Source organism: Aristolochia californica, unplaced genomic scaffold (assembly GCF_029961685.1).
Source record: "Aristolochia californica isolate CCGP_79_NKW_82.1479 unplaced genomic scaffold, dmAriCali1.0.hap1 SCAF_12, whole genome shotgun sequence".
NCBI lineage: Eukaryota > Viridiplantae > Streptophyta > Magnoliopsida > Piperales > Aristolochiaceae > Aristolochia > Aristolochia californica.
In genome coordinates, this window is record NW_027181793.1 from 31,563,562 (window position 1) to 31,634,845 (window position 71,284).

Below are 71,284 nucleotides of genomic sequence, written 5' to 3' on the forward strand. Positions count from 1 at the left end.
AATTCAACCATGCAAGAACTTACAAAATCTCCTAAAGAAAACAATCTTCCAGCATCTTACCCTCTGTGCCCCTGAAAAATTCCTCTTCACTGATATCCTATTTAAAATTCAATGTAAAACATATTTTTCTTTGAAAATGTTTACATATAAAACACAGTACAACTAAGGAGTCCTTCTTGCCCAATAAAACTGCACAATAAACAACTCAAGTCAGTCACTCTTGTAAGATGTCTCCTCCTCTTCCCTGGTTTTCATTTGGTACATGGTTGCTACCTTATAAACTCATATAACCTACTCGTCTTCCCAACATTTAGTTTTCGCTGTAACCGTTTCTGTGATTCATCTGCAATGACACATTTTTACTGATCGATGTATAGCTGAGCTTGCTTAGCCAAACCTCGACAGAAAAAATATGCAGATATTTCTGCAGTTAAATAAAAGTTATGGTTGATTAATTCAAGAATTCATCATCATAAATAGTAACAATGTTTGTAATATCAAACTGATCTGAACAGAAATGTAATTTAATATAGTACCATACGGATCCTGCATTGAAACAAAAACAAACGCAAATAAACGCATCGAAGAGAGAGGACACAGGATATACCAAAATACAAGCCTTGTCTTGCTTGATTCTCATTTTGCGGTTCGTTCCCTGTACGCTTCCTTCATTAGGTCGACTACTTGGGATCGGCTCCTCAGGCACGTACAGAACCCAACCATAAGGACCTGAGTTGGATTCAATCGTTTCAGAACAACGAACGTGTGACCACGCACATTATTATAAATGCAGCAGAGAGACGAGAACAAGCAATTACACCGATATCCGCAAAGAGCACTACTTAAATAACAGGTGGTTTAGGGCTGGCCCTCTTTCTTCGAGACTTGGTGAGGGCCTGCGTTTCGGGAACCGTTGTCAGTGAGGCTGTGGAGTTGTTGCAGGTTAGAAGGTGGGAACCACCGCGGAATCAGTTAAGTCTGTAATGGAGCCGCCACCAACCGGGACCTTAAAATTGACCGAGAGGAAACAGGAGAAAGGGGGAAATGAGTGAGCGACCGCTGGGCTAATGATAACGACCGTAATTTTTGTAAGGGCTCCGCCGGGAAACATCCCTCGCTTCTCTCATCCTGATCACAGCTTTGATTCCAGTCTCTTTCTCTGTTCGTTCCCACGAATTACATGGAACAGAGTAAGTGAAACGACATCGGGCCGGGATTCCAATTTATTTGAGCGGTAAAAGATGGCCAATATATTTGTCAAGTTTACTCGATGATGAGACCTGGCTTTACCAAATATTTGTTAATATTTTTATAAATAAAATTTATAATTATTATTGATTTTAAAATATTATGGATTACATTTAACTTATTATTTTAATTATTTATATTCTGATTAATTACTTAAATAAAAAATCTTTTTAAAATTAGTAACTTTAATAATATTTAAATTAATTTATGATTACATATTAATTTATTTTTAGTAAATAGACTTATTATATATAATTTGATATTTTAAAATAAAATAAAAATATTAAATTTATAGTTATGTAATTAAATTACTCATAAAGTTCATAATTATTTACCATTACTAATTTAATTCATAATCATATAAATATTATATTATACAATTTAAAAATACTAATGTTAGATTATAGGGTTTAATTCATTGTAAAGCTTAGTGATAAAAAAAAAAAGAAGAAGTAAGAGATGAAAGAGAGCGTGTCCTCTTACGTTATTTTAGGGTTAACTGATCTCTCTCAAATTTATATTATAAAATATTAAAAAATAAAAAAGTGCGCTTTGGCCACTTTAAGAGAAAATAAGCAAGTATAAAACTTAAACACATCATAATCTCTCAGCAACTAATAGATTTTATAGTTCCAAAGCATTTTCCATGGCATGGGTAGAGAACTGAATGGTCAATGTCCATGTCTTCTCCAATGGTGGTATGGAAGTTTAAGGCCAATATAAAAGTTTACCTGATCTCATGAAGCTAATAGTTGGTCAACCGTAGTAGGAAGCATTATTTATTTTTTGTTCTATATATTAACATTATCATGAAGATGTCACCATTACAATACCTTTAAACTAAATATGGGCATAGTTGACATTTTGGACTTCCTCGTGCATCCCAACAAGTCTGAACTCGACATGAGATGGTCGATTAAATGATATTTTAAAGGTAATCAATCCATTTACTAAAATATTATTCTTATATTAGGAGTAATCCACCTTTTCGTATAAATGAAAGGTTCACCCAGATGAGTTTACATGTCAATAGTCGAGTGATTGAGATTTTAGAAAGATTGTGAAGAAAGGTTCAATTAGGCCATTAGCATTAACAAGTGATAGATAGATAGAGCAGATTAGAGAAAGAGGATTGGTGATCAACCATGAGCTTGCCCGAAACAAAACAAGTTGGGGTAAAAATAAAGGCTTTGAAGGACTTCTCAACTTTAACCTGAAGAATATAAACAACAGAGATTTCCAGTTCCAACGAATTAATTATCATAATTAAGGTTCCATTTTTATACACTTGACAGATTCTGCTTCAGAGCCTTAAGATCCATTTTTCCTCTTCTTTGTCTTCTTTCCTCCGATCTTCTCGCCTGTATTTACTGTCCTGTGACGCATGCAGTTACGCAGAATTTACACGCATGACGTTCTGTTTAAGAACTCTTTTTTTGGAAATAAGCAAACCCACCGTCGCGTTAATTTCGACGATTGATAGTAAACTACCACGATCAGGCTGTTGCAGGAGAGAAGACTTTTTTGAATCTTTGATCTTTACTCCATCAATAATTCAAATTGAATACTGAATACCCATTAAATTAAAACGAAATTGTCATCATGATTCACTGGTCATGGCATTATTATATGCGTTAATTATTGACAAAAAAAAAAAAATCGGAGTCAATTAAGAAAGAGCCTTCTGCGTCCAGAACTCTTTCCTCCCAAATAATGTATATATAGTAAAGAGAACGGCTAACGTCTTCTCCTCCTCAAATCGAGGCGTCTTCGGTTGGATTTTCCAGCATTAGCGCAGCAGTCCTAAGTTTGGAAAATGGCGACGAGGTTAGCGCATAGGGTGAAAGTGTTACCTGCGTCGAGTGAAGGCGCGAGAACCAGAGCGGGGACCCCGACGATGTTAGCCCGGCGGTCGTCCAGCGGTGATGTTCGGAATTTGGCTTCTGTGTCCAGCAGTCTCTTGCCGGCCTTTGGAACCCCCGTCGGTGATGGATACCCAAAGCTCAAAAAGTACATAATTGCACCTTACGATCAACGTTACAGGTGACCACGAGCCTCCTCCTCCCTTTCTTGATCTTTTCATTGCACCGAGACTTGTTTTCTTGCAAAGTATAGAACAAACGAATTCGTTTAGAATTTATTGGGAGTTGGAACTTTTTGAAACTAATGAAAGAAAATGATAAGAGCGGATCAATTAAGCTGAATATTATTCTTGAAATGAATCCGAACTGCCAAAGGATAGAACTGTCAGGGTCTTGTTAGATACTGTACTCGTTCAGGTTCTAATTCTGGCCCTTTCAAGAGTTTCATCTCAAGAAGAAACGGAATCCCAAGATGTTTCCTTCAAAATCTCGACTTCCGTCTTGTTTCGTAGCTATCTAACTTCTTTTGACGATTGTCTTGCAAACGATTCGAATCTGTCTTCTTTCCTTTCTTCAGTCGTCAATGTAATTATTCTGGCTTGCAAAAACCAAAATCACGAAATGCTTATGAACCTAACCCAATATCTAATTCTTTATCATATGGGTACATTGTAGAATGATTAAGTCCTTTCCTTATTAATATTTTATGGTCTGAAACTCGCCGGTCTTCATTCTTCTGCAGCAGGCCTAGTTAAACTCGCCCACGGAATTTAACGAACTAGCTTGTCAATGTGTTCATGATCTAAAGACTACCGGATAGAACCTGGCCGCGGTGAATCTTCCTCTGTCAACTTTTAACTGTTACAGATACGATCGAAAACAGGACTAAAGAGATAGATCAAGTTTTATTTGTCCAATCAAGTGATATCAGTTAATGGCTTGACCGGCTGATTTTCTAGTGGATCTGTTCCTGGGTTATTTTCAAAATACAGATCAACAGAACTTCCATTCCCCAACAATGACAAACACAGAATCTTGTAATAAGTTGATTAAGTTCACTGACTCAATCGCTGTTAGAAAATCCAAGGCAAATACAATGTGGGAAAATATTCAATCTGGACCATGGAAGCCATGAACGGTAGTACTGAATTCCTTCTCTCCACAGGTTCTGGCAGACGTTTCTGGTGATACTAGTAGTCTATTCAGCGTGGGCATCTCCCTTCGAGCTTGCATTCCAAAATGCAGCAACTGGGTCACTGGTGATAGTCGATTTGGTGGTGGATGTCTTCTTCGCCGTTGATATCTTCTTAACTTTTTTCGTCGCTTACTTGGACAAATCCACTTATCTTCTCATGGATGATCCGAAGAAAATCGCTGCAAGGTATAACCCAGTACCAATCGACCGATCTCTTTCCTTTTTGGTGCTTCTGTTTTTGGCTCAAGCTAGAATTTGATTACAGATACGTGACAAAGATGTTGTTCCCCATGGACGTGGCTTCGACACTGCCATTCCAGTTGATTTATCGTATCTTCACCGGAGGGAAAGGAGGAGATGTTTTCGGTTTTCTCAACTTGCTCCGGTTATGGCGACTCAGGCGCGTCAGCGAGCTATTCGCCAGGTAAGCACGAACTAATTATGAACTGACCAATCTTGTCAAATCGGAAGAAATCAATGCTAGTAACAAATTTTCTCGAACTGGTTCAACGCAGAGGAAGGTAACGGGTTGCCTCTCGAAAGAGCACAAAAAACGAAGACTTATTTTATTTTATTTTATTTTTTCTGAAGATGGTTTGGAAGAATTTAAATGAAGACATAATTATGGGTTAAAAGGACTGGCAGCAAACTGGGAAAGGTCCTGACCGTAGGATCCTTGTAATTGGGTTGAGTGGTAAGAGTTACGCTAGAGTTCACCCAAACTGTGTAGGTTTTAGCTTGGCTTCGCCTTAAAACTTTCCCCAATTTTGACTTTAACATATATTGAAAATTAGAAAAAAATAAAAAATATATATATTGATGAGTTTATTATTATTGAACTTCATAAAGGAGTCCAAATTTTTGTAACGAAATATATTAACGTACAATAGCTAACCTAACAGAGGAAACTAACATTAAATGTTGAGGGACTCGAAAGGGTTGAACAATTGATAGTCTTTAAGGTTTGAGATAAATAAAAGCAATCATCAACCAACTAAATAATAAACTAACGAGAGTAATTAAAGTAAAATGTATTTTTATTAAAAAATGTATACTAACGAGATGACTCGCTAGCTTAGAAAATCTTGAGTTTGACTTATTATATTTAATGAGCCTTATTTTAATTATGAGTTAGAGGGAAACTCAAGTAAAACTGAAAAGAACTGAATTTTTTTCTGAGTTGAGATCGAACATTTTAAGAATTGGTGAAGAAATGTGGTTATTGGATAACAATAAATCAAACTCTAATGTAAGAAAATTTCCTTCCTAATCTCACTACTAGCACTCTTTAATGGGAATGTCACAGTAAATTTGCATCTGCTCGATTGAATCTAGAAGTTGGACTCAAGAAAAGTCTAATCCCTTCACCCTGACCCACCCCTTTTAAAAACCAGATTAACCCAATGTGTAGTTTTTCATTTTCAAGACAAGCAAATAACATGGGTGACTGTGACATTATAATCTTGTATTTAGTATTAAAAGAGAGACGCGTTAGGAAGGACGGGCTTTGTATATGAAACGCTTCGAGAATAAATCTCAAGATATCATCATAATGGTTCCTTGGTTCATTAATAAATTATTTTGAATGCACGCAATTAATAAAATAATAAAGCATTTAATATGAAACTCACCGTATGTTCTAACTCTTTGTTATGGGTAAGGCCACCTAAAGTTCGATTCTATGTCGAACCTCCTCAACAGTCTTGAACACGGAAAAATCCAACTCGTCTGCCCCACTTCTTTAATCTGGTCAGTACTTTTTCTTTAATCTGGTAAAATTTTCTTTTTGTTTCTTCATTTTCAGGTTAGAGAAAGACACTCGATTTAGCTATTTCTGGGCAAGATACTGCAAGCTGCTATCCGTAAGTATTAGATTTCTCCGGACTCTGCTTGCTGCTGAACTAAGCTATCAATCAAATTTCTAATAGTTAACCCAGATCAGCAAAGTAACAAACGTGAAAGCTGCATGCCGAATATAACTTGGAAAAAAAAAACAGACAATTCTGGAGCTCGATGACAAAACCTATTTTTAAGAATGAAAATTGAATGCCTGAAATTTTTTCAAAACCAGCTGTTTGATTCTTTTATGTTTGTGGAGATGGGTAGAAAGACAGTTTTAATGTTAGAACGACTTGTACCAAATATGTGCATAAACAGAATCGGCAGTTCTGACACTCCTCTACAACAGGTGACCCTATTCACAGTGCACTCAGCAGGTTGCTTCTACTTTTGGTTGGCCACTCAATATCACATAAAAGAGAACACATGGATTGGGAAACAGGTCCCCGATTTCCAACACAGAAGCATCTGGCTGGGCTACACATACTCCATATACTGGTCAATCACCACACTTGCGACTGTTGGATATGGAGACTTACATGCAGAGAACACTGGTGAAAAAACGTTTAATATATGCTACATGCTCTTCAACATAGGCCTCACTGCTTACCTGATTGGAAATATGACCAATCTCATAGTCCATGCTGCTACAAGGACCTTTGCAATGGTAAAAGCTTGTTCATTGCTCTAATTGAGGCATATGCCATAGCTTAATAGTAAAGCGGATAGCTGAGGAATGAGGGCACATGAACGAAAGAACACCATGCCCACTCTGCCTTGGCTATCCTAGATGCATTAGCTAGCAACATGGAAATATGGAAGTATTCTTTATTCATTTCAGCAACCTGTGAACTTTGCAGAGGGATAGCATCAATGAGATTTCAAAATATGCAAGTAAGAACAGACTTCCAGAGAGCTTGAAAGAGCAGATCATGGCAAATTTGCAGCTCAAGTACAAAACAGCAGAACTGCAACATCATGAAGTGCTTGCAGATTTGCCTAAGGCAATAAGGTCAAGTATTTCACAGCACCTCTTCAAAGGTACAGTCGAAGCGACCTACCTGTTCAGAGGAGTCAGTCAAGACCTAATAACCCAGCTGGTAATCTTTCTCCTCCTTAAGAGTTTTCATTCATACCTAGTCCATTACAAATAACAATCACAAACGACAATGACAACATCTGAAAACAGCAGCAACCTCTATTTCTAATACAGTACGGTGCAATAGGCTTAAGTTTTGCACACGGTTAGCCTAATTGAAGACTTTCATTCAGTAATTTGTAATGTTTATAAGTTAGCTCCCCATTACTAATTACTGCTTTTCTTACAGGTTTCTGAGATGAGAGCCGAATACTTTCCACCTAAAGTTGATATCATTATACAAAAAGACATCCCGACAGACTTCTACATTCTCGTTTCTGGAGCAGTGGTACATCTCTCTCCCTATTTTTGGCATAGAAGAGATGCCTCCTGAAAACTCTTTTTTACTAACAAGTTGAGTCTAACTAGACAAATCCTGCAGGAGTTGCTGACATACAAGAATGGAACGGAGCAGGTAAATTTTTTATTTAGATGATTGACTCTGTGAAGAAAATAAATACTTGATCTTTTCCTTCCTTCTGGAGTAGAAAAAGGAAAACACTTAAGTGGTGGTCGTGCCATTCTTACATAGAAAGAAACATGTTGCATATGATTCTGACCTCTGACCTCTGACCTCTGGAGTCTGAAATTATATTGTAATAATTATAAGTTAAATAAAAAATATATTTCTATGGAAAGAACCAATTATCAAATCCATCCATCACACCAGCTTCTGTAGAAAAGAATTAAATTGTTGTAGAGATCATTAAAGAAGACAAAATTTACCAGGGCAGGCAGACATGGTCATCAAGGAAAAGGACTCTAAAAAACCTAAATGTGGTATCTGATAAGGCGTAGACTTAATAAAAAAATTGATATAGAGATTAGGTTCAATTCTTATCATTATCCTGCTGTTCCTGTAGTGACATACACAAGCGTGCTTGTAGAAATTAAGTGCTGAAAGCAAAAGGAAAAGTTTCATTGTGATCATTTTTAAAATTTTAATTATACACGCATACAACAACCCCTCCCCCCTGTGAGACTTGAACCCAATACCTCATATTAGAAACACCACCCTACACCCCCCACCCCCACAAATGCTCTATAGGAATAGGTTACATTGATTCACATTCACAAAACGTTTCACTCCATAATACAGGGTTTTTTAAAACTTTGATAGATCTCACAATTGAAATTTGTGATATATAAGCAGTTCTTATGATTTCCTTTTTTCATTTAACTAGTGTCAGCTCACGAACTTAATTTGCTTATTCAGGTTCTGTCAAAACTAGAAGCTGCAGACATGGCTGGAGAAATTGGGGTGGTCTTTAATATCCCACAACCTTTTACAGTCAGAACTAAAAGGCTCTCCCAGGTTATTAGAATTAGTCATTTTCATTTTAAGCAAATAGTCCAGCCCGACAGTGTGGATGGAGGAGTAATGATCACCAACTTTCTTCAGGTAAATATAAACTGTCTTTTTATATTACCAGTAGTCATAGGGAGAAACAACTAAAAAACTGAAGAAAAGCAACCATGCTAATCCAAATGAATAGCTTGTGTCTGGGCTGCATGCCCTAAATGAATTTGCTGACAAAGTGGTCCATTGATCAGAGAAAATGAGGAAACAAGTTCATGCTGCATTTTCTCATTGCTGGAACAAAAATACCAATATGTTGATCTCAGCAGTCTCAGCATCATTATAAGAGATTTCTCCCTGCTATAATGGGCTCAATGTCATTTATAACTAGTGAGAAAGGTTCCACACCTGCTGTTGACCTGATGCAACATCCTCTACCAAGCCTTATAACCATAGACTTTGTGTCCTAGATAACCTTCATTTAACTCAAATTTCAAGTGCAAATTTTTACTGCTTCATCATTTAGTTGTATAAATAAAAGTGATACACTGATCTTCCTTGTGGATCTTGCTTGTGCAGTACTTGAAAGGCCTGAAAAAAGAAATTTTGGAGGAAATACCATTTATGACAGATTTGCTGCATGATATGGATGGCGAGGTATGTATTCATTGTCAAAATAGATGAGTTTTAGAGGGAGGAAAAAGATTTCTCACTTGACTCTTAAGTTTTATTCTTTTAGTTCAAGATAAAAGGGTAATCGACAATAAAATCAAGAGGAGGTCATTTAAAGTGGGTGATCCCGTACTTGCTCTATGAAGGCTCATGATAATTACCCAAAGGACAAAAGGCAAGTTTGAATCTGAATGGGAAGGGCCATTTATTCTTTTGGCTAATTCAGGGTCCTATTAAATGATGGGGTCAAATGAGTCACCCTGTTTTTTGGCTGTATACATACTCCATGTCTTAGAATGTTTGTGAGTAATAAAAGGTGTGAAAAATAGTCTCAAATTAGTTTAGGTTTAGAAAGAACCTGTGCATATTATTTGGGAAGAGTCATCATAAACTTTAGCTAGTCATTTTAGGAAGAGTTAGTCCAACTTCAACATCTCTGTACTACGAGAGCAATTATAACTTCAGTTTCATGCAACTATCAATCAAACCATATCTGGTCACAGAGGCAAGAGGTTTGGGTGTTGGGTGAGATAGTTAGTTCATGGTGTGGCAAATACCTATTATCAGTGCATGTGAAAATGTGCAAAATTTCTCTTAATTACAATTTTCCTTCCATGCGTAAGAATAGAAGAAGAGAATAAGAACAGAACAAGTCACATAAACAGAGAAAAGTAGCAATATTCACTTTTTCTTTAATAGTATTGTATTTCTTGGCTAAGATACCTAAGCCAAAAAAACTGTGAATACTGTCATGAAAAATACTACTCCCTAATTGTCTTCCTGACGTAGTATGTAACTTTAATGTTGAAAAAATTATTAAAAAGTATTTGGACAAACTAAGTCATCCTAAACCATTGAATGTTTATGAAAGGAGGAAGCAAAAAACGAAAGTGAAACATTGAGAAGACAACAACTTATTATTTTTGGAAAGTCACTGTTTTGGATAGTGCCATGGTTTAATATTTTCAATCAAAGGAAAGTCACCAAGTTTCTATTTTTATTAGTTTTCTAGGTTTTTAGTAAGTCCCAATTGAGAGATTTTATAAGGAAGTGGTTGGTTAGTTGTTTTCTCGTTTATTAGTCAATTTAGGAAAGTCATAAAGAGGTCATTGTTGATAGTTTCTACTTAAAGTTAATTACTGAAATTTCCAGCAAGTGGTTTTTAATTTAGTAATTCCCAATTCGATTTTATTTAGGAAGTCTAGGGTTTAGGGTCTAGTCCTAGGAAAATTCTACTAAAAGATGTAGCCTATTTTGGTAAGGATATGGTAGTTTTAGTCTCTATAAGTAGAGAGATATACTATAACTTTCATAAGTTGTTCAAAAAATACCCCAGATTTTCTCTTTGGCTGCTGGGCACCATTTTGTTTTTTCTTTTGCTGAAAATAATTCCTTAAAGTGTATTTTTCTCTTGTGCTAGCTACTACTTATTAAAAAACAGCACCTGAATATTCAAGTACTTCCCTTGAGAAGAGAAAGGTCGGGTTACCCATATTCCAGCTTTCTCTATCAATTTTGGTCCTGTAATATGGCCGTGTTATTCCTTACTGTAAATATTTCCTATGTTATCAGTTAGTTTCTTGTTTCCATTCAGTTGAGATAATCTCACTCTTAACTCTTTTGGTAGCAGGCTAGATCACTTGAGGATGTTCAAAATCAAGAAGTGTTGCTATCCAGTGGTGGAGATGCTGATGGAATAGGTTTTTATGATTTAGAATTCTAATTTGCTTGATTATATGCACGAAAAGTTCCTTCAAGCATTAAATAGTTGACCTTAAAAAAATAACGAACAAAATACCTGCCACTTAGGGAATATGGAAATGTTTTATAACATGGCTAGCAGTTTACACAAAAGATCGATGACGCTGAGTCAACTGGTTCGACCAGTGTTTTGCATCAAGAATCTGTCAATAAAACAGAAAATGTAACCAGTTTGCATTAACCAGTTATCATGTTCTGCTTACCCCAGTCAACTGGCCAATGGTCCAGGTTTTAAAATTTTCCAGAAATATATTCAACAAAATAATAATGAAAACGTCTTGCCAGAAATATATTGAATAGATCACAAAAAATATGTTGCTAGTTTTCAAGAATCTAATTTTCCTTCACCCAGCCAAGAATTTTAATATAACTACTTAGTATGATGTAATTTTTTTCTTTTTAAAAAATTTGTAATTAAATGAATTATTTATGCATCATTCTTGCAGGATCTAAAATGCCACCCTCAACTCCTCCAGCACACATGTTATCAAAGAGGGTGGTAATTCACGGACATCATCCTGATGAAGGAGATAAAATGGAAGGGGGAAAACTTGTTCATCTTCCTAACACAATGGAAGACCTTCAACGGATAGCAGGTATGTTAACAATCACACCATGACGATAGAAAATCAAACTGCCAATAACATGTTGAACTTAATCCCACTTCCTTACAGAGATGCATAAGAATTATTAACTTTGGTATGAACCAAAACATTGCATCATAGCATGACTATGGACAAAACTGACTGTTGCTGTTTCATGAAAGCTCCTACAGTATACTGGAGAACATGTCATCTTGGTCAAGAAAATGATATTTCACAAAATGTGCTTAAGTTAAACAAAAGCCTAAATTAGTAGAAAAAGCAGATAGACAAAGCATTTGACATCAATTGAATCTTTTGGGTGCAGAGGAAAAGCTAGGGGTACCCGGGAGCAAAATCATCCTTGCAGATGGCTCCGAAGTGGAGGAAATCAGTGCTCTAAGAGAGAACGACCACTTGTTTTTCTGTTGAAAGAATCTATAAAATCAAGCAATCAGAGTCTCCCTTTAATATCATCTGTTCTATGGGTTGACCTATCAGGAAGCATGATGTAAATATACTTTTTGAAGAATAGAGAAAAAAAGGAAACCAAGAATATAATTTGCAAAATCTAACTCTTTTGGTTACTTTCAAGGACCCTTTCATATTCTGTATCATCTTAAGACATTATGAAACTGAAGATTCATCTAATACTAGAACATGAAAGGCTTTTTACATCAGTGGAGATAAAAGAGAACACAAGTTTGTTGTCAAGGCTATATCAGAATGTCACTTGAATTGTGTACACCAATATTATGGTAAGACCCGAACACTTTGGCTCTCAAATTTCTATCAACTTTCCCACCTCCATTCTCTCTCATATTTTCATCCATAGACCATGCAAAATTCATGAAACTTTGCCAACGACTGGCTAGGATTAAAATTTCTACTGATCTCTTCATTGTTCAGCATCTCTAACACTGAGAAAGAAGCTTTCTGGAAACATTGTTTTTCATCCTCTAATAATAGTGGACTCATTGCACTTTGTTCAAATATTCCACTATTTCGAAGAAGCACTGATCTATTTCACTGATGTTTACCATTTTGGAGATGTTAGATGCCTACAAGAAGCAAGATCACGGAGGCAAAAACAAGTAAACCAAAATTCCGGATGATAGATCATCATCGTTATTACCCCCATCTTCAATATCTTAGAGGTAATCAAACATAACGCCATGACGTAATTTGAGAGCCACTTTTAGCATCTGATAGACTTTTAATGTGAGCTCAAGGCGGTTTAAAGCCGAGTTTGTTTCCCATGAACTGTGAGCTTGAAGCCTTAAAATTGAGTACAGATAAGTTCAACTCACTTTATCATCTTCAGCATCTTTCCATTCTAACATGAACCTGCTGCGTGACATCTGCCCTCGAAAACATGAAAAGGTAGCATTGAGAGGATTTGATAAGCCAAAAAAAGGTTAACTCCTTTTTTTTTTTTTTTTTTTTTTTTGCCGTTAGATGCAAGGGAGAAGACAAGGCACAGTAGTTTTAATTATTATATTAATAAATTATTTTAAAATAAATAAAAATTTAATGTAATTTTATTTGTTGATTCAAATCTAGTAACAATGTTAACTTAATTGTATGTTAGATTTGAATTACAAGGCTACATCTGGAATTATTCGTTTGCTTCCATTATATGTTTCAATGGAGAATGAAGGAACAAAGAGATCTCTTCCTCTTTGTTTGCACGTAGATAGATCTCTCGTATTGTTGTCAAACCAGAACAAGATTTGGACAATAGAGCTGAACTAAAAAAAACCGACAGGTTTCTCGTATGGTTAATAGAGATCAAGCAATAGTTTATTGTTGTCTCCCTCTTACGTATTGTAAACTGAGTAAGTGTCCAAAATTATAATATCACGTCTCCCTCGAGAAATGCAGGAAACTGAGTATTTAACGAGGGATACCACGTGGGCATGATTTAAACATAACTATACATGAATTCAACTGAATTATTAGCATTCAAGCAAAGACAGGCTCCCTAAATAATGGGGAATTCAGAAACAGCAGAACGGAAGGAGTTCCAAGTACCACGAGCTCCCACCACTCCATTTCACTCTCCGGTCTTCTGTCCCCTTTCTGTCATGGCGAAAAGCAGTCATGTCATGGAATCTGTTCGACTGATGAATGCTGCACAGAATTGCAGGGAATCATCAGAATCTACCGGCCCATCCGAGCCATTTCCAATCCATCTCCATCTTCTTCTTCTCTCCTCTAGCAGTCTCTCTCTTTATCTCCAACTTCATCATTCACCAGTCATCAAGAACAGCAGATTCTACTCATCAGTTTCGGTGCCTAATTATTGGGAGAAAATGGTGCAATGCCACTGACAGTGATTTCAAACTGTCCTCTCTTTCATTATCTGCTCACCTGCTCCTCGGAAAGGCAGCAACAATTCAAGCAGTCGCAGACAGTTGCTATGATGTAAAACCTCGCCACAAGTAATCTGCTGACAAGAGGTGGTGGTAGCATTTGGGTGAAGCTCCTCCATACATATTTCTTGAAACATCTGATCATTCATGGCCTTTTCTGGTGTTTTATTACAGGCCTGGCCTTGTTTCATAGAATACTAATTACCTATTACATTTGTTCAAGTTTGTTTGCCTTTTGGGATTTTTTGGGGCTTGCCTTTTGCATCTATTTTGCTTCATGTTATGGCTGATGGAGATTTGGCATAGGACATAAAACCGTCTAAGAAGGCAACTGTCGTGGGTTAGATTATTTGTTCAAAGCTAAAAACTTTTGAAGGAGGCACACAGCTTTACTCATAGGTTGGCAAGCAATGTAGGTACAAGGTTAGTGGAAGGCCTCTTCGAGATCAGAATGAACAAGGGAACGAGTTTGTGGAAGGGTCCTACCATAGTTTCCATGTACTCCATCGTGCTGGTCTTGGACACTCTTAATAAGTGTTGTCTTCTATTACACAGGGAAACAAAGGATCTTCCTGACTTATAAGACAGACATATGAAACTCTGGAGAGTCTTAACTGAACTCTGTATCTTGAAATGACGACTCCAATAGTTAAAGATTCTTAAGAATGATGAAACTTAGAGGCATCTCTTCCATTTAGCCAGCAAAAAATGGTGAGATAACTGATGGTATAAATGAAAACGCAAAGAATATATAGAAGCTGGTGGAGATTAGTTTACATACGTCTGTCTGTGTCTCTAAATGTACAAATAAATTATTAATTGTAAAATGCAACATCCCATGGCTGCATTAACACCTGAACTGATGAATGGATTAGCAGTTGTGGGGTAGCATTGAAAGAAAACCAGACGAACACCTCACATTTAGTTCGCCTTCTGCACGAATACAGTCACTCTGTTAGTCAACCTGCTCTTTATATTTATAATCGATGCCTTGTCAGATAAAGAATGTAGATGACCAATGATGGGCAGATAAGAACTGAAAGAGTACTTAGAAAAGATTCTTATTAACCCAAAGACGGCATGACTGCATCCTGGAGAGATCTTAAAACTCGTACAATTTTATAAGATCATCAGATGAATAACAGGAATAAGTTAATGAGAACAATTTTGGACTTTTTGGTGAAAGCTCAATACAAAATGATGGAGATGTTTAATACATCTAAATAAAAGAACACTCAAGGATGCTCAAAAGAAGAAGCTTCAGTTTATCATTTTCCATCGTTTTTTTTATTTTTATTTAAAGTAGATGAAGAATGAAGATTGATTTCTCCCTGACTCAACTAAAGCCTGCACATTTCTCAAGTGCCAACTTATTCTCCGCACATTTATCTTATCACAGAACTGAACGATCCATCAGTTCAAGCAAAGGGGGTAAAAAAGTCTTTCTTTACAACAAACAGAAGCCCGTTATACTACTACAAAAAACAAGTTAAAGAAAAGTCCATGAGAGAGAAGTAACAAAGAGGAGAAGCTAGCATGCAACTCTGCAATTAATCAACCTCTTTCTACATCAATATTCCCAAGGAATGGTAGCGCTGGATCTCATTCTGATCATAACACCAACCCATCCATCAACCATTATAAACATCGTAATGTGTGCATGATTTCAGACATTCGGCTCATGCTTCTTAAAAGGAATATTCATTGCAAAACCTGCCTTACCAATTTAAAAAACTAGAGAAAACCAGATAAAGGATGTACGTCATCGAATCCCCTAACATATTCTCTTCTTACTAAAATAATTTTAAAGGATCTTTTCAAAAGGAATGAAAGGAAAGCATCGTGGAAATCAGAATCTGCCACTCCAATGTATTCTTGTCCAGGCATGATTTCTACCAATGGTGATGGGCATCATTTACAGAGAAAGACAAAAGAAAGCTAAGGAAAGGACCAGCAGTTTCCCCATTCATTCATGTCCCCAATACACAGATAGAAGGAAGTTATGGAAGATAGCATGAAAAGGGATTTCGGGCTTTCTTTCATGGTGAAAGAAATCATTTGGCTCATGTTTTTTACAATTTCTTCATTGCAAAACCTGCCTAAATAATGCAGAAAACTAGAGGTAACCAGATAACGGATCTTTTCAACAGGAAAGAAGGGAAAGCATCATGGAAATCAAAATTCGCCACTCCAATGTATTCTCGTCCAGGCATGATTTCCACCAATGGCAATGGGTATCATTTACAGAGAAAGACAAAAGAAAGCTACGAAAAGGACACGCAGTATCCCCATCCATTCATGTGCCCAGTCCCACAGATAGAAGGAAGCTAGAGAAGATAGCAAGAAAAGAGATTTTGGGCTTTCTTTCACAGTGAATTGGTTGGACTTCGTCCAATGACAAGTATAATTTTGAACAAAGGACAACAGTAGTGAAAAAACACTAAACAAATTAGTTGCAAAATTTTGGTTAATAATAAAAAAATCTATAATAAATTCTCTTCCATAGCAAGATAAAGTAAAGAGAAAAAAATGAGCTGAAGAAAAGTGAAAATCGAAACCCATTCTTCAGCAAGTTATGCATTAAACCAACTATTTTTCAATAAATTTGAAAAAAAAGAAAAAAGAAAAAGAAGCGGCTTCACAAGGGGTAAATTAGAGGGGGGACACAGTCCAAAGACATCCAAACACGAGAAAGATAAAAACCAACTGAGATAGATACATATGAAAGCTGTGACAAACAACAAGGGATTCGCAGTTAGCCCCATACCAAGTCAAGGAATGCACACGACCATTGACACAACTAAGAGAATGGCTCCATGAAATCATCAAAGGTATGCCAATAATCTCATCACAAGGAATCCCAAGCTCATTGATTGCATCTAGGTGTATGGCTCCATGAAATTGACAAAGGACCACAAATAGCTACAATCTCCTTGGCACAGGTGAGAATTTTTCCTCTAGGCCCAGCTGATAATGACTGTCAGGTTGCCCTTCACAACAGCAGACAGTTGAAATGATCAACAGAAATCCTGAGACCTTGAAGAATCCCTCTGCCCCCCTCTGCAGACTCACGGTGCCTGAAAGAGGCAGAGTAAATGGAGAAAACTACTTATGGAGATCCCAAAAGATACGTGTGTCACTAGCCCATCCCAGGTTGTTGTCGTAGTTGAATTTGTTCCAAGACTATGAAATCAGATGCAAGATTATGTCATGTGAGGAAGTGACAACCAATCTCAAATTCCTTATATAACCTCGGCGGGGATATGGTTAATATCTGTAATTTTTAATTAGCTGAAACAAGATACAATGGACAACAAAATGAGTAAGGTCATAGCCAGGTGATAATCTACAGGGGGTCAGATTCCAAGCATGAGATCTATAATACATGAAGTAGGAGTGCCCAACTGCGATAAGAGAATCCTTGGCCATTCCATAGATATTTGGGAAAGCCCAAGCAAGACAATCACCTCCCACTCCAAAAGGTAGTAAAGTGCCTACTTCTAACACGGAAGAAAACCCTCAACAAAATTAGCATGAAACCAACAAAAACATTTCCACAGACTAGATGCTTGGCTGAAAATTGTAGGTGGACAAATCCAACATACACATTATACCTATACTTGTTTGAAATGATTTTCCTATGAATGCAGTCCCAGTCATTCTCAAACTTCCAAAACCATTTAGGCAAGAGGGTATTGTTCATGGGTGGAAGATGAGAATGCGGCGGCCCCAACCATCGGCGGCAACGAAGACGACGACTTGGGTGGCGCCGGTGGTATTGAAGAAGCTTTTGCCGACGATCGGAAAAGCCCCCAATCGAGGAGAAGACGATGAAGATGGAGAATGGTGCACGGCAAGAGGTCGGAACTCCGGGAAAAAAGGCAAAAGAATGGAAGCAGAAGCGGTGTGGGTACACGGAAACTCGAAAATCTCTTTGGAGCTCAAAGAAGGGAGATTCGGAAAGATGATTCGAATCACAGTGAAAAACGACAATAGACGCTATTTCGTTTCTTTTCCGGTAGCCGCAGCTGTGGATTTCGCAAAATGTTTCGTTGACGAGGAAGAGTCGAATGCCCCTCGTCTGCAGGAGATTAGAGTCGGAGAACTCTCCTTCTCTGTCTCGGCATTCCGAAAGAAAGGAATGAGAGAGTTGAAGATCGTCCAGTGCAGAGGTTTGTTGATAATGGCTCGAATCTACATTCCGGAAAAATTTGGGGATTCATTCTGTTGGAAAGATTTGAGGGGAAAGCTCCTAAATTTCACCCCACTGATCCCTTCCATAACTCCCCCACCCATTCCTCCCATCCCCCCCAAAAAAGACGACCTCCATGTCCCCCCCCCCCCCCCCCCCCCCCCCTCTTTGCATCTCAAATCCCCAACCCACCCCTGTTGATACCTTTCGTCCAGGAACCTCCCCACCCCAAAGTCCAAAACATTTTCATACATCTCCCCTCGGATCTGTTCTCGAATGGAAGCAAAGCTCTGCAATCGGCTTTGACGGTGATGACCAAATCTGATAACTGGACAAGCGAAAGCCTTGCTCACTGGTTTTGGAAGAAACTCCAAGCCGATCACCCTCCAAAAATCTCCCGGATGAGTCCTTGGAAATGGCTAGTCTATCTCAATTCAAGGGAGGAGGCGAAGGCAGTTCTCACCGACAGCTTATGGGAGTTTGAAAATGAAATTTTAGTGTCGGAATGGGAGGAGACCACCAGAAATCTCCCCCTCGGACAGTGGATTATCGTTAAGGGACTTCCAATCGAATTATGGTCAGAGGAGGTCCTGCAACGTATTTTCTGCTCCTTCGGATGCATTATTCGTTGGGATGAAGACACGTTCGGAAAACTGAAAATGGATGTTGCAAGGTCGTCGCCCCAAGCTCGCGTTGGCCGGCAACATTATTCATGGAGCTAATTTTCGGCGGGGATTTCGTATGGATTGAGGTGGTTTTCGGCGCCATGGAGACTCTGAGGCCACCAGAGCTCCGCCAGAGTCAAAAGGGACGATCGGAATCCATCTCTCCCTCTAACTGAGTCAACTCGGATTACAACCCGTCGGATTCAAGCGAATCAACTTCTTTGCCGAGTTCTGGATCTGACTCGGGTTCAAATTCAAACTCTTGGGGAAGTACTTCGAGACAAGACCCCGTCAGTACCCCGAATAATTTCAGGTCCTGGCGTACCACGCTGCCAAAAGGAATTCAGATTCCCGAGGACTCTAACTTATCTACGCCAAGTTTCAAAGCAGTTGACGAAGCTGGGTCTGGGTGTAAATATGCATCAAATGAGGGTTAGAGTCCCGAAAACTCTTACACGAGTACTCCAATTTTTAAAATTCGTGATACGTTGCCCGAGAGAGGAGGTCTCCCCGAGGATTCTGGCACGAGCACCCAGATGCCGAAGCTAGTTCCCATTTTCGACCCAGCACCGGCTCAGCTTCACTAAGCCTCTTCAAAAGCTAAGGATAATGGGGTTCAATCGGAAAATTTTCGGCAGTTGTCTGGCTCAAAGCTTCGAGGAGAAAATGTTCGGCGTATGTCTGGCTCAAAGCTCCGAGAAGAAAATCCCCGAGCTGCTCCAACGCTACATCCAAGTACGATTCCCGAAAACCTAAGGACTATTTCGATTTCAAATGGGTATTCTACAAGCGATGTTGTCAGACCAAATACAGCCTCGGTTTCAAATGAAACCTCGATCAGCGGCGTAGGCAGAGAGTACACAAAAACAGAGACAGAAGACGGGTGCTCGCCAATATCAAGGTTGTTTTCAAACTTTTCATCAGAAAATTCAGAAAAATCTCCGAAAACCCCCTCTTCTACTTTCCCAAATCCCCAAAACTCTACCTCTTACCAACATACTTCTATCCCGCCAAACCCAGAAATAACGCAACCTCTTCTGTCCTCCTATTCGGCTACCTCCTTAGCTAACATTTCAAACTCCCAGATCAATCACTCTCCAACTGGCGCAACCTCCCCTCCGCATAAACGTCCGCCTGATATCCCTTTCTCCACTTCCAACTGTCTCTGGAGTCCACTTTCTCGGGAACAGCAATAGCATAAGACTGATCTCGAGCTTACAGTCATAAATTTTCAAACTAGCCCATCTTGTCACTTCATTACCCCAGAACCTCAAACAGAACTGTGCCAAACGGTACCTCCCAATCAAGGCCCATCTATGAGTACTGATAAAATTTCTGGCATCCCGGATTCCCACTGTTTGAGAATTTTAGAATCTTCTAATTTGCCCCCTCAACCTCCCATGGTACCACAAAATTCTCACCATGAGCCTATTCCAACTAATGCACCACAATTTAATGCCCAAAATCAGGACGATCCAGAAAACTCCCAAACCCCTCTCTCTCCTGGTAACCTGGCAGGGTGGTCAAGGCTCTCCAAGTAGAAAGGCACAAATATGATGAAGAAACATGGCAACATATGATGGATTTGGCCCATCTTATGGGAGCAATTTTCAGAGGCCCGTTGCCTGGAGACAGGAATGCATCTGGAGTCATCAAGTACGGTACTAAATGATCGTCCTCTCCTGGAACGTTCGAGGAATTGGGGCTTTTCGGAAGAGGGGGATGATTTCAAATTTCTTATCTCAATTCAAGCCATCCATTGTGATTCTTCAAGAAACAAAGTGTCAAGAGATGTCCGAAGCTATTGTCAACGAGCTTTGGTCTAACTCTTCAATTAAGTGGGTGGTTGTTAATGCTGAGGGTCTCTCGGGTGGTATTCTAGTCGCGTGGGGCTCGACTCTTTTGGATTCCATGCAAGTGGTTGAAGGTCACTTCTCTGTGGGTTTGCAGTTTAGAGACCTCTCTTCGGGCAAAATTTGGTGTATTGGGGGAGTATATGGACCGACCAGATATCGTGAGCGTGGACTTTTTTGGGAAGAGCTCAGCAATCTCTTTCAGTCTTGGAGTTTCCCATGGCTTTTCGCTGGTGATTTCAACGCAATTCACTATTGCAGTGAGAAGAAACCGCCGACAAATCGCATCTCGGCTTCTATGCGCGGTTTCTCTGATTTTATTGGCGGATGCGGTCTAGATGAGGTCCCCCTCTCGGGGAAGAATTATACTTGGTCGAATAACCAACATCAGCCAATTTTATCCAAGTTGGATCGATTTTTGGCCCGCACTGAATGGCTGCAACTGTTTGGGAATGTCTCTGGTCGGGTTCTAAACAAGGTGCGATCAGATCACTGGCCAATCATGCTGACCACCTCTTTCGAGAAATGGGGTCCTTCTCCTTTCCGGTTCGAGAATTCATGGTTATCTGTCAAAAATTTTGAAGCTCGTGCAGACGAATGGTGGGCTAAGGGTCCATCTTTGGGCAGGCGAGAGTGGGCCTTTTCCCTAAAGCTTCGGTTCCTAAAACAGAAAATTAAGGAGTGGGCCACAGTGTATCGCACTTCTTTAGCTGCTGAGAAGTCTTCCATTATCTCCCAAATTGCGGACCTTGACTTGGCAGAGGAGCAAAGGTATTTATCTCCAGCGGAGTTCTCTACCCGTATTTCTCTAAACTCAAATCTAAATTTAATCCTTCATCAAGAGAAGGTCCGTTGGAAACAACGTGCCAGATTTAAATGGCTCAAGGAGGGAGACGCCAACACAATTTTTTTTCACACAGTGGCTTCGGCTAAGCGAAGGACCAACCGTATTACCTCATTATGTATCAATAATGAGGTAACATCGTGTAGGACTTCGATCACTAATGTGTTGCTCAAGTTTTTCACAGATTTATATACGGAGGAATGCCATTACAGACCAAAAATTCAAAATATTCATTTCTCTAGCCTCTCTCTAGCAGCTGCTTCATTTCTAGAGTTGCCATTTTCACTGGGAGAAGTCGAACGCGCTGTATTAGGCATGGATAGTGATAGGGCGCCAGGCCCTGATGGCTTCAATGGGGATTTCCTTAAAAGATTTTGGCCGCGTCTCAAGGGGGATATCATAGCCATGGTTAATGGTTTTTTCAACAACGGGATCACGTTCCATAGTATCGGTGCATCCTTTATCACTTTGGTTCCGAAGAAAATCAGTGTGGAGAAACCAGAGGATTTCAGGCCTATCAGCCTCGTTTCTAGTGCATACAAGATTATAGCCAGAATTTTGGCTCATCGTCTCAAAACTCTCCTTCCTACAGTAATTCACAAAGGGCAAGGCGCTTTCTTGAAAGGTAGAGAGATCCTGGATTCTACTATGGCTGCCCATGAACTAATTGATCTTTTTCAGTGCAATAAGGACCCAAGAATTGCCCTAAAGTTGGACCTTGAAAAGGCTTTTGACAGGGTCAATTGGATTCTATTGGATGAGATCATGGAAAAGATGGGTTTTGGCAACAAATGGAGATTTTGGATCAGAAGTTGTGTGGGTTCAGCATCGTACTCCCTCCTCCTCAACGGCTCAGTATGTGGTTATTTTAAAGGAAGCAGAGGAATTAGACAGGGAGACCCTCTCTCCCCGCTTCTATTCAATATGATTGGGGAATTTCTATCTGCAATGTTCTACTCGGCAGGAAATCTTGGTTGGCTCCCCCCTACTAGTTCCAGTCCAACTTTTAATACTCCCCTACTTCAGTATGCAGATGATACCATCATTTTTGGAGTCGGAGACATTGATTGTGCAATAAAGATTAAAGTTGTGTTGGGGCTTTTTGAGTTAGCCTCTGGTTAGAAAGTAAATTGGAGAAAGACCTCCCTAATGGGCTTCAATGTTAATCCTGAGGTTCTCACTGAGATGGCAAGTATATTTGGATGCACCTTAAGTCAATTACCCGTAACATATCTTGGTTTACCTCTCTTCAATGGGCGTATATGCAGGAGGCTATGGAATCCGGTGGTAGAAAAAATGGAATCCCGATTATCATCATGGAAGGGGCGTCTTCTTAGTAAAGCGGGGAGACTCGTTCTCCTAAAGTCATGCATAGCAGGTATCCCAAATTATGCTTTGTCTTTCTTGCCTTGCCCTATTGCTATTTGCAAGATCATGGATAAGTTGAAAAGAAGATTCTAATGGAGGGGATCGAGTGATGCTTTTAAGTACCACCTGGTTAGTTGGGATGATGTTTGCAAGCCAAAGAATATGGGGGGCCTAGGAATCCGGAAATCTAGAGACATGAATCAAGCTTTATTGTTAAAATGGCTATGGAAGTTTAACACTCACTCTTCAAATCTTTGGAAGGAAATGGTTCTCACAAAGCTGGGTAGTGAACCTCATTGGTGGATGTCTGGGGGGAACCGTAGAACCCTATCTCCTATATAGAGAGCGCTTTATCTTCTGCGCCCAAAATTTCAATCTGCAAGTAGATTCTATGCTGGAAATGGTAGATCGCTCAAGTTTTGGGACGACTTATGGATAGGGCCAGAACCTCTGCAGACTGCTTTCAGAAGTCTTTTCCTTCTCACCACTCGCAAAGAAATATCAGTAGCTGAAGCTTTTGAGGGGGGAGGGATGAGCCTCCATCCTAGAAGGGGTCTCTCGGATAGTGAGGCATTGGAAGCTAGCCGATTGTTGGATTTAGTCGCTTCGTTCAAAATTCGTCCTCGGGAGGCTGACAAGCTCATTTGGTGGCCGGACAAAAAGGGGTCTTTCACGGTCTCATCGGCATATGGATTTTTAAACGGAAATAATTCGGCATGGAGGGAGAATGGGATCAATTTCGTATGGCGTTTATGTGCCCCTCCAAAGGTAAAATTCTTCATGTGGAGTGCCTGTCAAGGTAAAATCCTCTCGGCTGATGTATTGCGAAGAAGAGGCCATCCCTCTGTTGATCCCTTATGTCCATTTTGTAACTCTGAGAACGAAACTATCAGGCACATTCTCCTACACTGCAGTTTCTCTTGGAAGGTGTGGATAAGCATCCTTGGTAAGTTTGGGCTTCAATTCTGCATGGCAGAGGACCTCCTCACTTTTAGTAACTCACTCTTGGGTACCTCTATGCCGCGTCTTGGAAAGATGATGCTCTCTGCCTGTTCCAGTTTCATCCCGTGGGGGCTTTGGAACGAGCGGAATAAAAGACGATTTGATGCTAAAAGTGAATCTATAGACCGGGTTGCGGACAGAGTGGTGGGTCACATATCTACTTGGCTTTTAACAAAAAAAAACATTTTCTCCCTATCTGGGTTCCTCCATTCGTGAAATTGGAGAAACTTGGCTTTGATACACATTGGACAAAAGCCTCCGGTCATGCAAGAATGGATTCCTCCAGCTCCTGGCTATCTCAAGCTAAATTTTGATGGTTCATCTCTCGGCAACCCTGGTATTTCCGGTTATGGTGGAGTAATTTCAGATCATTCCGGTAATCAGCTCTTCACGTATGCGGGCCCCCTTGGAATTTCTGATTCTACGAATGCAGAGTTACAGGCTCTCCTATCCGATCTTCGTGTTTTCAAAGAAAGATGTAGTGAGCTCCAAGTTGAAGGGGATTCTAAAGTGGTGATTGGATGGTGTGAGAGAGTGTCTTCTCCTCCGTGGAGACATTGGGATACATTTAACAAAATTTTAGATATTACCTCGATTGTTTCTTGTTGTTGGACCCACATTCCGAGGTCCGCAAATTCAGCTGCAGATGTACTTGCTAGGGAGGGAGCTACCCTACAATCTCTGGTTGTAAGGGAAATGCTCCCTCAAACTTTGTAATTTTCTTCTGTTTTATTAATACATCTTTATCAAAAAAAAAAAAAGAGGGTATTGTTCATGTGTTTAACATTCGTGATACCTAGACCTCTAATGCCATTTAGTTTTGCAAAAGTAATTCCAGATAACAAAATGTACTGACACTTATATGAATAGCCTCTCCAAAGAAATCTTTTTTCAATAGCTTCTGGGTGGTTTGCAATCGGGGTTAGGCAAGGCATGAAAAAAGGATAATTATCAGGAAAGCCTACCAAAGCAAAATAAGAGGGGCTTGTGAAGCTAGTGAAATAAAGTCTCCATGCAAGTTTTCAAGGCACTTCTAATTGGTGTCCAAAGGGCTTCCCTAAAACTCCCAAAAAAGAGGCAGTCAAGTTTGGATTGGGCTTTCGGTTCAATGGCCATATTGGGCCAAGTCCCACTGCAGGTATTGTATGTAGTGTGCATATGTAATCAACATTCAAAAACCAATAGAGAGAGAAAAGCCCAAGGTAGGAGGGGAGGGCACCCACCCTCCAAATCCAAAGTCCCAGTCACACAATTATGGAGATCTAGGTTCAGGTTAATACCGAAAAATAAGGATTTTGACTAATTTACCCCCTGGACATAGAGTAATTCATAAAATGATGGATGGCTTCCTCACATTGGCAATTGATGAAATCATCCAAGGTAACATATGCATAAAATGATATATGCCTGCAGTCTTGAACAGAGTGGTCCACACAAAACATAAGCATGTAGAGAACACAGATGCTCAAAATTAGTAATCCAGCACCCTAAAAGTTGCAGAAAATCATATAGCAAACAAAAGACAGTAAAAATAGAATCAGGCTGCAAAGTTGGCAGCCAAATACCGATCTTTTATAGGATCTCTAGTCTACATTTTCATCATTAACAGGATTATTCCGAAAGTATGACTTTTCATTCTAAGTGGCTAGGAATAGACTGCATATGATTCTTAATGACCAGACAACGTATTGACCAACACCTTGTTGCTTTCTCTCTGGACACACTTAAGAATAGTATACCTAGAGTGCTAAATGACTCCAAGAGCTAAGATTAAGCTGTGCAACAAGCTGGAGCAGTTGTGGCTGACTGAAAATATCATAATGTAGAAAACGTAAGAGATGTTTTGGCCTTCACATGGCATTGCCACACAAACAAAGTCTTTAGGTTCTTAACAAGCTACCATAAACATCATGCTTTGGATAATATAGCAATTTTAAGATTGTAGGAAATTGGTTTTCGTAATAGATTACAGAAAATGCATGTAAAATTCAAAGTCTCTTTCTTTGCTAATAGGTTTACAAATCACAAGCTTAAAAAGATTAGTTTCCTCTTGACCAGCTCCTAATTGTAGCACATTTCTTCATTTTTCTTTAGTTAATTAAACTTCAGAGAGGAAAGAAACTTTCTTCATCTGATATCAACTGCAAAAGAGAATAACAGGAGCATACACGACTCATGTGAGACAGAACTAGGCAGTAAAGTTGTTTCAACTCAGTCATTAAAGTCAATATGGGATCAATTTAATTTTAAAAAAATTTCAGCTGCAGTCAAAGACGATTAAGATGTATCCAAACAGAGAAATTTTCCATAAACCCGAATTCAAATGGTTGCCAGACAACCACATACCTCATCCGCTAAAATTCTCCATAGAAACATCAATCTCCTCATCATCCCCCTGGCGTATCTTTGCAATCTCTGCCTGAGCCCTCTCCAAAATTTGCCTCTTTTGAATCTCCAAATCCCTATGAAACTCCATCCTCATCCTCTCTAATTCCATCATTTGCTGCCTCTTACTGTTCTCAATCTTCTCATAAATCTCACTAAACTTCCGCACTGAATCAGCAAGCATCTTAAAAGATGAATCACTACTCTCCCCAGATTTCATCTTTTCTGTGGGCAAGGGCGGTAATCCCTCTGAGTCATCATCTTCACCACCGTCAGAAAGTTCTGAATTTGTCGGACTATCCCTCATTTCATCCATCCCATTGGAACAGTTCAAGTAGGCCCTTGGATTCATAAACACATATTCTCCAGAGTCCAATCCACAAGAGAGACCCGATTGCCTTGGCGGAGCAGTCATTAGCATATCCATTTTCTTGAAGTAAACCCATTTACTACTAGAACTGCCAGTTTCTGCCATTCTAATTTTCTCCTTTTTATACTTCTTTTTCAAGGTGTCCAATCGATTTCGGCACTGGGTGTCCGTCCTGAGGGTCTTGGAGGCTTGAGATACCTTTTTCGCAACTTCGTGCCATTCATCAGAGCGCAGACTTTTCCTACCAAGCTGAAGGAAACGATCTCCCCAGGCATCAAGGAGGACGAAAGTGGACTGCTCGGACCAATCAGCCGGAGAATTGCGGGCCCCGCCGAAAGTTGATTTCTGGGTGGGCGCCAAAGGAAAAGGTTGAGGAACCTTCACACGCGGAGCAAATTCATACCCTAGCGCCAAATTATCCAACCTCCGCTTCTTTCTGTGATGTTTCTTGAATTTCCTATACCCTCTTTCCTCTTGCTCCTCTTCTTCCTCTTCATCTTCGTCTGCTTCGTCGTCACGGTTGACCCGGTTGATGCGATTTTCTTCTTCCTCATCGTCATCATCATCTTCTTCATCCACATCAAAATTATTACTCACTCGATTCACAAATTCCTTCTCTTCTTCCTCGTCGTCGTCGTCGTCCTCCTCCTGCTCTTCATCTTCGTCGACGTAGTGATTAGACAGCGGAGAAACCCCAGAAGGATTCCTTACCGGAAGCTTCTGCCTAAGCGAAGAACCAAAAGATTGATTATGAAAATAGGAGCTCGTCGGAGGGTACCTCGCATCATCTTCAGTATCATCCATTATTACCCAGAAACTTCTAAAACGGATAAGAAACAAAAAATATCAAATACCCAAACCCTCAATTTCGGAACTAGAGGGAACCCTAGTTTCTGTGGAGCAGAAGGCATAGGGAGACGACAAAGAGAGGGGGGAAAAGGAAGGTTCGGCGGTTACGTGGGTTTGCGGTGTGATTGGTTGTCGACTAATGCAACGGAGAGGAGCTACAAATACAACGTGCCGCATCGATCAGGCGACTCCGATGTTTAAGACGCAGGCAATCAAAGAGCAAGATTGAACTGGACTATCCTTTTAATTGAAGGATGATAACTAAAGGCATGGTCTACCGAGTACGGAACAAATTTAGCAAAATTGGTGGCCGACAGATTCTATGATTCCAATGAATTTCACGATATTCCTCAGAAAGTAACTCGGGAAACAGAGTGACATATGCGTTTTACGATTATCTTAGTTTATTTAACCTATTGCAACGGAACAAATTCATGAGCAGATTCAGTTAGAGAGTAGTTTTGAAAGTACATCGAAAGTACCTAGTAAAAGTGAAAGCAAAAATAGATTATTATATATGTTAGTGTCCCCTAGTATAAAGTATTTTTTGTATTAGTATATATAATAGAAATTATATTAGAAAGTACAGAAATCATTTATTAATAAAAATATTTTGATATATTTAACTTTTATAAGATAGTTTTATTTAACTTTTTATTCATAAAATAAGATAGATTTTATTTTATCTAAATTAATACATAATTTTAAATAAGATTATTTATCTAATTAAATATATAAAAATAAAATACTTAAAATTTTCTTATTTTTCTTATATTCTAGATTATAAAATTAATATATTATATTATAAATTATAAATATATATTAAATTTACGTTTTTAAATATAAAATAAAAATAAGAAATAATTTATTTGTAAAAGCGCACAATCCATAAAAAAAATTGAAAATATATTTACTGTCAATATTAATATATTGATTATTTATCATGTAAACATAATATAATGTTAACTTCACTTATTTGAGTGCTGATAGAACTTGTAAAAAGTATTATCATTATATTGAAATCATTGTTCAATATGTTTTCTAAATGTCATAATAAAAAATAATATAAATACAACATATTTAACTATTTAATATAAAAATCTTAAATTAGTAAATATGAGATTCAATCTTGTTGATTTTCAGGACTCCATAAATTACAATTTTCAGTAAAAGAGAAAGAAGAAGAATGAGAAAAGAGGAGCAGAAGAAAGGAGAGAGGAAGATGAGAGAGCACGTTAAGGAAAACGAGAGGAGGAAGAATAGAATAATGGATTTGCGTCTTAACCCTCAACAAACTTTATTTATAAATGCCAAAAGTATAAATATTATAAGTATACTCTTCACTCTAGTAGAAGTGAATAAGAGACAAATATCATAAGGTAATCACATCAATGACACCCTAACTTATTCATATCTTCTACCCTCCCTCAAGCTATGAAGAAATAACAATGATCCCACCTTGAAACGAATAAAAATATTATAGTAATGATCTCTGCTATCAAGGTGTCCCAGATAAGTACGAAATTGGACAAACTCTCAAAAAGTAAAAAATTGGTGATAAAACATAAGTCAAAACCTACCTCAAAGGATTTCGAATAAAAATAATGATAATAATTACTAAAGTGGCCAATATCTATCACCCACAAGATGACAATAAAAATCCACGGATACCAATCATAAAAAGTTTCATTGGACTTAAAAACCCCATATATATAAAAAAAGACCAACCAAATCAATACCAAAAAGTTGCCCAATGAGGTAAACAAGAGTAAAAAACTGGAAAGTAGGAAAAATGCTGCAAAGTAAAAGGTTAATGAAGAATTATAAGAAAAGGAGGTGAAGAAATCGAGGCCATTATGTGTTTTATTTTATGAAGTAATTCGAATTCTTCATAAGGGTAGAGTAGACGTCTTCATATTTTTATCTTCCAAAGTAATTCAAACTTCTCTACAAAGACGTCTTCTTCCCTTTGGGGGTTTAAGAGCTATAATAAAAACTGAACTCTTTGAACCAACTAAAACCTTTAAGTTAAATCAAGCCAATAACAATCAGCAAATAATGAACCCAAGGTAATCAATCGAAAATTTCTTTCTTCAACAACAATATCTCAATCAGAGAAACACAATAGTAGTTGCTTTAATGAGCCAATGCCCAAATAACACATAGGATATATGATGTTATATAGTAGTAGATAACATGAAAATAATGAAAGTTCTTAAGTGTGATAAGAACACATGAAATAATTTACAACATTCAACCAAGAGTAAGGAAGCTTGAACCGAGTGCTACTAATCTTCTCAGAAATAACAAAACTGAGTGTCGCTTCCGGATTCAACAAAAGACCGCCAAGAATGTTTCAACAAGTTATGCAGCTAAAAGATTAAGCTAGCTTGTTGAACTCATGCGATTCCAGCAATAGAAACAACCACATACTACAGCCAAATACTTCCAAGGAGGAAAAATTCAAAAATCCAAAAGGCAGGGGTTGGAATCATCTATAAACAGGTGCTGCTGGAATCATCAATAAGCAGGAGCTCGAATTATCAGTAAGTGCTTTGTTCTCTGACGTTCCTTCACATAAAATTCTGAGTTTCTGTTTACACCCAACAACACAGTAAACAAAAACAAAAAAGAACATCTTGATGAAGAAGACTCCACAAAACACAAGAGTACCAGAATACTAAGTAGCAAAACAAAGTGTAATGCGCGTAACCTAGAACCATCAATGCGATCCGCCATGGTTGTAACAGTTCTTCTCTCTTCTGTGTGGTTTTTGACTCGTGTCAAAAGTAGATGAGTCCACTACAAGGTACAGTGCAAATGTGCAATCATACACCCACACCTACACTAATATTTTAACTCCTAGATTGAATTTTAATAAATCGACCTTCCTTCAAATTTCAGAAACAACAATCAATTTTATTTATTTATTTATTTATTTATAGAATATAACCATTATTTTAAAAGAGGCTTCTCCGCGCACCTACAATAATTGCTGCCCCAAAAGGCTTACATTTTAAATAAAATTTATAAAATAATTTATAAACTTTTTTTTATCAAGTTTACGAGTACGATTTAGAAACGCTGTTCCTAGCTGGGGAGACAGGAGCGCACACCTCAGCGGAGACACGTGCGGCTGACGGGGGAAACGAGAACCGACGGGGAATCTGGAAAGGATAGCCGTCGGATTGTATGGGGGCGCGGGTGGGGGTAGAAAACGTGGCAATCACTTTCTGCAGCGGGAAATCATGGAAAGATGAATCACGGAAGACGACAAAAAAAAAAAAGGGCGTTTTAACCCAGGGTTAACTGACCCGACAGGGGTTGAGTAAACTCCAGTACAAAGGGCAGGGGGACCGTTTTTGACCGTTTAAACGTGGCAGAATCAAGATAAAGAGGCCGTTTTGATGAAATTTGTAGAGTGTTGTTATCTTTTAAGAATAATAATAAATAAAAAAAAAAGTATAAGGATGGGCTGTCATCTTTTAATAAAAATATGAGTTGATAATTGATGTGATATATATTATTGTCCCTGAGGTTGATGACAAGGCCCTTTTTGGGTATAAGGCTGGATGACGATTATTCTTAAATTGTAACCTACCCACACGACAATCTGGACTAACCAAAACTGAGACCCACCATGTTTAATTATTATTTATTTGGGTGACCCGTGCGGCCTCAATAATTAATTCAACCCAATAATAAATTCAACCAAGTCAATAATTATCTATTTCAAATTCTTCTGTTAATCAAGTAAATGCATGACACTCTTATTATAGGAGATTATTATTATTAAGTATTTTGTCCTTGTAACATGTTTTTGTGTTTCCAATAATAATAACAGGTAGAAAGATCAAATAATAGGAAAAACAGAAATTAATCAACATATCCTGTTTATGTCAAAAAGCCAATCCCAGAAAGATACAATGTCCCATTTAAATAAACTATGGACGATAATAATCAGATACCTTGTTTGACTTAACAACCACATTCCGAGTTACAGTTTTTATTTTTTCTTTAAAACACAACACTATTTTGTACATCCTATCTTCTGGCACTCCCTAAAGGGGTATTGAATTGCTACGAGCCTACGGCGACGGAGGAACCTCGTCGGCGATCAGATTTTTCAACCGAACCGGTCAGCTTTTGTCTTTTTCTGCTGACTCTCGTAACAGAGAGAGAGAGAGAAATCTCTTTCAACCTTCGGAAATAAGCCACCCAAATAATACGTATTTTATACGGTAAAAAGATGTATTAATCCATTTGACGCCCGGTCCCACTTTTGTAATCTCAATCACGACTGTCTCCCGTTGTGGGTCCCACGTTTTGTTGAAAGCAGTGGGCCGGATGTGGTGGTTTGGTACCGTACAGGAGGGGGAGGAATCGCGTACGTGGGCGCGTATACTGGCAACCATGAATGGGAGGAGAGTATTTCAGAAGCCTCACTGTTTCGCTGATTTTGATGCACGAGAGAGAGAGAGAGAGAGAGAGAGAGAGGGGAAACAAGGGCAGAGTACACCGCAAGTTCCATACCCTTCTCTGTCAACGTATTTTTACCCCATTTGGCTCTCCTCCCTTCCGTCGGAGAGATTTTCAGCGGAAAATTCCAGGTGGGTTTTCCGTTTTTCCTCTTCAGGGTTTCTTATTCGGGTCATCTTCGATTACCTTTTGGCGTATTTCTGCGAGTGGGAGATCTTCGCCCCTTTTTCCGGTGCCTGTTTTACTGTGTTTTTTTTTTGGGTGGATTTGAGGTTTTTGTGTGCAGAAAATGAAAGAGGGATGAAATGACGGCAGTTGGTCAGAGGCGATTGTTCCGTGACTGCATCGTTCTGATGGCGGTTGTGGGTTTTGTCTGGTTAATAGTTGCCGGTTTTCTTTTTCTTTTTAAATGCTTTCGATTCGCTGCACCGGAGCGCGTTGTATGATCAGTTGTTTGGGTTTTTCGTTTCTGGGATTTGTGCTTTCTTTTTAGGGATATTCTGGTTTTTTTATGGTCTTCAAAAGGGCGGTGTTGTTCGTACTCATTTCATCTTTAGCTTCCGATTTTACTGGTGTTGGACATTTTGATCGGCATTATGCTTTTTATCCGTGTGCGATTCTCATCCTTTTTATGGTAAATTGGGGATTTCAACTGTTTCCGGAAAATAGAAAACATGGTATTGTGTTCTGATCATCTCAACTGCTACCCACAGTTTTTCGTTTCCCGTTGGCATTTCAGGGTTGTGTTTTTTTCATCTCGATTCTTCTTCTGTTGTTGTAGCTAAGTTCCTTCTTATTTTGGTATTTTCAATTAATTGTTCTATACCTTCTCTTCTTGACTTTCCTTTTTTTTTTTTTTTTTGAATTGTTTTTGTTCTTCTGACGAGCTTCCCTGTTAATTCTTTCCCTCCCGATCGTCAAGACTTCCTTTTGGCAATAAAGCAAGAACGTTTCATGACGTGGGTGCTCTTGTTTTCTGAATATTGCAGGGAGTCTGTTTCCGGTGGGGTAGAGGTTTTCAGATAATGCTGAGGAAGAGGAGCAGGGCTGTCCATAAAGATCAAAGCAGGAGCGATCTGATGCCTGATTCTACTCCGGATTCCTCTTTTTCCTCTAATGCTTCTACACCCAAAAACAAAAACACTGCATTTTTTAGAGTCCCTGGTCTGTTTGTAGCTTTTGGTAGTAAAGTGTTATCAGATTCTGATTCTGCAAGAAGTCCGACCTCCCCTCTAGATTTCAAGGGTTTTTCTAACCCAATCAACCCATTGGGTTCTCTGAGGGTAGCTCCAAATGGACCCCAGAAGAGTTGGGATTGCAACAGAGTAGGGCTCAGCATTCTCGATTCTCTCAGTGATGAGACGAAATCATGCGGCAGAGTTTTTGGGGTTTCTGAGAGTCGCAATATTCTGTTTGGCTCTCAGATGAAGATTAATTTTTCTTCCAATGGAAACAATCTGCAGAATTCCCTCAATATATCAGCGAGCCCCAAATCATCATCGCCTGAACACTACGCGATGTCCCCGCGTTCTGAAATCAAATCTGAACTTCCGTGGTCGGATTCCTCGGAGATGATGGTGGACTCGACTGAAATCCACGTGGAGCCCCAAATCCTCGAAAGATCCCGATCATGTTCCTCTGGGTCTTTTCAGTCTCCGTCGACCTTGACTCGCTTAGTTTACTGTAACCCCAAATCGAATTCTGACAATTTTTGCTCAGAAACGAAAATGACCCAATTGGATTGTCCCCGATTTGCTATAGGAGGTAGCAATTTTGACACTTTTTCTAGAATTCCTAGCTCGCTTCCTGTATCCGTCGGCCGTAGCCGTACTGTGATAATGGGTGCCCTGTCGGCGAGTGAAATTGAGCTTTCTGAGGATTATACTCGTGTAATTTCTCACGGGCCTAACCCCAAAACAACTCACATTTTTGGTGACTGCATTTTAGAGAGTCACGCATCTGAATTGAGTGATCATAATAAAGAAGGATGGGGAATTGGGTCGCCTTGCTCGGCCAACGAACCGTCGTTCCCCGCTGATGACTTCTTGAGCTATTGTTTCTCTTGCAATAAGAAATTGGAAGAGGGCAAAGACATTTTTATGTACAGGTTTGTTCTATGTTCTTATCAGTTTCCCATGAATTACCACTGTTTCAGATGTTTTTGCTTCGATTCTGAGGACTGTAGATGTAGCTGATGCTTAAAGGTGTGTAATTTTGAACTTATTTGGGTTTCGTGCGTTGCAGAGGCGAGAAAGCGTTCTGCAGCTGCAGCTGCCGCATGCAAGAGATTTTGGATGAAGAGGAAAGGGAGAAATCAGATGTTGGTTCTCTTATCCCCCAAGCGATTCAGGCCGAGTAACTCTTCCCCACCCACCATATAAGCTGAGGGAAGGTTGCCCTCTTGATTGAACCCACCGTGACAGCATGATCCATGAAACTGTTAAGGTAGACAAGTTTGATCATCTGTTTACTAAAGAGCTGTTTATGTGAATCCGTGGCAGCCATGGATGATCGTTTTTGTACATTCTTTTGTTTTCCCGACTCTGTTTCAGCTTTCATGAGACTGGTGGGTGGGGTGGCCTATCTTTTTGTTCTTCTTTTATTTCTCTGTTTGCCTTTTCTTATGCAATGGAATATGGGCAAGCGTCGACGAAATGTGTCTCATAATTTTGAGTTAAAACTAAAAATGGGCAGCAGCCGTTGATGTGCCCGCCTTGCTTTCTCCGAGTCTTCCCTTTCTCATCTGGCAAGAGATTATGTATTAGCCACAGAAACCAGCAATCTGGATCAAACACAAAGTCACTCTTTATAATATAATCCATTACCTATAATATGACTGTTTTGGTGGGGTTTCTGACAAATTAGCAAAGAGCAGTGCCGCTGAGGCAGTGGGGTTGGAACTTCGTTGTTCCGTTCCCCCGGCTACTGGTTCTCAATGAATGTTCTTCGTCCTAAACTGGGAAAAAGGTTTTTTGATAACGAGTTGATAGAGTGAAAATCTGTGGAAACAAAAAAGAAAAAGAAACAGAAAAAGGGTATAGAAATGCGACTTTGTGAACAGAGGATTCACCTGATTCTTGTGCAGATTTTATTTCTTTTTGTGTTGGCTCCAGGGTAGCAGACAGGAAGTGGAATAGTTAGTGAGCTGCTCTCAGAGGGGCGCAGAGGTAGGCCTGAGATCATTCATCACGAATTGTGCCACACAGCTTTTCCTTTATCGGACATGACCAGACACCCACGCCTCTTAAATCTCGCTGCTATTACTCCCTCCCTCCAAGGGAAGAATCAGGCTCCCTGTGGGAGCCACCAGTTTCCAACTGATGCGCTATATAGAATGCATGCGGAACGCCATTGCCCACCCAGTCGCAGATACTTTTACGTACTCGGAACATAAATCATCAAAACGAATAATTTGGAAGTAATCAAGGGAAATGAACTAGAAGCATTAGAAGGGATTGCTAGTTCATCAAAAGCGGAATCCGAGTTCCTGGACCTGGGAGCAGCGGGAGATGCCCTTCTGGGAAATGGGATGTCCGGCAGCGACGAAGCATATATTGATATTCGTTTCTTGCGAGATCATACTATATCTTGAAATGGGATTGATCCATGGCGTGAGAGAACGTTTATTTAGCGGCAGATTGGTGAGAATGGATGGCTTCACAGAGGAGCCACCATGAGGATTGAGGGGCAAGGCAGGTGAATAGAATTTGATGAGAGGAATTTTAGTAAACTAGATAACATAAGGCGCATCACGAAAATATATATGGTAGTATATAATTGTCGACCACAGTGGGAGTCGAACCCACGACCTTTTGATCCGAAGTCAAACGCGCTAATCCACTGCGCTATGCGGTCTTTATATTGTAGTCTAGGATATAAATATGAAGTATTTATATTGTTGTTTTAAACAGCCTGTTATGTTTAATTACTTTCTCAACAGGAGCAGAATTAAATGTTTAATTACACATCATTAGAAAATAACCACTTCTTACTTTCCTAAATTAGTTTTTTCTTACCTGTATAAATCTAAATCTTTTATATTGCTTGATACGTAACATACAGAAAATTTCTCCGGCTTGTTTTCTTTCTTCTTTATCTACCATTTCAACAAAAGGCAAAGGCAAAGGCAAAGGCAAATGCAAAAGGCACAACCGTCATCAAAAGGAGCACTACGTATGATATGGCATCCGCTTCATTTAAAGAAGAAGAAGAAATAATACTAAATAAATAAAACACAATGCAAGCCTTCTTTGAACGAGTCATCTAGGACATGAGAACATCAAAGGAAAGAGCAGTTTATCAGCCAAAGATAAATAACTAAATCCTCTCTACTTCCTAAACTCTAGTACAATGAGAACTTTCTTTTAGAAAATAATGAAAGGACATGTAAAAGTCAGACCAGACTAGAAATAACCAAAGACCCCATCTGTATCTTCACTTGTTCTACACAGACACCTTCTTCATTGGGATCTTCCGGTTAGCATGGGCCTTCTCTGGTGAACCCACGGTTCCTAATATTAACTAAAATTAAACAAGTAAATCAGCTCATCTGCATATTGGGATTACTGGTAGATTTCTTATCATACTCCACTATCCTCGGCTTCATGGGAGGCACTGACATTCTCATTAAAGAAATAGATAAAAGGAAAATTTCTCGATTGTATTACTTTCATTGATACAAGTATTTATAGTTACAGAATAATAAAAGGATTTGCATGATTGTAGAGTTACAAGTGTATATGACTGTAGAGTTACAAGTTGAGACAATCTCAACTTCTCTTATCCTTATTTTCTTTATCTCAATCATATCCCGACAAGATGAAGCTCCGAGAGGAAATTCCAATCTTGGTCTTTAAGAAGAGAAAACGTGTTGGGGGAAGCAGTTTAGTAAGAGCATCTACTAATTGATTAGTAGATGATACATTAGTCACCCGAAGAGCACCACTCTAAATGTGTTCTTGAATTATGTGATAATTCAAAGCTACATGTTTCATTAGCGAGTGAAAAAACTGGATTGGAGCATAAATTGATAGCACCTATGTTGTCACAATATAGGACCAGTTATTGTGGAAGAAAAACACCAAGGTCAGTGAGAAGAGAGCAAATCCAACGAAATTCCGCTGTAGTGGTAGCAACAAATCAATATTCCGCCTCGGTAGAGGATCGAGCCACAGTCTGTTGCTTCTTAGAACTCCAAGAGATAGGATTGCGATAGAGGTAAACAATATGGGCACCGGTTGAAGTGAAATCATCTTTGTTACCTGCCCAATTAGCATCAGAGAACGCATGAAGGGACAAAAAAGTTTGTCAATGTAAGACGATACCATGATCCAGAGTCCAACTGAGATATCGTAAGAAACGCTTGACAACATCCCAATGATTAGTAGTGGGGCAATGCATAAACTGAGATAACTTATTTACCACATAAGCAATGTCAGGGCGAGTGAGAGACAAATATTGCAAACTTCCAACAACTGTTTGATATTCAAATGCATCAGAGAGTGTCGTACCAGACTGAAGTGTGAGTATAGATGATGTGGCAAGGGGTGTAGCGACAGTCATTGCATTGGTCATGCGTTTGCGAGCAAGGAGATCATAGATATACCGGCTTTGAGACAAAAGGCCTTGAGAATGAGGAACAACTTCAATACCGAGAAAATAAGCCAAGGGACCAAGATCCTTGAGTGAGAATCTCTGAGTAAGTAGGTGGATGAATGTCGCCATAGCTTGATCATTGTTTCCTATAATAATAATGTCATCAACATAGACCAGAATATACAACACAACTGAACCTGTGTGTGAGATAAATAGAGATGAGTCTGCATGAGAGTTAGTGAAGCCCGAGATAAAGAGAAACTGCCGCAACTCATGATACCAAGCACGAGGTGCTTACTTAAGACCGGAGAGAGTCTTGCAAAGTTTGCAGACATGATTCAGATTATCACGGCCAATGAAACCCGGTGGTTGTGTCATAAATACATCCCCAGATAGAGTGCCATAGAGAAATGCATTATTGACATCAAGTTGGCGAAACGACCAACCACGACTTACTACAAGGCTAAGAACAATGCAAATAGTGGTAGGCATGACAATAGGACTAATTGTTTCATTATAATCAACTCCAGGGCGCTGGTGAAACTCTTTGGCAACTAAACGAGCCTTGTACCTGTCAATGGAGCCATAAAAAAAAATATTTAGTACAAAAAATCTATTTGCAACCAACCAGATTCTGTGAGGGATCTGAGGGAACAATTTCACATGTACCATTTCGAACAAGTGCATTATACTCATTAGACATAGCCTAACGCCATTTGGGATTGGTGAGAGCTCGAGTTACAGTTGTGGGTTCACAGTTGGTAGATGGAAGGAACTTGGGCTCTAAGGTTTCGTTTTTGGATGGGTTTCAAAATGTTGTTCTTGGATCTGGTGATAATAACACGGGGAGGTGAGAAAGTAGATAGGGATGGTGGGTGCGGGTTAGCCGACGTGGGAATGTGGATTGAAGTGGGGAGAGGTGATGGAGAGGGCTGAGGAGGGGTATCATGAATGGGGCTAGCCAGGTGTGCAGGGATCGAAGCTGCAGATGATGTACCAATAGCGGGGAGGAAGGACACAGAGGAACACCAGTGGGAGAGTGTGTTAGATGAGGGGCGGTCAAGATGAGATTGAAGTGAAGTGAAGGGGCAGATAGACTCAACGAATTTAATATGACGTGACATATAATGACGAGATGTAGTGAGATTAAGATATAGATAGGCACATTGAGTAGTAGAATACCCTAAAAAAACACACGGAGAGGAACGAGGAGTGATTTTGTGAGAAGAGTATGGCCAGAGCCACGGATAACAAAGACAACCAAAACTGCATAGTTTATAATAGTTAGGAGGATTGCCAAGAAGTTTGGCATAAGATGAAAGAAGACTTAGTGTGGGTGTTGGAAGCCGGTTGATGAGATAGACAGCAGTGGAGAATGCATATGACTAGTAAGAGAGAGGTATAGAGGCATACGAAAGAAGAGACAAACTTGTTTCTACAATGTGACGATGTCGTCGTTCAGAATACCCATTGTGTTCAGGTGTATGAGGAGGAGACGTAAGATGAAAGATACCATTGGTCCCTAGAAAAGAAAACATTGCTTTGTATTCCCCCCCCCCCCCCCCCCCCCCCCCCAATTATCCGAGTAAAGTGTCTTAATCCTTATACCAAAGAAATTTTCAATTATAGATTTAAATCGGATAAAGGTATCAAGTACGTGTGATTTTTGTTTGAGAGGATAAAACCAAATATATTTTGTAAAATGATCCACAAAAATGACATAATATTTTTAATTATCAATAGAATAAATTAGAAAGGCCCAGACATCCAAAAATATAATATCAAGAGGGGAAGAAGAGACAAGTGTGGAGTGGGAAAAAGGTAATTTGTGACTCTTATTGCACTGACAAAAATTGCAAGTAAAATTAAAATTTAGAGGGTGAGACAAGTCTAACTGAAAAGTAGACACGATATGTCGTAGAATCGGAGACGATGGATGACCTCGATGATGATGTCATGCAGACGAAGTGGTCTTGACACTAAAGAAAATAATTATTGGTGGAGACTAGACTTGGGACAATGGCCATTCGTATACACCATCCTTAGTTCGACCCTGCAAAAGTGTTACCCCAGTATGAAGATCCTTCACACGAAAAGAAATGGGTAAGAATTCACTGGAAGTATAATTAGTTTGGAAAAATTAAGAAATAGAAATAAGATTATTTTACATGAACACAAAAAATATAATTTAATAAAAATATATTAGAGGGAGTAGAGAGAGATTTGTAACTAGTGTGAGTAACAGGAAGACCCGTGCCATCACCAATCATAATGTCGTCATACCGTCATAAGGAGGATGAATAAAGAGATTACTCAAGTCGGTGGTGACATGGTGCGATGCTCCACTATCCAGAAGCCAAGGAGAACCAGTAGAAGTGGTTGTGGTTGCAAGATGAGCACATGGTTTCCATGATGTCGTAGGACGAGGTTGCCAATGAGAGGTGGCAGAGACTGTTGCATTTGGCGAAAGACAGGATACTGTGGAACGCTGTCCTTTTTCCCGGCACAACTGGCAATGGCCGGTTGAGATTGACCATATGAAGTGACGATATTGTGGAGACCGGAAGTAGTACTTGGTTGTGAGCGTGATGAGGGCACCCCTTGTTATCGGTGATTACGATTACCAGTCCTACCAGAATTGAACCGAGCACTGGCAGGATTTGCAGAAGCTGGAAATGGAGAGGAGTGAGCTTGTTGAACACGTAGCGAGACTTCTTTGTTGATGGGTTTTTCATGCAACAAAGCTTTCACAGTTGAGTGCTTGCAGTCACAAATTAAAATCAACGCAAATGCTCGATCCAAATGGGTTTCCGTTTACATCTTAATTAATTGAATAATCCTTGCCACTTTGTTCTGGAGTTCTCATGTGTTATGTTCCATCATGCTCTGAAAAGAGGAAGACATATGTTAAACCGACTAACACACAGAACAAAGAAGGATTTCAAACAATTTTTTTCGATATATATTCTTCACCTCATAGAGGCTTTTTATAATACATTTACAACCTAATTTAGATCTAATTTAGATCTTAGAATCAGGAACAAAACAAGGAAACAAATCATTTCCTATAATTACGGTAACAATTTTCATAATCTACAACTCATTCCAACACTCCCTCTCAAGTTGGTGCATAGATGTTGATCATGCCCAACTTGTCAATTATACCATGAAATACTTTCCCTGATACTCCCTTCATAAGCATATCAGCCAACTGACTCTTGAATGGAATAAAAGGAAATTGTATAATCTTTGCATTAAGGTTTTCCTTGATGAAATGACGATCAACTTCAACAAGTTTAGTGCGATCATGTTGAACAAGATTTTTTGCAATTTCAATGGCTGCCTTATTATCACAGTGGTGCTTCATAGATTCAGCATATTCAATCCCTAAGTCCCTCAGTATATTTCTTATCCATAAAAATTTGCATACACTATGAGCTATGCCTCGAAATTTAGCTTCGACATGTGATCTTGATACTACCTTCTGTTTTTTGCTTCTCCACATGACAAGATTTCCTTCCACAAAAGTAAAGTAACCAAAAGTGGATCTTCTGGTTGTCTGATGTCCTACCCAATCAGAATATGTATATCCTTCAATGTTAGAGATACCTTTTTTAGCGAATAACAATCTGTTGTGGACTCGATAGTGGATCGAGTCATCCACAGGTGATGCAGCTGAGTTGGTAACTCGTTAGGAGTTATGTTTCATTTATTTATTTTAGTAATGGGTATGCTGTAAGCCGTAATGTCAATAATGTAAAAACAATATCTTTGATTTGCCTTGGCGTGATTAGACTTAAGTAGCCTCACGGGGGTAAGAGGGAATTAAGCAAAAAATCTGAGTTCTCCTCTAAAGAACCTAGGATCGGCATTCCCCTTGAGGAACCCAAGGTGCAGACATCCATTTGACGAGCCTGGTTATCCTTCTTCTCTCAATCTTCCGTGTGTTCCTTCCTCTTCTCTTCTCATTCTGTTTTTCAACCACAAATCATCATCATAGGTCAACCAGGAAGATCAAGGCGTCCTAGTTCTGCCCCCTCCAATCCACCAAAACATTGCAAATATGTGTCATGGTCAACGCCCAACCCCTCTTAAGTCTAGTGGACTCGGGTAGTACTCATAATTTTTTGAGTTTCACTACTGCCAATCATTTACAACTGAAGATTCAACCTTGACCACTAGTTTCGGTTTCAGTGGCTAATGGAGGAAAGGTTCCAAGTTATGGAGTAAGCCAGGTAGTTCAATTTTTTATTGAAGGTCACCCATTTTCTGCAGAATTTCTCATCATACCACTCGCTGGATTTTATATGATTTTTTGCATCAAATGGCTCCAAACGTTGGGACCTATCTTATGGGACTTCACTTCATTGACCATGAGTTTTGAGCTAGCAGGGGATACAGTCACCATCCAAGGTAGCAAGGCGGACATTCCAGCACATTTAAATGTACTTCAACAACAACACCATCCGCCTACCACCCTAGAAAATTTGTTGGATGAGTTTACTGACCTTTTTCAAGAACCTACAGCTCTGCCGCCATTGAGACACTGTGACCATCGGATTTGTTTGAAGACTGGTTCCGAAGTGGTAGCTGTGCGCCCTTATCGCTACCCCTACCTTCAAAAAGATGAAATAGAACGACAATGCAAACTGATGCTCGAACAAGGCCTTATTCGAAGAAGTACGTCCCCTTTCTCTTCCCCAGTTTTATTGGTAAAAAACATGACAACAATTAGAAATTTTGTGTGGACTACCGTGAATTAAATGCCAAGACTATCAAGGACAAGTTTCCTATCTGCGTAGAGGATGAGTTATTAGATGAGTTACATGGGGCACAAATTTTCACTAAACTGGACTTGCGTTCGGGGTATCATCAAGTCCGCATATATCCTCCAGATACAGAGAAGACAACATTCCGTACTCATCATGGCCACTTTGAATTCATCGTCATGCCCTTCGTTCTTTCCAATGCTCCATCCACGTTCCAAGTATTAATGAATGAGGTTAGTGACTATCTCAGAAAATTTATTTTAGTCTTCTCTGATGATATCTTAATTTTCAGCAAGTCATAGCATCAACATTTAAAAGATTTGCGCCTGGTCTTCCAACTTATTAGATCTTACAACCTTTACTTGAAGAGGACCAAGTGTACATTTGGTAGTCAACAAGTGACATATTTGGGGCACATCATTACAACATCAGTGGTTAGTGTGGACCCAGAAAAAATTGTAGCTATTACACAACGGCCTCAACAGAGCAATATTTCAGCGTTACGGGGTTTTTTGGGCTTGGCAGGATATTATCGCAATTTCATTCCCAATTATACGCTCCTATCAGCACCATTATCCAACCTGCTCCGACTAGGGGTGGCTTCGAACCGAGCCGGTTCGCGAGCCGGCTCGGTTCGGCTTGGTTCGATTCGTCATTTAACGAGCTCGAGCACCGAAATCGGCTCGTTTACCTTAACGAGCCGAGCTCGACCGAAGCTAGGTTCGGTTCGTCGGCTCGCGAGCCGGCTCGAAATGAGTCGGATCGGTATGACTCGGTAACGGGTCGCGAGCGAACGGGAGCGGGAGCAAAAGCGAGGGGGGGGGGGGGGGATTTTCCTCCCCCCTCGTCACCGCCGATCCCTCCCATCGGTTGTTGTCTCCGCCTCTACCGCCATCGTAGCTATTCGTCGGCGTCTATACCGCCGTCGTAGCTGCTCGCCGGCCGCCTCTGTGGCCGTCCGTTCGATTTTTTACTCTCCTCGCCGTCGCCTCTGTTTCCGTCGTCGCCGCCGCTTCCGTCGTGGCCGTCATCCTCGACGATAGGTCCTCCCCGGTGCCGTAACCCCCTTCCCTCCGCGTCTCAGCGAAAAACCAGAACAGGGGAGAAATAATCTCCCCCTTCCCTCGAGAGAAGATGATCTCGCACGTGCGAGATCATAAAATAAAAAAAAAAAAAATTTCCTCAAGAAAAAATTAAAAATAAATTTTATAGAAATAATTTTCTATAAACTATTAGTGTCTCATGTTTGTTTTTCTAATTGAAATTTTTTATTAAAAATCATATAATTTTCTAAGTAAGATTTTTCGTACCAAGATGGGGTAAAAAACTGTATAGAAAATTTTTGAATAAGTATTTAACCGTTGATGTTGTAATACTTTTAGCATGAAGCAATTTTCATTGCAATTTTGTGTTTGATATTTTATTTAATTAAAAATTTATCGATAAGGATAATAATATATTAGATTGATTATTAATTTTTATTTATTTCCCTAGAAGAGACAATAAAAGGTCCATTTAACTTTCCTAACAAAATTTTAAAATATTTCTTTTAATTTTCTAATAAGTCACTAATAGTAATAAGATTTTATTTAAAGGTTTTTTTGGGAATATGTATCATAGGAAAAATATTTTTAGTTTTTCCTAGAATATAAATTTTTATCTAAGGGCACTAAGGACGCCATAATAAATTATGGCCAGATTCAAAAATTACAAAACAAGCTAGACAACAATTGGAGTAAAAAATATTAAGATTGGTGCATTTTAATCCATTATTGAAATTCAATCCTGAACCGCCCCTATCATTATATTTTTAAAAAATGTATGCATAAATTTATATATAATTTATTCAAAGTCACCCCTACGTGCGAGATCATAAACAAGGAAAAAAAAAACTCTTTGTCCCTTCCTCATGGCTCTTAAATAAATTGAAAAGATATTTTAGTAGAAATACGTTTCTAGAGACTATTAGTGGTTTTTTCAATAAATGTTGAAAAAACATTTTTAATAGAAATATAGGGACCATTAGTGCCTCATATTTTTTCAAAATATTTTTCTAATTATAAATTCCTTTTAAAAATTCATATAATTTTCCAAGTAAGATTTTCTTGCCAAGATGGGTTAGAAAACCATATAGAAAAATTTTGAATAAGTGTTTGACAGTTGATGATATAATACTTTGAGCATGAGGCAATTTTCATAGCAATTTTGTGTTTGACATTTTATGTAATTAAAAATTTATCGATAAGTATAATAATATATTAGATTAATTATTAATTTTTATTTATTTCCTTAGAAAAGGCAATAAGAGGTCCATTTAACTTTCCTATGAAAAATTTAAAATATTTCTTGTAATTTTCTAGTAAGTCTGTAATAGTAATAGGATTTTATTTAAAGGATTTATAGTTTTTATTTGGGTGATTGTAAATTGATAGTGATATTTTATTTAATTTTGTTGTGTTTAATTATTGTATGGAGTTTATTTATAATGTTATGCAGTGTATGGAGTGTTTAGATTATTTTATGGACTGTATAAACAATTTCATGAAGTGTTTATGGAATGTATAGACAATTTTATGGAGTGTTTATGGAGTGTTTATGCAGGTATTATGTATATTGATTATGCCCAATTTTAAGTAGAGGTCATGCCAAATTTTATACAAGTATTATATATATTATGCTCAATTTTAAGTAGAGGTTATGCCCAATTTTATGTAAAGGTCATGCCCAATTTTATGTAAAATGTATGTATAATTTTATATACATTTTATTCGATATATATTTTTTGAAAAGTTTTAAATGTATGTTGAGGCTCGAGCTCGGCTCGAACTCGTTGGGCTCGAGCTCGATAACAATTTTAGGTTCGAGACGAGGCTTGGCTCGAAGCTCGGCTCGAAATATTTAAATCAAGCTTGACTCGAACATAAGCAGGTTCGGGCTCGGCTCGGCTCGGCTCGGCTCGGCTCGATGCCACCCCTAGCTCCGACATAATGCTTTTCATTGGAATGAAGAAACAAGCACAACGTTCACAACACTCAAGCAAGCATTGACCACTGTGCCTGTCTTACAATTAACAAATTTTGAGGATGTGTTTATAATAGAATGTGATGCTTCAGGAAGGGGTATTGGGGTAGTGCTGCAACAATCTCAGCATCCAATCGCCTTTTTCAGTCGGCAACTAGCATTCCACCATCACAAATTACCAGCTTATGAACATGAAGTAATTGGCTTGGCTAAGGCAGTCCGCCACTGGAGACCTTATTTATGGGACAGATACTTTATTATACGCACGTACCACTACAATTTGAAATACTTGTGGGATCAGCGTATCTCCACTTCCCTTCAGCAACATTGGATTAGTAAGTTGCAAGGATTTGATTTTGCAGTGGAACATATGCCGGGTAAACTGAATTCTATAGTAGATGCCCTCTCAGAAGCTTCAATTCATGTGTGCACCATTATTCATCCCACCACTTTATTATTGGACTCCATCAAGGAAGAAAACTGCAACACACCAGACTTGATAGACCTAAGTAAGCAAATTGCCGCAGAAACAAAGCACCCCAATTGGTTCCTTCATGACAACATCATTTTGTATAAAAAGTGGATTTATTTATCAAACTCTTCTCCTATTGTGGCCACGGTGTTGTCATCTTATCATGACAGTTATCGTGAAGGAATTCAGAAAACTTTCATTCAGATTAAAGGGGATTTTTATTGGACAAGTATGAAAGACTCCTTTGCATCATATGTAGTAGCTTGTCAAGTGTGTCACAAAAACAAGGCGGATCATTTAAGCCCAGCCGGGGTGTTGCAACCGCTTGAGCTCCCCACTCAGGTTTGGTTGGACATCTCTATGGATTTTATTGAGGACCTTTCAAAGTCTGTTGGAAAATCTATTCTGTTTGTGCTAGTGGACAGGTTTTCGAAATATGTACACTTTATTCCATTGGAACATCCTTATACAGCGGCATCAGTAGCCCAGGAATTTTTCACAAATATTGTTCGCCTAAACGGTAATCTGGAATCAATTGTAAGTGATCGGGAAGTCATCTTCACCAGTAAATTCTAGCGCGATCTCTTCAAGTTATCTTGCACAAAATTCAGTCATTCTTCAACCTATCATCTCAATCGGATGGCCAGACAGAAGTGGTGAACCGCACCATTGAAATGTATTTGAGGTGTTTGATAGGAGACCGCCCTAAGAGGTGGGTGGAATGCATTCCGTGGGCGGAGTACAACTACAATACTTCCTTCCACACTGCTTTACAGGACACACCATTCCGGATAGTATATGGCAAGGCTCCCCCTCATTTACTTTCTTATGTTGCGGGATCTGCCCAAGTGGACGTAGTTGATCAAGCATTGATTGACCGAGATTAATTATTAGAAGGTACTCTCAACCGCCTTAGACAAGCTCAAGCATGCATGAAAGAATTAGGGTGATCTTGTGTGGCTACGTCTCCAGCCTTACCGTCAAACTTCTCTGGCGGGCAGTCGACACAAGCTTTCTCCAAAATATTTTGGGCCCTTCAAAATTGCTCGAAGGGTGGGTCCAGTCGCATATAAGCTGCAGCTACCCCTCGACTCCAAGCTCCACGATGTTTTTCATGTCTCGCTTCTCAAGCCATTCAAAGGCACCGACCCACCCCCCCACTTCCTCATTACCACCCATTGAGGACGGCCAGGTTGTTTTCATGCCAACCAAGAATTTGAAGGCTTGCCAGAATCAGAATAGAAGAGAGGTGTTAGCTCAATGGTGTCACACCGACGCCACCAATGCCACTTGGGAGGACTTCGATGTCTGTCAGCAGGTTTGTCCTACCTTCAAGCTTGCGGACAAACTCGTTTTCCATGAGGGGAGTGATGTTGTGGACTCGATAGCGGACCAAGTCATCCAGAGGCGACACAGCTGAGTTGGTAACTTGTTAGAAATTATGTTTCATTTATTTATTTCAGTAATGGGTATGCTATAAGCTGTAATGGCAATAATGTAAAAATGATATCTCTGATTTGCCTTGGTGTGATTAGACTTAAGTAACCTCACGGGGGTAAGAGGGAATTAAGCAGAAAATTATCCAAGGATCTAAGTTCTCCTCTAACGAACATAGGGTTGGCGTTCCCCTTGAGGAACCTAAGGTGCAGGCATCCCTTTGACGAGCCTTGTTATCCTTCTTCTCTCAATCTTCTGTGTGTTCCTTCCTCTTCTCTTCTCATTCTGTTTTCAACCACAAATCATCTTCATAAGTCGACCAGGAAGATCAAGGCGTCCTGGTTCTACCCCCGAGTTACAAGAGGATCTCTCCCTTCGTTGAATCACTCGGTCCATGGTTAGAGACCACAACACAACCCTTTTTCCTGGAGCACTCTTTAAGTATCTCAAGATCCGATAGACCGCTGCCATATGTTCTTCACTTGGTGCATGCATGAACTGACTCATAACGCTCACTGCATATGCGACATCTGGTCTTGTGTGTGATAGGTAGATTAATCTTCCAACTAATCTCTGATAACACCCTTTGTCTATTGGGATTTGATTTGGGACAATTCCAAGCTTATGATTCATTTCTATGGGTGTCTCTACTAGTTTACAATCAAGCATTCCGGTTTCGGCTAGAAGATCCAACACATATTTTCGCTGTGAAAAGAAGACTCCATGTTTCGATCTTGCCACCTCAATTCCCAAAAAATATTTAAGTTGTTCGAGATCCTTCATTTCGAATTTAGTGTCCTGTAAAACTTGCATATGGGTCATCTCCTGTCAAGACCATATTATCAACATACACAATTAAAGCCGTTATTTTTCCTTCTTTATTTTTATAAACAAAGTATAATCTGAGTTACTTTTCTTATAGCCAAACTCCTTCATTGTAGCTGAGAACCTCCCAAACCATGTTCTAGGTGACTGTTTCAACCCGTACAATGACTTCTTCAATTTACAAACATTACCTTGACATAAAGAACCACTTTTAACTCCGGGTGGTAGCTCCATGTAGACTTCTTTTTCTAAGTCTCCATTGAGAAAAATATTTTTAACATCAAATTGTTGCAGAGGCAAGTCTCAATTTGTTGTTATAGATATAAGAATGCAAATTATATTGATTTTAGTTATTGATGCAAAAGTATCCTGATAGTCTATCCCATACCTTTGCGTATATCCCTTTGCAACTAGTCGAGCTTTATATCTTTCAATACTTTCATCCGGTTTGAGTTTCACCGTGAACACCCATTGACATCCAATTGTCTTCACTGCTTTAGGCTATATAACAACTTCCCTCGTGGCATTCTTTTGTAGAGCCTCCATCTCTTCGTTCATCGCCTTTTTTCATTTTGGATCAGCTAATGCATCCTGCACATTGCTAGGAATAGAACCCATGGATAATTGATCAACAGTAAATGCATACGATTTAGTCAACCTATGGGAGGACACATAGTTGTTGATTGAATATTTGGTCTTGGCTTCAGGATCAGGTTCATACCGTTTCTTTGAAACTCCCCTATTCAATCTTTATGGATATCTAAGAGTTATATTTTCTATAGGAACACATGTTTCAATAGATTAATCAAACACAAGATTCTTATTTACCTGGGGAGGAACATTCTAGGTTGATTTTTCAGTTGATGGTGTAGATGAAGGCAACTCTAAGAATTCTGCAGGAGAAATTAATGATCCACTCTCAGCTTCATGGTTGGGAGCACAGTCTTGTTGCACATCATGACGACCTGGTTGGTTAAAAAATTCATTCACCGCTTCTAACTCAGCAACTACACTATTCTCTTGTTGATTAAACAATTCATTCACCGCTTCTAACTCAACAACTACACTATTCTCCTGTTGATTAAACAATTCATTCACCGCTTCTAACTCAATAAACTTAGCCCCTCCGCTATTCTCTTCACTTGAGCTCTGCCCCTGAAGAAAATTGTCGAGGGACTCCCCCTGAGTAATAAGTTTTTAATTCATGAAAAGAGGCATCTAGAGTTACATGGAGCTTTCGAGTGTGTGGATCATAACACCGATATCCTTTTTGAAAATCAGAATAGCCAACAAAAACACATCGTTTGACACATGGATCAAGTTTATTTCGCAAGACTTCTGAGATATGAACATATACAGTACACCCAAAAACCCGGGGTTGAAGATTCGGAAGATGGGGAATAGAAATTAGGGAGTGAAGTTTTTGTTGAGGAGTTTGAAAGTCTATAACTCGAGAAGGTGTTCGATTGGTAAGGAAGGTAGCAGATTTGATAGCTTCGCCCCAATAAAATCGAGGCATGTTCATGCCAAAGAGACAGACACGCACTACTTCCAAAAGTTGTTTATTCATCCTCTCCGCCAATCCATTTTGTTGGGGAGTATAGGTGCATGAGGTCTAATGACGAATTCCATGATTGTTCAGAAAATTACCAAGAGAAATATTGACAAACTCAGTAACATTGTCAGATAGCAAAACACGAATCTGCTTCTGGTACTGAGTGTGTACCAGTTGGTGAAAGTTCTGAAAAGCTAGACATACATCACTCTTTTTTATAAGCAGAGATACCCAAGTCATTCTAGTGCATTCATCAATAAATGTCACAAAATACCGAGGTTGGGAAATAGAGGGAATCTTTGTAGGACCCCAAACATTAGAATGAATAACCTCAAAAGGTTAAGAACTCTTATTCAAACTCAGAAAATAAGATATACGGTGGCTCTTAGCTAGTTCGCAAGTGTCATGATGAAAATCTAAGTTATTCAAACCTGAAAAAAGTTGTGGTCGCAATTTCTTAAGATAACCAAATGAAAGATGACCTAGTCTTCGGTGCCATAACCATATAGTTGTTTGATCACTGTCTTCATTACTAGCTTGATTTGCCTAACTAATTTTTGGTCCACCATTCTCTGTCAACTCCAAATAGTAGAGTTTGCCCTGTCTAACACCATAATCAAGAATCTTTCGAGTTAGAATGTCCTGAAAGCCACAAAAGGAGAACCAGGAAGTTACAGTCCAAGCAAGAGTTGAAGTAATTTGGCTAACAGACAACAGATTATATTCGAGAGATGGAACAACAAGGACAATATCTAATGTAAAATTATTCGATAAGATAACTGATCATTCTCCAGTAATAGGAGAGGTACTACCATTGGTGGTGGAAATAACGGATTGAGGAGAAAATAGGATGTTATGCACGCAATAACATTATTATTTTAGTTGTTTTCTTTAATTTACTTTATTTTATTTCAGTTTTAGGTCACAAGGGGTATTTTTGGAATTATGTATTCATAGGGATATTTTTTTAATATTTTATTAAACCCTAACAGGGTGAACCCTATTTAAGGGGTAAGAGTAATGAGAAGGATCACCTTCTTGATCTCATCCTCCATTGATCTTCGTCTTCTTCCCCATGTCTTCCTACTATCCATACAGTAGTGCATGGAAGACCCGTAACCCATGGTAGATCCCAGAACCTCCCAAAGAATCCTTGTGTCAGATCTAGGACCATAACAACTGGTATCTGTGCGGGAATATAATGGGTTATTCTATATCCCAAGAAAGATGGATTGCTATGGGTAAGGAATTGGAAGAAATACGAGCACGGTTATATGCTTCCATTGAAAGTTATGGAAGGGAGGAACGCGCTGCTGCCGCAAAACAAGCCATACGACCTGAATTCTTCGAGCACGAGAGCTGCACAGAAGATGGAGTCGAAGCTATCTCGGGCTATCTCGGGCGGGCCAAAAAAATCACAAAGTTCGTCTAGTTTACCAGCCGAAGTCTCTGTGGAAGATTTGGGAGCAACCTCAAATCCGGATCGACAGAGAGGCTTTGCGTCACAAAAAATCAAGATTTTTGCGCACGAAAATCCAAAGCCGAACGATGACAACAATTTGGGGAAATCGGAGGGGTATGCTGAGCAGGGAACTACAGCGATGGGCAAGCCAAAATATTTTTCCAAATTAGGGAAATCGGAGTGGGTTTCTGCCTAGATCTCCTCGGTACAGGCGGATTTGGGTTCAACCTCCCAAATCCCCTTTTCACGGCCAACAGAAATTTTTTCTACACAACAGACGGAAGCCTTCCGATCTATCTCGGTCACGACGAATCAGTTAGGGCATCCCTCCTCTGTCTCCGAACATCTACAAGCACCGGCAGAAATAAGAGTCCACCGGAAAAAGAGGAAGTGCCGTCGGAAACAAGTCCGATGGGATGTGACTTCCGGCCACCACCTCTCACGCTCCCTCTCAACCTCACTCTCGGTATCAACATCGCAACAAAAAACGAAATTCCGAATGGTCTCACCAACACAGCGGAAGAAGAAATTCCAAAAAAATTGGGGTAAACTCTTGCGATGAATTTTCTCCAAATTGCATCTTCTCTTTTATCAACTCCCTCTATGTTTTAGATAATTCCTTTCCAATGGCATTGAAATTGTTCCGTGAAAATTTTGGGGCTGAGAAATAGAGAGGTTACTCGCTTGAGCAGGAAGGGATTGTCATTCTTTTTGTTGCATTTTATTTTGCAAATTAGTTGGGCAAAGTTGATTCATTCGGCAGTAGAAGTAGCCACGAACAATAAAATTCTGGTAGAATTTCAAGTATATAGGGAAAAGGGATAAAGACGGACTGTTGTATGATGGAATGCCTGGCAGAAAGGGGGAGTACTGCAATTCTACACTAAGGAGTTTGGGGATTTCAGGATTGATAGAAAAAATTGTTTGGTTGCTGTTTTATTTTTCTACTGTTGAGAACAGCAATAGTGAGACTCTTCCATATCAATTTGGCAACGTTGGGCTTATTTTTTTGGGTTCCATATTTGTTGCTCGGGCACTGTTAGGGGATAAGTTTCATTTCCGTGGGAGTGTAGCATATGGGAAGGGAGCCATCGTGGTTCGAAATGGAGATAAAACTTTTTTGGGTGTAGTGAAGATGTTTGGTTGGTTGTATAATGATGCTATTAGTTTTGTTTGCACGAAAGGTTGTCATTATGCACTGCAAGTGAGAAAACATAAATTGGAATCATCTTTTAGCTCTCCTTTTCCATTGTTGCCCATGACTCAGTTGCTTGCAGGAAATTCTATTGGAAGATGCAGTCAGGTTCTAGCACTTGGGTTTCCATTGGGGGGCATTGCCAAATGGTTTGCTCAAGAATGGGAGGGAGATGTGACTGTTGTTATGTACTATGGCGTCGGGCTTGCAAACGGGAATTATACCTTCCCTCTGGCTTTTGCAGAGTTCACAGAAATACCTGTACTGCTGGGTCAAATGAAAAAGGAAGAGATTCTATTGAAAGAGTCTATACTTATTTTGTTCATGAAATGGTACGAAAGGGCTAGTTTGCCTGGGTAGGTTACTTAGTTTCTGAGGGAAATGAAGGATCTCTCTAACTGCCAACCACCATTCAGATCCCATAATGTTGTTCTTGATGTATTAGTTTTCGAAACATGCCACACACTTACTCCACCGGCTCTTGCTCCAATGCTCCCTCCAGGTATTCCTCCAACTGTTTATCCATTCTCCATTGTCATGCAAGCCTTATGTGCCATGAAAGCGGTTGGTACTGCAGTTTTGCTTCTTGGAGATTCAGAGTTTCATCATACCCAATACATCTTTGGTGTGTTTATATTTGGTAGTCCAGATGCACAAGTAGTCCACCATTCTGGCCATTCCATTGGTTTTGGCTCAGCTGTTTGGTCACTGAGCTGTTTATTTGTCCACTTTCTCCAGGGGGACGATTTCCTTGAACAAGTTATAGATGAGTTTTTTTTGCTTCTACCAACTGAAGAACATGTTGATGTCTCTCTTGCTTTGTATGGCATTTGGATGGAGCACTTGGCACTACGACTGACGACAATGAGGCATTCACGTATGACTTTGGTTGGAACTGCCCACATGATGCTAATCCTCTTCGCAATGGGCTCTATGAAGGCTTGGCGAGAGCTAGATTTGTAGTGTTGGGTATTTTTGAGCAGAAGCCCTCTACTTTAATGCAGGTTTTCGAGGATGTTCAATCTAAGGTTAGTGTTGTAGTTCTTGGACAAGCAACCCCTGTTGAAGAGTCCAATCCTCAATATGACAAACTGACACACTATACATTTGAGCTTGAGGATCAATTCGCTGAGGCCCAACAACAAGCCTTTTGACTGGTAAAGAGACAAAGAGATGGGACAATCTCTATTGGACTTTGGGAAGACAGTCATGCTCTTGGGTGCTTGTGAAGGAGAATCTCTTGGGACAACATTTGCTAAGCCTGGGTCAAAATCAGACGTGTTAACATTGAAACTCCTAAAGGAGGCCCATAATCTGCTACTGAATTTTGAAGAATCTTTCAAGGATTATGTCCGAGTAGTGCACTCTATAACGGTTACAATGGCTGATCGAGCCAATGCTTTCACACAGCAATATGAGTGGGCTGAAACAACACAGCTGTAGGAGATTAACTTGGACACGTTGATGCTGATACAGATCTTTCTCCCATGCAAAGGTGCTGGCCACATTCTCCTTGATAGGCTTGCGGGAAATGGCAAGTTATATTAGACACAAACAGTGCTCCACCTATCAAATTCTGCAGAATATCGCTTGAGAACTCAGGCATTTGCATACAGACAGCTTGATTCATTCGAGTACCACATCTGGAGCTCAATCGTTGCAACAGCCTAGACTATAGTTGGTGCAGAGAGAGAGAACGTATTGGCAAATGAATTTGAAATGTTTGAGGCAGTTTTTGGTTCTCTTAGGTGTGGCAGCAGTTGCGAACAACCTATAAAAAAAAAAAAGGGGCATGCTCCAGTTTTTGGGCGTCCAGTGGGCGAACATAGCGATCGCGGATGCTATTTGGGCACAAGTGGAGACGTTGGCATACAGACCCTACTTTCGATCTTGAGGACAAGCTCGTTCTTCCAGGGGGGCGTAATGTTATGCACACAATAATATTATTATTTTAGTTGTTTTTTTTAATTTACTTTATTTTATTTTAGTTTTAGGTCACAGGGGTATTTTGGAATTATGTATTCATAGGGATATTTTTGTAATTTTTTTATTAAACCCTAACAGGGTGAACCCTATTTAAGGGGTAAGAGTAATGAGAAGGATAAGCTTTGAGAATGAGGTTAAATCTAGCGTAAACAGGCTTGAGATCACCTTCTTGATCTCGAGGTTAGGTTTTTCCTAAAAAACCCACGTATTCTCTCATCCTCCATTGATCTTCGTTTTCCCCATGTCTTCCTACTATCCCTACAGTAACGCATGGAACCCGTAACCCGTAGTAGATCCCAGATCATCCCAGAGAATCCTTGTGTCAGATCCGGGACCATAACATAGGACTAATTTTAATCGACTGGAATCCCTCGTCATGTGATCGGATGCACTTGTATCAATAATCCAAGTTCTATTCTTAGAATATGCAGATAATGTTGATGATTTACCAATAATACCTGGATGGACAACATTCGCCATAGGCAGCAGCTTGTCCCCAACAATCTTTTGCTGAGGTTTTTTTGAGAAGTCCCACCACTCTGGGTAACCAATAATCTCATAACAACGCTGTTGCGAATGACTTTTTTCCCCACAATGAGTACATACCCAGTTGTTAGCTTTTACAGAGATTGGACAATAGCTCCCCATTGTCTGTCTCTGGGTTGATTCAAATTTCGGGTCCTGTTCGGTTCAGTTTGGTAGTAAGGTTTGGTCCGGTTTGGTTTGGTATGGTTTAGTTTGGTTTTATTCTGGTCTAGTTCGGGTTCGGTTCGGTCCTCGCTGAGTCCAGTTCTGGTCCAGTTCTGGTCCGATTCGGATCCGCTGGGTTGACCCACAGATAAATAAAGGAACCGTGTTCCTAAGTTATCAAAAAAATTAAACGTCACCTTTGTTTTCTCCGTCGATGACGCTGGTTGTTTGGCGTCGATTCGGAGGCTTTCGGGAATCCCGCTGTATTTCGGGTGGCGGTAGCTCGGTTTTACTACGACGATGGTTCAGTTTTATGGCGACGAAGAAAAGAATCGCAACCGTCTTCTTCGGCTAATATAGGGCGTCTTCGGCGACGGTGACGGTGAGTTAGCGTACTTCAACGACATTTTTTGGCCACGGGGCAAAGCCACGGAAACCATCGGGCCACAACAGGAAAAAGAAAAAAAAAACAAAGTTTTGCTAGTCTTTTTTTCAACAATTCCTTCGGTGACGGGGACAAATACAGGGGGAGATCTTCGACGACAGGAAGGAGAAAGAATTCTCCTGCTCTGATACCATGTTAAACCGACTAAAACACAGAACAAAGAAGGATTTCAAACAATTTTTTCCAATATATATTCTTCTCCTCATGGAGGTTTTTTATAATACATTTACAACCTAATTTAGTTCCAATTTAAATCTTAGAATCAAGAACAAAATAAGAAAACAAATCATTTCCTATAATTACGGTAGTAATTTTCATAATTTACAGCTCATTCTAACAGCATTGCCATTGGAGAGGCATTTGCAGGGGTTAAGAACTACCAGAGTGATGGGAATAAGGAGATCGACTGTTTTGGGATGATGAACCTCATCGGCTCCTGCACTTTATGCTCCTTTTACCACCAGTATGTTTTCTACATTTCCTCACCCTGTTTTATTTCAACCTTGGGCATTTGATGCTCATGGCAATGGTATCGCTACGCTTTCAGGACAATTTTCAAAAACAGCTGTTAAACTTCCATCGCCGGATTCAAGACACCCAGTTCGATGGTGATGCCTGTCTTCTTAATGCTTGCACTCCTCTTCGTAGCCCCCTCTGGTGTTAACAAATCCTAGAATTGAATTGTCAGAGAAATTTACAACATCTAAGTTTCTGGATACCAACGGAAAGGAGTGGATTTTCTTGTCGGTAGCAGAAGATGTGGCGTCGTGTGGGTTCATCATTCATAAAATCAAAACAGCCTCCATTGTTAGTCTGTAATAACTAATTAAAGCAAGTATCTTTGGTAAATATTTGTGAAAGTTTTACATTTAAATAAACAAATTTTAGAGATATTATACAAAAAAAAAAAAAAAGCTCTAAGCGATGTTCAGATCCTTGTTTGTTTCTGTTTTTGGCAAATCTCAGCCGGTCAAGAATGACTAACACTCGCAAAATATTCTTAGCTAGCACATAATGTTTTATCATAATAAAAATACTCGAGAATAGTAGTACAAGAGTTCCTCTAAAGGAGGAATTCTTCCTCTGGAACAGTCTTCCAGATCTGTAAAAACAGAGGAAGAAGTCTTCTATAACTACGGCCTCAGATCATAAAACAGAGGAAGAAGTCTCTACGGCCTCAGATCATAAAACAGAGGAAGAAGTCTTCTATAACTACGGCCTCGGAGATGATCCGAGAGACTGGTTAAATGTAATCTGTGTATATAAATAGAGATGTAATTGTATGAAATAATAAAAAAAAAGATAGATTTTACAAGGTTTTACAGTTCAAGAAATAATTTATTAAAGAAGATTCTGTTTCTTATTTTTGTTAATTAATTAGGCTGGTCTCGCCATTTGTCAACCACAACGTTTGTATGTTAACTATGCATCAGATGCCTAAGCTTTAAGATGAGAGATAATACAATTCCACAGCCAAACCCAACTGCTGCACCTGAAGCCACTAGCGAAACTGCTGTAGTAACCAACATGACAAATGACTCCTCCTTGTTGTTCATGTCTCTGGCCGCCATGGCCAATTCGATCCCAGCAAACAAGAGAAGAACCCCCAGGAGCCCAACGGGAAACTGGGTCAATATCTTCACCAGTGTACTACCCAGAACAACACCCAGAATGACTTTGCATGCTCCCAAGATCGCCACAGACCCACCACTCCTGCCTCCGAACTTGTACTGGCCAGCGAGTCCCCCCGCACCATGACAGCAGGGCATGGCCCCAAACCAACACCCAACCATGTTCATCAGTCCAACAGTTACAGACACGGAGGTTGCAGAGAAATCCTTCCCAGGGAAGAGATCCGCCGATAATTTGCAGACGGCGATCACCGAGTTCAAGACGGAGAGAGGTATTTGAGGAATTGCTCCTTTGATGAACCCTTCCTTCCATGCGTGCTTGGATATTGTCACTAGCTTTATAGCAGCTGGTCCAAATTTAATCTCTTGCACTGCTGCTGGCTTCCTCACGATGGCCAGAATAATACCAAGTAAGAAAACGAGGACAGCAGAAGGGAGAGAGAATAAGATTCTCCACAGTTTCCTCCTCTCTGGCCTTAATAGTACTCCAGTTGAAATAAGTTCATCCATTTCATCTTTTTCACTACGTTCCTCGCCGGCCCCGGTGATGATCACCACCAAACAAACACAAACCAGGGCTAGTAACATCCCATCAGGTCCCAACCAAGATCTCTCCTCGCCGGACTTCCCTGTGGAGAAATTGTGGACTTTCCTAACATACTTGACAGCAGTCATAGCAAAAGAAAGGCCCTGTGAGAGCTGAATGCCCCTGACAACGGGTAAAGGAATGAGTCTGTAAGCAAAACCCATTAATCCAGTGATACCCAGAAGAAAAACAACCCCCCCAGTGCAAATCCCGGCAGCCATGATCTCGGGGATGCCGAAACTCTCACCGCTAGAGATGGCGACGGCTGCAATGGACTTCATGGGTTGAACGGGCATGGGCACACCATAGGTGATGCCGGTGATGATGTTGTAAATGCCTGTGAAGAGAAGCGTGGTTCCAAGATTGAGATCCTTGGCGAGTGTCAGCGCGAGGACTATGGGGATGTATGTCCCCAGATCACCCATGGCGCCGTTCAATTCTGACCATTTAGATGGACAAGAGAGATTGTCCTTCAACTTAGTGATGAGCCTGGAGGACGAGTACGAGTTCTGCGCGTTCGCTTGTTCACTCATAGCATCGACGATCTAGGATTGAAGTGTAGAGAGAGAGAGAGAGCTTAAGCGGCTTCAAATGAGGATGAAGAACAGAAGTATTACTAATATATTTATGAGCATGGATGAAAGAAAGTCAATGGCATCTCTGTAAGCACCTTTGGTTTGATGAGAAGCCGTCAAAAGCAACAGGAATTTATTCTTGGAATATTTGAAACCAGGTCGAGTACGCAACGTAAGATCTATTGAAAACGATCAACAGAAGAATTACTAGTATATTTATGAGCAAGGATGAAGAAAGTCAATGGCTTCTCTGTATGCACCTTTGGTTTGCTGAGAACCCGTCAAAAGCAACAGGAATTTATTCTTGGAATATGTAGGGGACGTAAGATCTATTGAAAACGATCACAGCTTTAGCTCCACTAATTAGTACTGCAAAACTTTTAAGAGAATAGCTGCTGCTGACTGTGTTCTTATCTCCACTGGACGACTGGAAACAACTGATGCCACATTGGGAGGATAGAATTGTTGAAATATGTAAGCAAGAATTAAAGCAAGTCGAAGGGTGCGCAGAAAACTTTGGAATGCGAGGAGCCTGAAAGCCACGGGCTTTGCTTTCATTGTTGACATAAAAGTTTTTGCAGTTTTCTTTTTCGATTGTTGGAAAATCGAAACAAGCTCGAGTTCCTAGTGGATAACTATCTTATAAGCTCTTAAACTTGGGCATGAGTTTGCACAACCGATTAGTTATGTATGGTTTTGGGGGAAATATGATATTGCACTAACTAGCAATTTCATAATCTCCAAAACATTGGGGTAAAAAACCATGAGAGCAAGTTGTTTTACAGGATCCCAACTGAAAATCAGCACAATGGAACTCCCTCTAGACACCAGTTTAGGAAGTATCGTCAAAATATACAACGTCCTATGTCATGAATTCAACAAAGTTAGTTTTTCAAACAATTCCTAACCATATATGAATTGTGGCTTTGGAAATCAACTAGAAAAACTTCAAATTAGATTTTTTTGTGGTCCTCAGAGAGCAGGAAGTTCATCTTTCTTGATTAGGCTTCAAACGAATCGAGTGGTTTCACAGAGCCTACCAATCCAAGATGATTTCGAAAATGATGCATCAGAAAGAGAATACATCTTCGTTTTTTATGGCAGAGAAGTCAAATGATGAAACAAAAGTTGCTTAATGCTTATAGAAGATTCATTGGAAATGGGGAGAACACACAGATATTTGAAATAATGTTTGGTTAACTTTAGCAAATGAGACATCTTGGGAAGGTGTTAATAATGGAATGTAGCATTTTAGTAATTCATCAACATTGCAATAAAACATGCATCACGTGTATGTTGGTCAGACCTCTCCTAATGGCTTTTTTGTGGGGGAAGACGGTGAATGCTTTATTACCCCTCATTGGGATGTTATATGTTGCTCTTCGGTCCCCTCCCTTGCACCTCAAACACTTGGGAAGGCATCTGCGTCCTGTTTCGCATATTGCCTTCTGGCAGTTTTGCAGGTGAGTCGCACAGACCTGAAGGGAACTCCCAGGTGGTAGAGAACCGCATAAATGGCGCAACGGGCGAAGAAGATCCCTTCAGTAAAGTCTGTATTAAGGCCAACTCACCGCACAAAATGTTTTTTAATGATAATTCTTTGACAAATCTCTGTATTAAGGCCAAGTCGCCACGGATTATGTCACCAGGTTGTCTACACTATAAAGGCAGAGAATATACTCTGAACATTTACAACCAAATGCAAAATTCAACGATAGTCTCACATGGCCTATAATGTCAGCTTAAAGCAAAATAAATTTAATAAGTAACACAAGTGTCCTAGGCACAAACTGTGCCCCAGCTATAATGTAACAGAAGATCAGAAGCCCCACGGCACTAAGGATGTGTATTAAACCAGCTGTTTGGGGCCTGCCCTTTCTTCTATTGACAAAATATGAAAAGAGTTAGTTGTAGACCATGTATTTGGGTGTTGCACTGAACTTCTGGTAGCCCTTGATGACCTTGTTGACAGCATCCAGGAAGTCTTTCTCTGTTACCGTCTTTCTTCGTGCTCGAATTGCAAACATACCTGCCTCGGTACAAACACTTCTTATATCTGCCCCTAAAGAGTAATAAAGGGCAACAAATACATATTTCATTAGCTTCAAATGATTACTAAAATGCTTATGCTTAATATAATGCAAGCAGCACATAAAAGCAAATATGCCTCGCTCACCGGTTGAATTAGGGCAAAGACGAGCAAGAAGCTCAAATCGAATCTCTCTCTCACAGTTCATTGTTCGTGTGTGGATCTTGAATATCTGTGTCCGACTCTCCAAGTCAGGTAGACCGAATTCAACCTTACGATCTAGACGTCCAGGACGTAACAATGCTGGATCCAGTGTATCAGGTCTGAAAATTTCCCAAAAAAAAAAAAAGGAAAAAGGAACTGAAATTAGCGATTAACAGTTAAGGTTATATGCGTGCTATGTTGCCTATCATATTAAAATACTAAACAGTTAGCAAGTTATATATAGAAAGAAAAATTCTTGAACAGGACAAAAGTTTCCTCCGTTAAGTTTTGGATACAATAGATCATGATGAAAGAGCATAGGAAAATCATAAAAGATTAGGAGAATGATACGAGTGTACATCTATGATGAGATTCAAGACCATTGCTGCAATTGGATGATCACTAGGACTTACACCCTGCAAAGTGCCAATCACCTTGCCAGATTCCTTGTCTTGCAAACTGATTCTTCAAACAACACCTTGTCTAGGGAGACCCACCCTTTTGATTGATGTCATGTATGTTGAATTTTATGATCTTTTTGTTTTCTGCTTCCAACTTCATTCTCTGCCTACAACACTTTGGAGATTCTCTCTCTTTAGGTATTGGCTGCAGCCTCCAGCAAGGTCCAGCTTATAAGGTAGTGGAAAGCGTTCTACTAATTATCCAGTATCCCCATAAAAACATTGGGAAACACTAAGAACTGAAGTCTATGGTTAGAAAAGCTTGCAGTAGAGCAAAGGTGTGATACACACCCAGATGCCATGTGGCAAATCACTTCTATGTTTCGGTAGAAAATAACAAAGACGCAATAACATGTCTGGAGAAGCACGTCATTTCCTTTCCAATGCACAATGGCCACTTGAGCAAATAAAAACATTGGGAAACACTAAGAACTGAAGTCTATGGTTAGAAAAGCTTGCAGTAGAGCAAAGGTGTGATACACACCCAGATGCCATGTGGCAAATCACTTTTACGTTTTGGTAGAAAATAACAAAGACACAATAACATGTCTGGAGAAGCACTTCATTTCCTTTCCAATGCACAATGGCCACTTGAGCAAATTTTACATTTGGTAGCATCATTTACAACGAAGGATATGAATTCATGCAGATGATTTCGAGACAATTGAGTTTCATTCTGTATCAGCAATTTCAGCACCTAGGTGATGCTTGTGAGACTTGTTCAAGTGACCAGATCACCATCTGTCAGCATTCTAACTCCTCAAAAGGGGGATCAGCATGCTCACTTACCATATAAACAATGACCCAAACGTAAAATAGATACATATTAATGTTGACTATATACACCATGACACCCCTTTTCCCCAGTGACATCTGAACCCAAGACTTAACATCAGATGTTCCGTAATGTGGCCAAAGCCCAATCCACATCAAACATAATCACAACAGTCGTCGTTAACAAATTTCTTCTTATTTGACTCTATACTTGAAGGAAAAATAAAGTTCACAGTGGTGCAGGAGTCTCTTCATTGCAAGTTTGAATATTTTATTGTGTCCTTTCTAATTAATTTCAACAAATAGCAGATAAAGGTATAAGGTAAAAGAGACTTAATCAGTTGCCACACCACCCTCTGTCTGTCCAGATTCAAACCCTCAAAAGGTGGATCAGCAATCTCACTGAACATATGAACAGTGACCCTAAAGTAATCTAAATATTTTTTTAATGTTGGGTCAAACATGTAAACTTCACCCTTTCCCTAGTGAGGATTCACCCCAGACCTCACACTAAAATCCCCACTTGAAAGCCGTTGAGCCAAATGCTCAATCCATAAAAAAATATCATCACAGAATTCCTATTCATTCACTACATCTTCCTATTTGACTCTTTTCTTCACAGAAAAAAAATAAAATTCTCAATGGTCCAGGAGTCTCTTCCATTCATAACTAGGTTGTTTTTGGAGTGGTCCATCCTCATTTTCCTTAACAAACAGCAGATAAAGGCAAAAGGGGAACGTTAAAAAATATTCCTAATTCTTTGACCTTTCACACACAGCAAAGAAGAATCTAAATCATAAGAAGACATCCATTCTAGGTCTCTAAAGGACCAACTATTTGAGGCAACAAGACCACATATGCAACAGATCTTAAACCGAAGAATCGCTTGTCATTAGGATGTTAGCACAAAAATAAGCATTTGTAGATGTTACAATTACCAGCTTCTTTTTACTTAAATTTCATATTTTCCCTTCCGGAAAAGAGCATACGAAGTTAAGCTAAAAGGAAGTTCAAAGGCAAAGGCACAAACCTATTTGTAGCCATCAAGACTTTGATATTACCACGAGCATCAAACCCATCAAGCTGATTAACAATCTCAAGCATTGTACGCTGAACTTCATTATCACCACCAACACCATCATCAAAACGAGCACCACCTATGGCATCCACTTCATCAAAAAAAACAATGCATGCCTTCTTTGAACGAGCCATCTAGGACATGAGAATATCAAAGGAAAGAGCAGTTTAGAGGCCAAAGATAAATAACTAAATTCTCTGTACTTCCTAAACTCTAGTATCTTTTAGAAAATAATGAAAGGAAATGTATAGTGAGACAAGACTAGAAATAGAATCATGAAACATGGCATAATTTTCACCTGAAAAAGTTCACGGACCATCCTTGCCCCTTCACCAACATATTTTTGGACAAGCTCACTACCAATAACACGAATAAAGCAGGCATCTGTTCTGTTGGCTACAGCTCTAGCTAAGAGAGTCTTCCCTGTCCCAGGAGGACCATAGCAGAGAACTCCCTTTGGTGGGTCAATTCCCAGCTTAACAAACTTCTCAGGATGGAGCATAGGCAGCTCTACAACCTGGGAGAAAAAAAAAAAAGATGAAGTTCAAAAGCCAATCAAATTTTCTGTGAAAATGGCGGAAATTCATTAAGCCACAACGTGATGAAGAACCATTCTGATCCACCCATGTCAATGCGCTTTCATCCGTGGTGGAAACATTCTTGATTCCAGACCAAGCACGCACATCTTTAGGAACATGTGAAACTAAAATCTTCACAAGGAATGTCGGATGCTACTCACATATGCTCTATTTATCGACCGTAAATACTAGATAACAGTATGTTACACTGAGAGACTAGTATAGATCTCATAATGTCTTTGAATGAAACGGTTTTTAATAGAAGGAATGTAAGCACATACTTCTCGCATCTTTTCAATCTGCTCCTTACATCCACCAACATCATTGTATGTCACATCAGGCTTTTCTTCAACAGTCATCATAGTCACACTAGGATCAATTTTTGGAGGCAAAGGAATCTGAATCTGATATTTGTTGCGGTCAACACTGCAATGGAAATCCGAGATCATTAAATAACATTGGAGATAGTAAAACTGCTCAATTTTATTCCGGGTAATAGGCACATTCTTGGACTGATTCTTAGACTATGTAAAACTTACCCCACGCGCATGCCTTCTTCGATATCTGTTGGAGAAACCTTATCCCCTAAACCCACAACAAACTGAAAGAAAAAAACAAGTTTTATAAATAAATAGAGAAAATCAACCATACTAACTGGAGAGCAGCAATTTAAGGCCTAAACCTAAAGCATAAAAATGAAAGGAAGATACCTTTGCAATCTGTTTGACATTTATTACATATTTTGCATCTTCGGAGTTTTGATTGATGATTTTTGTGCATCTTGCAACCTACAGGTCAAACAAATTCTGTATTAGCAGGTTATTGTCTAAATAAATCAAGAATATGAGAAGAAAACTACAAGACTGTCTTCAGCCAGTAAAAAACCCCCACCCCGCACCCCTTCCCCAAGAAAAAGAGAATCTAGAATTACCTGAAGTGGTTGCTCCTCTTGCATCATTTGCTTGTCAGATACAAGATCCCACTGGCTTGGTGCAGCCAAACCGGTGTCAGATTCTTTAATACCTGTTTAACAATTTTAAGGGAAAAATGGTGTCAGTTTTCCGACAGGCTCAAAAGTCCACCGCAGATCCTACTGCAGAGTCTCACGGAAAATAAAACTACACAACATACCACATAGATCGTTAACCTTCTTAGCTAAGTCCTTAATTTCCTTCTCCACCTTTTTAATACCGTTAGAGTAAGGACCCAAACCCTGCAACCAGAGAATTCACAGATATAAAGAAAATGTGGATTTTAGCAGAATTCTTAGAAAGGAATAAAAAAGACAAAAGAGAGCAAAGAAACAATGGCTAGACATTTCAAAAGCATAAAAGATAGATAGTGCATGACAAGTAATTTTAATCTACGATAATCTTTCGGTAGGAAAATCTTCACAACCGTGGCGAATATTGAGAACATAGACCGCTTAATGACTAATTGCATTTAAAATTCATTAACAGAAGTTATGTTGACAAAAAAATTCCTATAGAATCTCGGACCTGGAGAAAAACAATGTCGATTATGCCTATAAAAGATAATAACAAGAAGAGGACAAAAAAGAAAAATTTTACGAACAGATCTACAAGGAAGATGGAAGAAAACTTTCAAAGCCTAGACCTACTGATTAGGACAATCATAACGGAACTATACTACGGAAAGAGAAAAAAAAATGTCCACCAGTGGCAGATGCGATCGTATTATCGAAGAATATATATTGATGAAAGATACAGTAAAAAGGAAAAAGGATAACATACATAGGTTTTGAGTAAGGCGATATCGTCTTCATCCAATGGTCGGGGATTCTTCTCATTCAGATCATCCACGACGTCCGCCGCCGGCGCCATGAAATTTCTGCTCAAAGTTCCTCTTCTTCAGGCAGCTGAAACACTTTCGCTTCCTTCCTCTTGACACAGCACCAAATTCAGAAATCAGACCGACTTAAACACGAGAAAAGGAATCTGAAGACCTAGCTGGAGCCGTCGTTCGTTAAGCTCCTCACAATTATAAAGAAATTCGGAACCAGTAGGCTTGCCCGAGTTTGAGCCGAGTCGCTCTGATGAACGAGTTGTTAGTTTATGTTAAGGAAAGCATTGCCTTTGCCGATTTGCGGGTGACATCATATTTCCTACCAATGAAATCCATAAATGGCCTGTTAGTGCCCTCTCTAAGTAAGTTGGGAGGGAAAGTATATTACATTTGTAATATACTTTCCCCCTTTGTAGGCATAATACAAGGGAAAGTGAATTCAGAATTCGTGAATTCAGAATTCGTGAATTCAAAAGGGTCGAATTCTGAATTCACTTTCCTTCCATCAATTACATCGGGCTCGGGTTGTCAGGAGGGCAATCGAACGAAACGGTTTTAGAAAAAAAAAATTTTAGCTCCTCTCTCGCTTGCAACTTTTGGAGACTTCAATCGCCCCCTCTGCGACCTCTCACCGATGCTCGACTCTCTTCCTCTCACTATCCCCAGCACCGACTCCCCTCTCTGCAACCTCTCCAGCTCTTCTCTCTCTCGTGACTTTCGGCAATTTCAATCGCCCCCTCTGTGACCTCTTCCTGGCGCTCGACTCTCTTCCTCTCGCAGTCCCCACCATCAACAACCTTCGACGACTTCTCTCCCCTCTCGGCAACCTTCGTTGTCCTTTTAACAGTTTTCTTTGTTAGGATGTCTACCCCTTGTTATTTGTCTTTTCACTCCTTGAGCAAGGAAAACAAGCTATAATAACTCAAAGCAAGGCACGCCATAATTACTATTATTAATTTTTTATTTTAAATAACCATTTTCATTATTTATGTTATGTTTTATTTTTTTTATAATCTCTTTTTTCTGTTTTTATTTTATATTCATATTTTGGACTTTTTCATTATGCAATACTTAGTATTTAATTACTCCCCAAATTTATTTTTAATTATAAAGTATAATTAAAACTAATAATTTATTTTTTATTTTCTTTCATTCCTTTTAAAATAGTTTAAGCTTTGTTTAATGTTTGGGTCAAGTGGAGTTTCTAAACATTCAACCTAACCTCGAGCCTTGACTTCAAAACCAAAGTTTTTTCCACACCATTTCCTTTCCCTCAACACCATTCTTGCCTCATTCCCTTCGACCATTAATAAATATATTATTTTTTAATAAAATAAAAGTATTTCTATTAAAATCCAACTGAATTAGTTTATACTTGTCATAAAATAAAAAAAATAGAAAGTATAATTACATACTGATTAGAAAGCTTTTGGAATCACAACAAATGGTTTTAGCTTATATATTGATAAAAAATAACAAAAAAAAGAAAAAAAAACTCAATGGCTTAATAGTAATAGTAAAGAAGATGGCACCCATATAATGATTGCTCTTTGCAACAAGTTTTTCCTCCTTTCTCGGGCATGTAGAGAGGAGAAAGGAGATCAAGAATTTTCATTCAGATTATTTTAATCTCTACTTGAATTGAAGAGCTCCATAAATAAATCATTCTAGAGCTGAAACAACCCACAAATATCATTTTATTAAATGGTTCCTAGTCACTAGAGACCTTGTTGGCCATTTAAATCAACCACCTATGCACGAAGATGAGGCAATTTATCACAAATGGCTAAATGAAGATACCTTAATAATAAGTTGGTTTATTAATAGTATGGAAGAGGTAGTAACAAACAATTTCATCCATCTCAATGCAACCAAAGATATTTGGGACACTTGTTGTTAATTATACTCCACTCCTAGTGGTATACAAAAGATTTATGACATATTTCAACAAATGTGTAAAATAAAGCATGAAGGCAATCTTCATGAATAGTTTACCAAGTTTCGAGGCTTGCTTCAAGAATGAATTGTACGTCGACCATATTCAACAAATATTGTTACTCAAGCAAAACAAAGAGAAGATTTTGTATTAGCCATATGTCTTGTAAATCTAAAATTTTATTTAGATGTTGCAAAGATGCATGTATTAAGTTCCTCTGCCATACCCTATTTTAATGATGTATGTGTAGCAATGCTATGGGTACCAATCAAGGTATCTTCCTCTCAGTTAGAACAAATTGAAAATTATGCCATGTACTCCCAAAGAAGGGGGATTAACAACCAAGAAAGAGGACGAGGAAGTGGTGATAAATCATATGGTACATATAGAGGAAGAAGTGGAAGCGATTGAAACTTTAATTCTTCCAATTTGGGTTAGAATAAGAAGTGTATTTTTTGTGGCCTTACTAATCATTTGGTTGGCAAGGGTTGGAATTTACATGGTAAACCATATTATTTCAAGGTTAATCAAGTATCCACCTCTACCACACCAGCAAGCATTGAAGTGCTTAGTAAATCCTCAAAAGGGAAGTCATTATCATAAGAAGACTACCCTATTTTAGAAGTTCAAAAATTTAATGGTAGCCCATCAAAATGCTACAACAACAATTGTTATGGCCATAGGCGAGTTCTCTTTGGTTTCACATTTTAGTGGTAGTTTTTCATCTTAGATAATTGATTCAGGTGCCTCTAAATACCTTATTGGCTATATAAATAATTTGTCAAACTTGTCACTATGTACTACAAACCAATTAGTATCCATTGCAGATAGATACCAAATAAAAATTCAAGGCACCGGTACATTTACTTGATTCCCTTCTCTCTCTCTCTCTCTCTCCCTCTCACTGATGTTTTATTTGTGCCTTAAGTTTCACTTAGTCTTATGTTTGTAAGTCAACTAACCAAATGACTTAATTGCTTTGTTACTTCTTTTTTTTTTTTTTGTCTCATTGTATCTTTCCTAACATCAAAATAAAATGGGTGATTGGTGGAGGCCGTGAGAAAGGGGTCTTTACTTTATGGATTCTACAAAATTGACATATGTAATAGTTACAAACACAGAAGCACAATAATGACATAAACGGTTGGATCATCTTTCTTTTTGAAAAATTTAAAGTCATTAATTCATTCCCTTAGGTTTTTTTCTATATTGTCAAGTGAATTTTGTGAGTTTGGGAAGCATCACTGATCAACATTTCATCCTAGGCAAAACAATATTATTTCTAGTCCATTTGCTTTAATTGATTCAAATGTGTGGGGATCACTTAATGTCCCAAATATTTGTCAATGACCATACCAGGGTCACATGGTTATACTTGATGAAAGATAGGTTGGAAGTACTATTGATATTTAATATTTGTTGTGCTATGGTGAAACCTAGTTTTATACAATGATTTAGACATTATACTCTAATAATGCAAAGAAGTATTTCTCTTCTCAATTTCAAAGCCTGCGTCAACTAAAGGGTTTTATCCACCAATCTTCATGTGCCTACACCCCACAATAGAATGATGTGTTTGGAAAAAAAAACAGATATTTGGTTAAGGTTGGTTTGACAATCATGCTTCCTATGAATGTCCCATAGTATTATTGGTCATATGTGATCCTTACTGCTTGTTTTTTAATTAATTGGATACCCTCTAGTGTCTACATGGTCAAACACCCTTTTTTAAACTGTTTCATGATGCATCACTATTTCCATTGCTATCAAGTGTGTTTGGGTGCATATTATTTGTTCATAATATCGAGCCTCATAAAAATAAATTCTCTCCTTGGGCTATTAAGTGTATTCTTTTGGGGTATTCAAAAACTCAAAAAAGGTATGTCTGTTACTCACCGGTTCTCAAGAAAACTTTGTTTCAGCTAATGTTACATTCTTTGAGGACCAACCACACTTCTTAGCTAGTTCTCTCCCTGGTTTTACATTTTCTGTAGGTATGCCCAAGCCAAACATGCCTATTAATCACCACCTTCTGCAAGATGAGCAGCCACATGAGATCCCTTTCTCACCTGTCGACCACTCACCAGTGTAGTCTCCAGATGTTCTTGAGGTAAGTTCTCCACCATCCTCTCCAGTTGTGTTTGGACAACCGTATGACACCGGACCAATTGCACTTTGTAAAGAACCTAAAACCACTACTAATTGTCCACTATCCACTTCACCTCTCATTTCCAAGTATGTCTCCACCCATCGATTGTCTTTCAGTTCTGTTTCTTTTTTGTCTGTCGTATCATCTTCTCATATTCCTAGTAGTTATGAAGAAACCTTATGTATCGAAATTCTACCTAGAACTAGGTTTCTCTTCCAACCACCAAGAAGGCATTCAAGTGCAAGTGGGTGTTTATACTAAAGTATAATTTAGATAAGATAATGGCTAGATATAAAGCAAGGTTAGTTGCTAAGGAGTATTATCAATCCTATGACAATGATTATGATGAGACATTTTTTTCGGTGGCCAAGATAAATATAGTTCAAGTTCTTATATTCCATGTGGCTAATTCTAAAAAGGCATTATATCAATTAGATATAAAAAATATTTTCTTAAATGGTGACCTATTGGAGGAGGTCTAAGTGAACTACCTCGGTATGTGGTTGATGAGGAGAAGGTATGTCAATTAAAAAAAGTTTTCTAAGGGCTAAAACAATCTCCTTAGGCCTAGCTTGATAAGTTCACTACAATGTCGATTAAAAAAGGTTTTCTACGGGCTAAAACAACCTCCTTAGGCCTAGCTTGATAAGTTCACTACAATTGTGAATCAACTTGGGTTCAAGAGGTGTGAGAGTGATCACTAAGTATTCACCAAAAACACCACTTGATTGAAGGTTCTTATGACTGTGTAAGTTAATGACATTATTATTACTGGTAGTGACCAGAGTAATATTTAAAAGGTCAAGAAAGACTTAAAAAAGAGTTTTAAACAAAAAATTTAGGGTTTCTCAAATACTTCTTGGGTATAGAAGTCCTCCAATCCAGCAACGATATAGTTATGTCGCAAAGGAAATATGTTTTTGATCTACTACAATAAACAAAAATGCTTGGATATAAGCCAGCTAATACACCTATGGAGTCGAACGTTAAACTGTGCTGAAAGTGACAATGATGTTAAATTAGGTGATTCTAACAGTTAGTTGGAAAATTAATCTATCTTACAACTACAATCTAGCATCGACTCCATAGGTGTATTAGGGCTTAGGGTCTAGGGTTTAGCGATTCATACTTACTGTAGGAGGCTCTCACTCCTGGTCCATGGCAGAGCCCTCATTGATATTCTGTTGAATGCAAGATCAATGGCAATACTTTGTGGAGAAAATCAGAGCTATTCTGCAGTAAAGCAACAGTGCTCTGAATGTACAAATATTTTTCTACATCCCTGCATAAGACGTCACAACTGTTGTAAAAGAAAATAAAAACTACATATGAGTATTACCTTCAGAGGGTGTCAATAACTCCGGTATTTCAGTATGCAATTGTTGTTTTTTATCACCCTCTTCCAGTCTCCAAACAAATGGGTTTACTGTAATTTCATTTGATAATGCAATGTTCCATATAGTCCTAAACTAAAACAATAATGACAAGAAGAAAATGAAAGACTATACTTTTGAATAGCTCAGTTTCTAGTAATGTACAGCTTGACATTGGTAAAATTTGTAAAACTGCACCAGGAGTTTCGGATAAGCTGTATCAAAGAGCTCAATGATTCCAGCAGAATCCTCAAATGTGCAGGAAATTTGTAGATTCAGCGAGCGAGCAATTTTGACAACTCCTTCACATCAGCACACGGAGTTTTAAGTTAAGCTGGATCACAGACCTTCACATCAGCACACGGAGTTTGAAGTCACACCACCACAGAAATAGAGTGAAGCAACTTCCGAGTGAGTTAATTGATAGACCCTGCAAAGTGCAAAAAAAGAGCTGCAAATTACTCGAGTCATCTATAGAACACTTGAAAACTTGAGGATGAAACGGAGAGTACAGCTCCAGGCATGTGATATAACAAAAACCCAAAAACAGTAAAGCAGAGCACCTAATGACAAACTGAATTACAAGGAAATCACAATGTTTTCTTTTTTTTCCTTAAAAATCCTGATGCTTCATTTGTAAAAGTCAACTTTTAGCCCTGCCGTAAATCTTAACA

At 39.1% G+C, this 71,284-nt stretch overlaps 6 protein-coding genes, 1 long non-coding RNA gene and 1 other non-coding gene across 9 annotated transcripts in view; 3 read left to right on the top strand and 5 right to left on the bottom strand.

Annotated features, from left to right (window-relative positions):
* Positions 1-3,064: 3,064 nt before the first annotated feature.
* LOC137946905 (potassium channel KAT3) lies at positions 3,065-12,151 on the top strand. Its single transcript, XM_068793187.1, has 13 exons — positions 3,065-3,291; positions 4,276-4,491; positions 4,571-4,729; positions 6,110-6,167; positions 6,494-6,811; positions 7,005-7,244; positions 7,473-7,571; positions 7,665-7,697; positions 8,499-8,684; positions 9,162-9,239; positions 10,885-10,954; positions 11,462-11,611; positions 11,925-12,151. Exons 1-13 carry the CDS (start codon positions 3,065-3,067, stop codon positions 12,026-12,028), a joined length of 1,938 nt encoding a protein of 645 aa, XP_068649288.1. The 3' UTR covers positions 12,029-12,151.
* A 2,549-nt stretch (positions 12,152-14,700) lies between these two features.
* On the bottom strand, positions 14,701-27,716 carry LOC137945954 (trihelix transcription factor ENAP1-like). Of its 2 annotated transcripts, none has more exons than XM_068792068.1 (2): positions 26,242-27,716; positions 14,701-14,901 (listed from the first exon to the last, which is right to left on the bottom strand). In XM_068792068.1, exon 1 carries the CDS (start codon positions 27,452-27,454, stop codon positions 26,243-26,245), a length of 1,212 nt encoding a protein of 403 aa, XP_068648169.1. In that variant the 5' UTR covers positions 27,455-27,716; the 3' UTR covers positions 14,701-14,901; position 26,242. The 2 variants fall into 2 exon arrangements, with proteins under 2 accessions (XP_068648169.1, XP_068648168.1); XM_068792067.1 differs by having other exon boundaries at positions 14,701-14,904.
* A 4,280-nt stretch (positions 27,717-31,996) lies between these two features.
* On the top strand, positions 31,997-34,700 carry LOC137946947 (FCS-Like Zinc finger 8-like). Its single transcript, XM_068793235.1, has 3 exons — positions 31,997-32,109; positions 32,968-34,085; positions 34,223-34,700. Exons 2-3 carry the CDS (start codon positions 33,004-33,006, stop codon positions 34,335-34,337), a joined length of 1,197 nt encoding a protein of 398 aa, XP_068649336.1. The 5' UTR covers positions 31,997-32,109; positions 32,968-33,003; the 3' UTR covers positions 34,338-34,700.
* Positions 34,701-35,759: 1,059 nt separating this feature from the next.
* Positions 35,760-35,833, bottom strand: TRNAR-UCG (transfer RNA arginine (anticodon UCG)). The gene has a single exon. It is a non-coding gene; the product is annotated as a tRNA-Arg (tRNA).
* Positions 35,834-50,995: 15,162 nt separating this feature from the next.
* Positions 50,996-54,425, top strand: LOC137945730 (uncharacterized). The gene is made up of 2 exons (XR_011111020.1): positions 50,996-51,659; positions 52,392-54,425. It is a non-coding gene; the product is annotated as an uncharacterized lncRNA (long non-coding RNA).
* A 2,423-nt stretch (positions 54,426-56,848) lies between these two features.
* On the bottom strand, positions 56,849-58,087 carry LOC137946906 (molybdate transporter 1). The gene has a single exon (XM_068793188.1). It carries the CDS (start codon positions 58,070-58,072, stop codon positions 56,849-56,851), a length of 1,224 nt encoding a protein of 407 aa, XP_068649289.1. The 5' UTR covers positions 58,073-58,087.
* A 1,772-nt stretch (positions 58,088-59,859) lies between these two features.
* LOC137945572 (26S proteasome regulatory subunit 7-like) lies at positions 59,860-65,329 on the bottom strand. The gene is made up of 10 exons (XM_068791510.1): positions 65,101-65,329; positions 64,478-64,559; positions 64,278-64,369; positions 64,057-64,134; positions 63,886-63,947; positions 63,628-63,772; positions 63,067-63,285; positions 62,721-62,902; positions 60,399-60,574; positions 59,860-60,284 (listed from the first exon to the last, which is right to left on the bottom strand). The coding sequence occupies exons 1-10, from the start codon at positions 65,188-65,190 to the stop codon at positions 60,127-60,129; spliced, it is 1,284 nt and encodes a 427-aa protein (XP_068647611.1). The 5' UTR covers positions 65,191-65,329; the 3' UTR covers positions 59,860-60,126.
* A 5,368-nt stretch (positions 65,330-70,697) lies between these two features.
* Positions 70,698-71,284, bottom strand: part of LOC137946280 (pentatricopeptide repeat-containing protein At5g18390, mitochondrial) — a 2,706-nt gene continuing 2,119 nt past the window's right edge. The window contains exon 2 of the mRNA XM_068792512.1: positions 70,698-71,040. The gene's annotated coding sequence lies outside the window, so the exon portion shown is untranslated. The remainder of the gene's footprint in view (positions 71,041-71,284) is intronic.

Coding starts and splice junctions, on each gene's coding strand:
- LOC137946947 (XM_068793235.1), top strand. CDS start 33,004: ATGCTGAGGAAGAGGAGCAGGGCTGTCCATAAAGATCAAAGCAGGAGC. Junction 34,086..34,222: donor AAAGACATTTTTATGTACAG/GTTTGTTCTATG, acceptor CGTGCGTTGCAG/AGGCGAGAAAGCGTTCTGCA.
- LOC137946905 (XM_068793187.1), top strand. CDS start 3,065: ATGGCGACGAGGTTAGCGCATAGGGTGAAAGTGTTACCTGCGTCGAGT. Junction 4,730..6,109: donor GTCAGCGAGCTATTCGCCAG/GTAAGCACGAAC, acceptor CTTCATTTTCAG/GTTAGAGAAAGACACTCGAT. Junction 7,572..7,664: donor TTCTCGTTTCTGGAGCAGTG/GTACATCTCTCT, acceptor CAAATCCTGCAG/GAGTTGCTGACATACAAGAA.
- LOC137945954 (XM_068792068.1), bottom strand. CDS start 27,454: ATGGATGATACTGAAGATGATGCGAGGTACCCTCCGACGAGCTCCTAT.
- LOC137945572 (XM_068791510.1), bottom strand. CDS start 65,190: ATGGCGCCGGCGGCGGACGTCGTGGATGATCTGAATGAGAAGAATCCC. Junction 64,560..65,100: donor TCGCCTTACTCAAAACCTAT/GTATGTTATCCT, acceptor CTCTGGTTGCAG/GGTTTGGGTCCTTACTCTAA. Junction 63,948..64,056: donor ATGTCAAACAGATTGCAAAG/GTATCTTCCTTT, acceptor TTTTTCTTTCAG/TTTGTTGTGGGTTTAGGGGA.
- LOC137946906 (XM_068793188.1), bottom strand. CDS start 58,072: ATGGGTGATCTGGGGACATACATCCCCATAGTCCTCGCGCTGACACTC.